The sequence below is a fragment of the Hibiscus syriacus genome, unplaced genomic scaffold, assembly GCF_006381635.1.
Source record: "Hibiscus syriacus cultivar Baekdansim isolate YM2019G1 unplaced genomic scaffold, ASM638163v2 tig00111071_pilon, whole genome shotgun sequence".
Lineage (NCBI taxonomy): Eukaryota > Viridiplantae > Streptophyta > Magnoliopsida > Malvales > Malvaceae > Hibiscus > Hibiscus syriacus.
Genome location: NW_024062972.1, coordinates 267,781 through 332,991, shown reverse-complemented (window position 1 = coordinate 332,991; position 65,211 = coordinate 267,781). Strand labels below are relative to the sequence as shown.

Below are 65,211 nucleotides of genomic sequence, written 5' to 3'. Positions count from 1 at the left end.
CTTAGGTTCCTAAACCTTAGATTTTACATTTAAGTCTTTGGATTTAATTCCTTGCATTTTAGTTCTTAAATTTTTAATTAGAATTTTAAATTAACATAATTAATTTGGTTAACAATTAGAGCCTACACCTCAGGTTTAATTTAGAGACTATTTTCAAGTTTAGTCCTTTAATTAGAGAATATTTGGTTTGAGTTTTCGGAAACAAATGTCTGATTGCTCAAATCAATTATCCGATCCAATAATTGGTTGAAAAATCAGCTAGGGTTAATATTAGAGACTCATTTTCAAGTTTAGTCCTCTAGGTTCCTTAATTTCATAATTTAACACTTTAGGTCAGGAGAAACCTTAATGAATTCACCTAGTGAAATTAGGTTTTATTCGATTGATTGGTTGCGCACATTTTTAAAACCTAAGGCATGTTCACTTATTAGGGAGTCAATAGTATCTCCCGCAAGTATGCTCAGGGGGTGACTACTGTTTGATCCCGAAATAGGTCAACATCCTTTTCAAGACGACATCATGATTCTTAAAATCAAGGCAACATCTAGTTATTAGGCATAATAGTTGATCTCTCGCATTCATGTAAGGGGCAAACACTATTGGCTTAAATAAACGAACATCCTTTCAACTGTACATCCATAGTGAATTTTCGATTAAATAAAGTTCGAACTCATAATTAAATATAGGGTAATCAACTAGGTACGATTTTTGGCGTTGTGGGGGTGTTAATCCTTCCCATGCATAACTGACTCTCGAATCCCTTTTTTGGTTTTCATAGACCCTAAACTTGGTGTTTTGATAAAATGGAATGTTTATTAAAATTATATGATTTTATAATGTCCGATCGCACCTTAAAATGATTGGTGGCGACTCCTAATATTTCAAAACATTTTCAAAGAAAACCCCTAAGTCGTATTGGTAGTTTTCTCCCACCCGGGCGAAAAACAATGACGACAATTATTTTAAGAGAAAATTTTATTGTTTCTTTAATATTAGTTTAATTGAGAAACATTTTAGTTATGCTACTTAGAGTTTTGAAGGCTGTGTTTATAAATTATAGCAAGTGTTAGACAACCAATAGAGATTATGTAAGGGGAAATTTTTTGAATAATATTGTATGAAGAGCGTCTACACTAGCGTGTAGTTAGATTATTATTCATATCTATTGTACGGAAGAATATTAATAGTAAATTTTTTTCGAATAAGATTTTGTAGAGATAAAATCATTAACCAACTTGAATTACATACATATTATTTTTATTTTCAAATTCAGGTTTCTAAATTTTGTCCATGTAATTTTATATTTTTCTAGTAGAATAAAGTATTAGATCTCTTAAGTAAGGTTAGAGGTTTGAATCCCAGTGTTTACAGATGGAGCAAACTGAGTTAGGAGGGTCACTCTCACCTCTGCAATATTCGATCTTGATTAATCGATAATAAATCAACACCGTGGTTATTAAAAAAAATGTATTAACACGAGATATATTCGTATTTTGTTTATGTTAGTTAAAAAGAATGTCTTATTTAGTAACAACAAGAAGAACGGAAACTACTTACCTGCAATTATTTTACTCCTTAAAATCTTCACAAATGAAGCAAAGAATAGTTCCAAGAATGGCAAAAACGAGAAATAATCTTCAACAAGGGGAATAATGGTTCGCGTTCGTAACGCCATTTTCAATTGTATAAACGTTATTCCCCTCGTTCTAGGCCTATCCGCCATGCGGTCTCCATCTACTTCAGCCAGCGGTGGGCACTGCCTGCCAGAGCTCCGTTCGAAACCCTTTGTTGATAATCGGCCTCATTTTCATCATTGTATCGGTGTTCGCCTTCCTCAGCTCTTGCTTTGAAAACACCAGCATTTTCTTGACGTTTACTCGATTCTATTGATCTTTATCATATTGGCTTTGTTTTTGTGACCTTCTTCGCCTTGATCATCTCGAACAAGGCGTTGTCTAAGAAGGTCATCGGGATCGGAGTCGGATTTCGAGTCAAAGATTATTCGAATTGGTTGAAAAATAACTTTGTGGATAACGGGCATTGGGAAGAGGCTCGGAGTTGCTTGAGCGATTCCCATATTTGCAAAACCCTCCATAGCGACAAACATCTCTTAGGTTTCGTGAAGCACAAGTTTTCAATGATACAAGTAAGATTTTTTAATTGTTCATTTATTATTTCATGATTAAATAATTTGATGTAATTTAGCAACAGACATTCGATCGTATCTCAATTGACACGTTGTTGTTACAATAATTTAAAAGTAATCATTTTATTCGTAAAATTATACATCACCTCAGTTTTTTTTTTTCCAGTCCGGATGTTGCAAGCCGCCCATTTACTGCAAATTCGAATACAAAAACTCGACGTTTTGGGAGATGCCGAAGTCGGGACCCGACGTCCCGATAGCGACTGCCTCACTTGGAGCAACGACAAGAACAAGCTTTGCTTCGATTGCAAGTCATGCAAGGGCGGATTTTTAGACGACCTTCGGAAACATGGAGGTTTTTTTTGGCATTCGTTAACCTAGGCATCCTCGTATCTTCATCGTCTTCAACTTCAGTTGCTGCGTCAGGCGACGGAAAAACCCGGCACCCGATGGTGTTGCATAACCAACTCCGTCACAACAGTCTTTACCAACAGTTTAAATTAGGAAATAAAAGTATGTGTATATTTTACCAATAAATTCTATTTTTATTTAATTATAATTAGTTTTAATTTCATGCAAAAAAATTAAAAACAAATATCAATTTATTGGTTATCTAACTATTTAATTCATTTAAGTTATATTAAAACTATTTATAATATTGAATACGATTTACGTTGGTTGGTAATCTAAATAAGTAAATATATTTATATATATTAGACTTAAGATGAACTAATCTTAATTTTGTTTATAAACTAATTTCACTTGTGAACTTATATATTATCTTAATTAAGTAAATGTAAAATTATTTATATAATTTGTATGCTTTGATTACCAACCAAGAATCACATATTGATGTAACAAACTGATGGTTAATATATGTAACTCATGCGTTTATAGATAAACCATAACTCGATTAAAGAGTAGAAAGTGTCGCCTCAATGACATTGCGTGATTTATAAAAATGGAATACGATCATGTGCCATTCTGGGAAGTATCAAAATCTGGTTCGACGACCTCGGACCCGGGTTGCTGGAGCTCATGCAAAAGTTGGATTCTAGCCATGTTTAGTAAAGATGAGAAGAAAGAGGATCTAGTACATTAATGAAAGAATTACATGATTCAGTGACTTCCACGATTCGGACCAGAAAAAGAAAACAAGGGGAAAAAAAAAAAGCTACTCTGCACCAGGGAGGACTTGGTGCTGGTCGTACCGAAACGCTTAGCGGCCGTTGGAAAAACCGTCGATGGAGACAAAAGCTCCACTGCCGAAAAGTTGTACGTATCAGTTCCCAGTCGACTCTGTAACCACCCTTTGCTTCCCGAGAACCCGTCGGCCACCACAAACAGTTGTTGAAACCGAGACTCGTTAATGTTCTCGCCACTGTTTTTGCTGAATCACAGTAGCTGAGCATTCCAGGTTCAAAAAAAGAAAAAATGTCAGTGGTTTCAGCATCGAGTTCGACTCAAGTTTTGGTTCAAATCCATCACAGTTTTAAGTTGAGGTCAGAATTGACAGATTTAATTAGAATGGAGGATGAGATAGGGATGGAAAAATAACTTACGAATCCATGATCACAATGTTTGAACCTTTGCTGATTTTCTTGAGATATGAAATCTTCAATGCTACAATTCAGCTTCGACTTTCTTTGTGTTTCTCACTAAGCTTCTTAACTTGCTTGGCAACTCTTCCAAACTGAAACACAGAAATCATTGACAGATGATTCCAAGAATCTGAACAGCATTTCGATGATGATTTTTCTCGTAAACAAAGAGGAAAATCAAGACATGGCTATCAAGATGAAAGCTTTAAAAGAAATTAGCATATCCATATCGGATATATACATATCACTCTCATACCCGATCCCGATTAACAGAGTATTAGGCAGTGTCTGCCATAAACAAATGCTTGTACCCCTTAATTATGTTCGAATATGCATCAGACTCGGATAAACCAAATACAATCATTGAAAGCCTAATATTTACTTACGGAATAGCAATCATCCTCTTCTTAGCACTCGAGGGAAGGCGAGGGACACCATCTCTATCCTTATCCTTCTCTGATCGAATATCAACCATAACATAATTTTGCGTGGAGATTAAATCAAGGGCTTGAGCTGGTGTAAGATCACCTAAAGAAGCAACAAAGTAGTTAAAATTTGAAGAAATTATGCACCAGAATACTCAATTTACTAAGTTTCTTTTCCCATGTATTTGAAGGAACCTTGGAGGATCATATTCTAAACATTACGGTTATGCATTAGACGTGAATTTCGGATATCGGTATTTCAAGAAAAATTAGAAGTCCTAGCTATGTTTCATGTTATGAAGCAAGAAGCTACTTCATATCAGAAAACAACAATGGCCATCTTTGTAACCACGAAGGCTATAGACAACCCCATAACCTTTTTGTGTGTCATTTTTCAAATCTATGCTACTAGGGTGAACACTGAACATCAGATACGGATGTGTTCATTTTTCAAAGTTTTCCATCTGTTTGAAAGATTCTTAGACGATCATATTGTTGTACACATTTCAGGCATGCAATGGGGATGAACGTCGAACACGGTTCATACTATGAAGCTCTATAAGCTATACTTCATAGGAGGAGTCAGTTAAGTGCAATGACCTTTGTAACCACGAAGGCTATAGGAGATGAATGACCAGATGGGAGGAAGGAGGAGGTATGCAACGAATAATGCACTGGCGGATCCTACAATTGTTAATGGCTCTGCGGATGTTATGGTTTCGAATGTTGAAGAAGCTAGGGGCTTGGCTACATCGATAACCTCTGTAGTCTGTTTCGCAGCCGTCTGCAACAAAAAACATCATTGCATGAGGTTTACAGACGTCAATTTGCATCGAACACAGATACTTCAGTAAAAATAGCTAAAGCCTTTCAGACATTCAATTAGTTGACAGTGACTGTTATATACATCAGCTTTACATGCAACTCTTTAAATATACTTGTAACGCTGTGCACCTGACAACCATCGGAGGTCCCTAAAGCATCTCTAACTCTCCGATATCACGGGAACTCAGGAAGACAGAGAGAGAACACCTCCAGAGAAGAACCTCAATATATAACATCCTACAAAAGTCCCTACTAATTGACGCGACCTATACACGCTATAAGTAGCTACAGCTGACACACAATAAGGGCCACTACAAATCTCTCGTATGATCCAGAGACAATGCATCCTAAAGGAAACCAACCACCTTACCTTCACTTACTTCTCTACTTCCTCGTCGAAGAATATCATGACCAACGGTCATTTCCTCACTGGCTACAACTCTTTTAAACCAGAACTAGAAAAGGTATACCGCCAACAATATTTCAACCCATTTGGTCCCATCAACAATACTCAAAACATGCATTGCAGCTTTGAGAATTGAAAGAACAGTTAGAATGAACCTTAGCAGCAGTGAGAACAGGCTCAGAATCAAGACCAGTTCCTTGAATTGCTTCTTGGGCTTTCTTGATGCCTCGGATATTACTGGAGAAGCGACCTTCAAAGCCTCTTCTCCAGCTTTCTTGGCAATAGGAACCCCTGCATCTATGGCTGGCTTCAGAGCTTTCCCCACAACATCAAACACCTGCTGTGCAACATCCAAGGCACTTGAACCCGCTTCTTGAACTTGATCAATGGTTTTCTCCACCTGTAATTCAAAGAAAAAAAAAGGTATCAACATAGTTGTGAGGAAATCATGTAATCCACTTGATTTACTCACCTCAGTGAGAGATGAACAATCTGTTCTTTGCTAAGACTGATAGCTTTGGCCTCATGGGAAGAAAAAGTAGAGCCAATAAAGAGAGGAAGTTGATATGGGTTTAGATTGGGTTCTTAAAGAAGCTTGTTTGAGGTTGAAGAAGAAGATGTTACTGAAGGAGAAGAAGGTGGAGGAAGAGAAAGCCTTGCAGTGGCTGAAACTCGGATAGCCATCTGCACCGCCATTGGAGAGTTGGGTTTTGGTTGTTTCACTGTGAAAATTGAGGCGGACATGCAATTAAAAAAAGGCCCGATCAATGAAGAGTGAGGATTGGGTGATGAGGAATAAGGTTGAAGATTGAAGGGACCAGTGTGGCCAACTGTAATAATTCTTCGGGTAAACTAACTTTATACTCACTAAATTATTGGGTTGATTCTATATTGCTTAGTAAACAAAAACTTTTATCAATTAGATCAATAAAATTTCAATTTAATTTCAATCAAATTACCGACCGTTAATTCTTAATGAAATTATTGATATGGCAGTTAAGCAAATTTTTAGAATAACACATTTGGTATTTATTCTTGATGTATTCTGTCAATTTTATTCAGGCCCTGTTGAAGTTCAAATCAACCAATGGCCCAATAAACACCTGGTCTAGCAGATCACAAACCCAAGAGTCGCCCAGTTTAGACCCGAACCGAATATACTTCTTCAAACAAGTCACCCTACAAAAAGGCATGCATTATAAACATCCATTTAAAACAAAGGCTATTGGTTCATAGCAGCAAGGGCAAGAATCACTCTTACCGGGTTCGAATTTGATGAAACGGACCCAAAAAACGGATTCAGGACCCCAAAAAACTTCAGAATAGGTATACCCGGTCAAAGTCAAAGGTCGTTCAACGCCTGATAGCTAACTAGGTGAGGTATTCTTGATGAACTCAAGCTAGTTAGCTTCGGTATTCTTAGCTCCTCAGCTACTCTCCCATCTACTTCGAGCTACCTTTAGTCCACTTGTCATTATTTGGTCCAAAGCTCTCCTCCAGCTAAGTTCAACTACATGCTATGGTTCATAAACCAGTAACTCAATACTTGTACTAAACTCATTTCAAAACATATAAAACCGTCATGTAATTCATTTGGAACAAACTAGAGTATCCACGTATATTTTTCATAGGCATTTCGTTATCAATTAGGATACGTGAACTCGAGCAATTTGATCGGATTCCAGGAACAAATTTATTGAGGAAATCGATTCCTAACCGATCTAGCTCATGTATTTTTGCCTTGTATAAGAACAATATCGATACTGACACATACAATACCGTTACTGACACCCAAAAATACTTTGTTTAAGCATTTTGAACCCTTCTAAACTGTTCAACGTTCCTCTATTCCATAATTGTTGTTTCGTCAGAAATTGGTGTTCCTTCAATAGTCTCTTGAGTGAGATATGCCCATTTAATTTTGCTTTGAACAATTAGGTCCCTTGATTTCCCAAAAGTGGTGTCTCTTAATACTCCAATAGGCATGATCATTGCTTCAGTCGAAACAATTTTGCATGGGCAAATAATTTTGCTTACATCATTCTGAAAAACTTCGCCTGGGCCAAATTATTTTTTCTCTTTGGCTGTAAAAATATCGTTAGTGCAAAATTTCTCATTCATTGTTTCCTCCACTCCTCAGCCAATCATTGGTCGTGTGTGTTGTGGACCGGTGGACGTGGATACTACTACTACTTACGCAATGGGCATGTGAGTGGTGATATGGTTGTAATGAAACAAGAATTAAGAAGACAATGGTGTTTTGATAGCAGATTCAGTGGTTGATTAAGAACCCTAGATAATTGACTTTATATAGACAAGGAAATCAATACGTTTAAGCTTTTTTTTAATTTTTTAATTTATTGAATTTAAAACAAATATATATAATTCTTATTAAAATAATAATCTAATTATATAACTATAATACAAAATCAATTTTTAATCGTCCAGATCCAGGTCACATCATTCAGATTGAAGAGGTAGAGTTGAGACCTAATTTGTCTATGAGGAGGAGCACGCCGACGGCGCGTGCTGGGTTCCACGATCGAGGCAACGACGTCTCTGCGGGCGTATCAAAGGCCCGGGCTTGGGCCGCCACCACGATCCGCGTCGGTCCACGCCCCGAGCCGATCGACGGACCATCTTATATTCAACTTATAAAAAAAATATCAATCTCCTAAAATTGAATAATAAAAAATATTTGTATATATTAAAGTTTGTGTGTGTTTTGAAATGATTTTGAGCTTTCAAAATCCAAAATTGAAGATTTGAAAAAAAAAAAATATTGAATTGAAAGTTAAGCTTGAATGTTTAACAAAAGAAAAAGAATCATTGTTCGTATCAACAAGTTGTTTGGAAACGCCAAGGAAATAATGGCCATTGTAGAAGTTCAGAAGGTTGAAAAGAAGCCATGCTGTCATAACTCGTTGGTGTTTGATAGTCTACTCCCAACGTCAGGGGAAGTAAAACTTGAAACTGCAAATCAACCATGACTGTATAATCACAAATTTATAACAATACATATGTTAGTATTGTACTAACATAAACATATCCCAAATAATTCCATAGCATACTTCAACTCATTTCCACCATAATTCAGTATGTTCGTTTTTAACTCCTCTTTCTTCTCTTAATGTTGATTTTTTCATGGAACTCACTCAAAAGTTCGACACTACATATTTTGTGAATTTGATCAAGTTTTGGTTATGAACACACCAACATCTCACTTGTATTCCCATTGAGTTTTGTCCATTTATGTAATAAAAATTATTTTGGAAAAATTACCACTTAAGTCCTTGAACGTTTCCCACTTTTATACTTTAGCAACTGAACTTTCAAAACATAAATTTTGGTCACAACCAATTTTTCTTATAAAACATCTATATAATTGAATATAAAAAAATTCTTATCAATCAGATTTGAGTAATTCATGCCCAAAACATTAATGTTCTATGAATGAAATATCATATAATAAAATATAATAAAAATCTCATAAACATTTTTCAAGCTCTGAAGTATCTATGCTCTCATGTATAGCAACTTGCTCGCATACACGTCAAGACTATAATCATTTTGTGGATCCCGTCTCCTCCTAATATCCAAGGTAATGATCTGAAATATGTTCCAAGTCCTCTTCGATGCAAGGATTTGAATGTTTGTTATTTAAATTGTTAGTTCCTTTGCAGAGAAAGAGAAGCATAACATATTTCTCGCTCACTGTCAGTTCCTATAAACCGCTAAGAAGGAAACTTAAGGAGAATGGATTCGTTTTTTCGAGTAGTTCCCTTGACTTCACGAGTAAAGGAAGGGGAAATAAGCTCGAATTTTCCGTGGGACCTGATGGTGTAAGTAGAGATGATAATTTGACGTGAACTTCAAGGGTGACTTGATCTTATAAGTTTTTTTAACAAAAAAAAATCAAGTTCAGGTCTAGTAGGATTTTGTTAGAGATGAAGTCAAATCGGGTTAAATTTTGATTTAGGGTGAAAATATTCAACTCCACATGAGATAATACTATAAATTTCTTCTATATATTTACTATAATAACCCTCTTTCTTTATATTTTTAAATTATGTCATTATTTTACCGAATAAAAATGAGAATATTTTATATTTGAGTCAGGTTGAGTATATTTTTATCCTATATTCATATCAAATTTTGAGTCGGATGAAACTTTCCTAAACATAGATCGTATCAGGTGTCGGGTGAGGAATATATTACTTGAATACGGTTCAAATCAATTAAAAATCCCATCGACCCATTATCATCTCTAAGTCAAGTTTACATGATAATTGAAAGTATGTCTACACCATCAAATTAATAGAATGTGTAAATAATGAAGATAAGATGTATTATCGTAAAAAATGTTTATCATTCATGTTAGCTATCATATCAATAGTTAACAATGAGTGGTTTGACTGAAATTAAATTGAAAATTTAGTGATTAATCGACACAAAAGTTTATTTCATATTTAAAATAAAACCGATCTATAATTTAATGACCAATGGGATAAATTACTCTAATTTTTCTGGTAGGACCCATCATATCCTACAAGTCTATGCAAAGATGCCATTGGAGCAGCTAGTGCCTCTCCAACATGGCATTGGCATAGCATCCAGGAATCAAAGACGTATTTAATCATATATGTAATATATAAAATATAAATAATAATTAATTTAATATGTAAAAATAATAAAATTCAAGCTATGCAATTAGAATTATTAATTTCTAATAACACTGATATAGCAGCTCACATGACAGTCTAATTATTTTTTATTAATAATTTTGAATTTTTTATGTATTTTATATTTTAATTATTTTATACTTTTTAAACTATTTATTTACCTCACATATAAGATAAATATTATCATAAATTAATGTATATTGAACATGTATCGCATCAACGTAGTTAAATTTACTATTTATTTAAAATTTGTAAAAAATAACACTTTGGCTATTTTTAAAAGACTAATGATTAAATTTAATTTATAATAATAATAATAATAAATTAATCAAATATAAAACACTAAAAAGTTAAATTTATCATTATATGTTCAATTATAAATAATTACCTAATTCATATTCATTTATTTTTGTCTTTACAAATGTGGTTACATTTAAGTTAAAAACAAAATATTAAGGTTAATTGTATAAAGTCATTGAATTATAACCCTCATTTTAAATTGATATTTAAACTTTAAAATATTTATTTCAACCACAAAACTATGTGTATCATTCCATTTGAGCCCTTTTGTACATTTCTATTACATAATGTATTTGATATTGTCGATAACATCAACAAAATAATAACACGTGTTTTGTTGAAATAAAAAATCATACATAATAATATGAAAATATTTAAATGAAATCAGTATTATAATATGACCCAGATTTAAATTCTTGAAACAAATAAATTAGCAATTAAACCATGACCTAACAAAAACCATAACCTTTGCTTACGAAGATAAACGGATGCCGAGAAAATCAAAGGCCGACTTAGCCATTATAGTAGAAAATTCATTGAAGTTAATGACACCATCTCCATCGGCATCAGCCTCTCTGATCATCTCCGCTAGCTCTTTACGACAACGGTTGCCCATTTTGGACATGCAACCTGCAAGCTCGGCCGGGGTGATGTAGCCGTTGCCGTCACGATCGAACAAGGTGAAAAGCTCCTTGAGCTGCTCTTGATTTACCATTATCTGCTCATTCATATGAGGCAAAATGGCATTTGTTAATTCATCGAACTCGACCGCACCATTGCCATTAGAGTCCATATGAGCTAAAAGGACTTGGAGTTGATCCCCCGTTGGCTGGAGTCCTAGCGACCGGAGCAGCGCGGCGAGCTCTAACATCGTAAGGCTGCCGTCAGAGTCCATGTCGAACCTTGAGAAAATGTCCTTTAATTGTTTGAGTTGCTCACCATCCAATGCCACCATCTTTAACCCTAAATCATAGCACTAATTACAAAAGTATACAAAAAAGAAGGTTATCGGATAATCGATGTTAATGTCTTAATGACTGAACATAGATTATGGCTAAGATGATGGCGGCTCTCGTCGGCAACGGAGGAGGAGAGAAGCGATGGATGTAATTGAGGAAACTATGAAGAAACGTTTGGATTTGGTAACTGAGGGAGAATATTGTGTTGGTTTTTTTAGTATAATTTGTTATCAACGTGAGGTTTAAAATCGGAGTTCGAACTTTTAGATATGATACGGAAAATAAATAAATTTGTGGTGGATGAAATTTTGGTACACCATAATTATAACTTATTAATATAATAAAATTCATATGTAATTTACCTGTTAGCAAAAATTCATGTTCGTACTTGATTTGTCAGGCCCTTGGGTTCGGAAAGTACATTGAGGAGGTATATGCTGCATATGAGCAACACACGATTGAGACGATGGTAAATATTATGTACATAGAATAGAAAACAAAAGAAAAACCATTGGTTAGTGTAATGGCCTTTGTGGATAATTGTTTAGTTAGAGAGTTTGTTCGCTTCCATCTGTGCCCAAACCTTTGTATGTAAAATTTAGTTACAAATCTTGTTGATAAAAATTTTAATCCTTTATATTTACAAATTCTATCAATTTAGTCTTCAATCATCGAGAATACATTTCATATGCATTCATCGTGTGTTACTTGAAAGTTGCAGCAATACATTGTCTCGTAAACTAACACAAGAAAATCTGGTTAGGAATACTAATTTTTGTGGGAGTTATATTAAAAATTTAGAAATATAAATTTTAAGAGTATTAACTCAGATTATTAATAAAAATACACAAAAAAACTTAAACTATATAAAATTTAAAATTTCCACGAGATTTGACTGATCCAACACCACTCGATTTATCTTACTTTATATCGTGCATTATATGAACCTTATTGTAGGGAAATTTTATATGTCATTACTTCATGTTGGAAGCAAATATGCAATTATTGATTTTGGCTCCCGGATTTCTGTTGGTTAAGGAGGTAGAATAGCACGTTGAAGTTTTTTTGTTAATTTTCATAAGTTTATGGATTAAATTGATAGAATTTATACATATAGAAAATTAAATTTATTAAATCATTTTAAATTAAAATTAAATTGATAAAATATATAAATTCTAATGACTAAATATGATATTAAATTAAATCACGTCATCCTTCATGTTGTCTTTTTAACGATCGATGATTAAAATAAATAAAATTATTTGTGACTAAAATGAAATTTCTAATAGTTAGATGCCAAAACAAAACGTGATGATAGCTGGCTGACTAATTATTAGTTTATCCTTTAGTTAATTAAGATTTTTTTGCCGGGGGGGGACTATATAGATTTCATAGAAAGCAGGGGAAACCCTAGATTCTTGAAGCTGGAAGCAATGGCGGTGTCGGAAGAGAAAACTCAAAGTCCCCCTCTTTAGAAGAGAGTATGAATAAAAGGAAGCGAAAGCGAAACAGAGCTAAGAAAACAGAGCAAAAAACCCTGGCACCAACAATGGCAGAGACGAAGCTGAAGCTGAAGCTGAAGCAAGAGAAGTTGAAATCAAGGAGAAAAAGGGTAATAAAAAGAAGAAAAGTAAGAAGTTGAGGAGTGAAAAAGATTATGACAAACAAGAAGAAAGGGGAAACAATGAAGATGAAACAGAAGAAGTAGAGGAGGAAGAGATCAAGGAGAAAGTGAAGATCGAAGGAAGTGGGATAATGAGCACTGAGTCATTTGAGTCTTTGGGATTGTCTGAGCCTACCTTTAAAGCTATTAAAGAAATGGGTTTTCAGTATACTCAGGTATCCCTTTTGTTATGTTGAATTATTCGTTTAATTTTTGTATCAAATTCGATCGTTTTATATCTCTGTTTTTTAGCTGACTTCGTTTAATTCAGAGTTCAATAACACAGAGTTGCATAAAAAGCCTTGAAATTCAGTTAAAAGTTTTCTAGAAGCATTGTTCTGTGTTGTGTTAACTATTGTTCTGTGTTGTGTTAACTATGGGCATAATGGCTATGAGTTGAAAAAGGAAAAGGCATCCATTGTTCTGTCATTAGGTGCAATGCTGAAACTTCTTGATATCTGTAATACCCTTGACGTAAAAGCCTACAGCTTGTTTTGTACACGGGAGAAATTTACTGTCATTGTAAATTTTGATAGTTTTGGGCTATACATTTAGCTGACTTGTCAAACTGAAAATGCAGATTCAAGCCCGCTCAGTTCCACCACTTATGATTGGAAAAGATGTTCTTGGGGCTGCAAGGACGGGTTCTGGGAAAACCCTTGCCTTCTTGGTACCCGCTGTTGAGTTGTTATATAATGTACGATTTACTCTCGCAATGGAACTGGTGTTGTCGTCATTTGTCCCACTAGGGAGCTTGCCATTCAGGTAAAGATTTGAATTCCTTGGTCCTTTCTTTATCTGAAAAACTTGTTTGTTGTTGTTACTATCATCAACTTCCTATGGTTAAAATTTTGTTTCCTCTAATTTCAATGCACATTTCGTCAGTAACATATTGAAATCTGAATTTTTTATTCTGTTTGGCTGTATTTCATACCTTTAATATTTCACAATTTCATTTATTACTGAGCAATTAAACCTTCAAACATTTCAGACTCAGCTGTAGCTAAGGATCTTCTCAAATACCACTCTCAGACCCTTGGATTGGTTATTGGTGGTTCATCCAGAAGAGGAGAAGCAGAGCGGATTGTAAAGGGGGTAAATTTGTTAGTGGCTACTCCTGGTCGGCTACTTGACCATCTTCAGAATACAAAGGGATTCATTTATAAAAATTTGAAGGTAACATTAACATTTCTGAACCTCTTCTATAATATTTTTTTCTTTGGTTAATAATGTGGTTTGTATGGTCATTTGGTTTAGATGATAATGTATTTGCATAAACTCAATTCCCTTGATTTTAAGTTCTTATGTAATTGATGGTTCTAACCTATTTTAAGACTGCATTATTGTAAACCAGACTCGCTGACTACTTGGTATTTTGAGGAAGTCACTTCTATCACTTATATTATGTTCTCTTAAATATTACCACTTTGATTAGATGCAACTTATAGGTGATAGAACTGGGGTTGCTGTTAGAAGAAGTTTTCATATCACGATTTGATTATACTAACTAGTAAAATTTTATGCAGTTATGAATGTGTGTTTCATTCAGATAACTTGAGAGCTTTCTGATCCATGAAAAAATTGAATAGTCATTATAATTTTTCAGACACGGTTAAAACATTGTGTGAATTCAATTTTCTAAAAGTTCTGTGAAATTTGCAGTGTCTCATAATTGATGAAGCTGACAGGATATTGGAAGCAAATTTTGAGGAAGAAATGAAGCAAATTATTAAGCATCTTCCTAAGGTGAATCATTTAGCTATTTACATTGTTATGTCAGGAATATGATTTTGGATTTTGTCATTTAGTTCATATCTAGAATTTCTGAAAATCAAATGGATGGAGACCAAAACAGTGGTAGTAACATGCTTTATTGATTTTGTTAAGGTATAGTCCTGTTCGATTGACTGTTGGAATATATTTAGTGAACTTGTAATGACTAGTAGTAAAAAGCTTAGTTTTCTTAAGAGCTAGGTTCCATTGGTTAACTGACTTGTTGAACACGTTTCAATTGTTAATGGTTGATTATCAAGCTTCTAAAAAGGGCATATCTGCTTGTTTATTTAATGGTTGATTATTAAGTTACTTGTCTCATAATTTGTCACTAGGGCTTTTCTTGAAAAAAGTTTAGAGTAGCCAAAAGAGATAATTTAAATGAAAGGGGTGTAGAAGTAAGCTAGAAGTTGAATGTTAGGCTATATCTGCGATTAACCGACTTCGCTTTTTGTAAGTACTAGCAAGCACAGTTGCATTTGTATTTTGGTTTGTTTGCAGCGTAGAGGAAAAAAATGTTATGAAATGTTAGCACATTGTTGGATTTAATAAAACCGGCTATTTTATACTCTTGTCTTGAATTTGTAACTTGGAAGGTGTTTATAGCTTACTAGCTTCCTATTTGATGTGCAGCAAAACAGGCAAACAGCTCTATTTTCAGCTACCAGACTAAGAAGGTTAGTCCTTCACTCATGTTTTTGTGCCATTTTCCCCTCAAGTTTTATTTGTAGTCCCACATAGGCTAGCATTCAGTATTTTTCAGAAAACCTGTATACCAAGTTTAGTCAAATTCTTATTTAACCATGTGACATTTGTTGCGGCTTTAATTAAATCTGCAGGTTGAGGACCTTGCCCGTTTGTCATTTCAGACAACTCCTATTTATTTGATGTAGATGATGGGAGAAAGAAGGTACGAACATAATCTTTTAGATCGTAAAGTGCACAATCTACTTATCCTTTTGACTTAACTAGACGCTATCATTATTGTAGGTCACTAATGAAGGGCTGCAGCAAGGCTATTGTGTTGTGCATAGTTCAAAGAGATTTGTCCTTTTGTACTCGTTTTTGAAGAGAAACCTGTCCAAGAAAGTGATGGTCTTTTCTCATCATGTAATTCAGTCAAGTTTCATGCAGAACTTCTTAGATATATTCATGTGGATTGCCTTGATATCCATGGAAAGCAGAAGCAGCAAAAGCGGACCACTACCTTCTTTGACTTCTGCAAAGCAGAAAAGGGAATTCTGCTTTGCACTGATGTTGCCGCTCGTGGACTTGATATTCCTGCGTGGTATGTTACCTGTTTAGCTGTTGGTTGCCTGTGGTTTTAATTATGTATGATTTTCAATTTTTTACTTGAATGTCTATTATTTAGGTTGTTTTTCCTTTAAAAAATCTATACACAGTTCGTATAGGTGTATCTTAAGTAACTCAGTTTAAACTTGAAGAAGAATCATTATAACTGGAAATTTGTTTTCCACCGTGTAGGATTGGATTCTGCAGTATGATCCTCCGGATGAACCAAAGGTGTGTGCTCTTTATATATATATATTGCTATTCGTATCTTGCTATATACCAGCCATGTTGAGTATTTTGGAATGTTGCTTTTAGGAATATATTCATAGAGTTGGTCGAACTGCTCGTGGGGAAGGTGCAAAAGGAAATGCTCTTCTGTTCTTGATCCCAGAGGAACTGCAATTTCTTCGATATCTAAAGGTGCATTATTTATGCGAAATGAGTTCTTATTTTATTTGGAGAGACACAAAGTGGGGCAGGGGGCGGGGACTAAAGCCACTTGGCATTAAGAAACTTTGAGCTATCAAATATTCAGTGCCATTAAGATTTAAATGCTTTTGCGAAGCATTGGAGTATGTAAACATGGCAGCCTGAAATTGGCGGTCAGTCGATCAAAGAACTGATTCTAATTTGTTTTATTTTGGTTCTCTATTTTTGTTGACAGGCGGCAAAAGTTCCTGTTAAGGAATATGAGTTTGATGAGAAGAAGCTGGCCAATGTGCAATCTCATCTGGTAACTTATCGCTTTTTACTCACTACCGTTTCTTGAAATGACAATTTTTAGAGGAGTTTATACTCTGCCTGTAATAATGCAGGAGAAGTTGGTGGCAAACAACTATTATCTAAACAAGTCGGCTAAAGATGCATATCGATCTTACATTTTAGCGTACAATTCACACTCAATGAAAGATATCTTCAATGTGCACCGCCTTGATCTGCAGGTACGAATTTGATCTTTCTTCTGGCATACCAAGTGTAGGTCTTCATTCTGCATAAGTGTTTCTGCAATGTGTTAGAATCTTAAGTGGATCATTAATGGGTGATGGAACGTCCCGACACAAAGAAATAACCGTGTTAAGCCGACTAACAAGAACAAAAAATTGTTGTTTTCGAGCAGGCTGTTGCAGCTTCCTTCTGCTTTTCTTGCCCTCCGAAGGTTAATCTGAACATAGACAGCAATGCATCCAAATTTAGAAAGAATACACGCAAAGTCGAAGGAACGCGAAACAATTTTAGCGAAACCAATCCATATGGAAGGCAAGGAAGCGAAGACGACAAGCGGCAATTTGTGAGGTATTAACTAAAGTATCATTATAACGACCTTTTTCAAGGCATTGGCAGCTGTATTGGTGAAAGCCGCCGCACCAGTCTACAACAATTTTGCTTATGTACCAGTTGGAAAGGAATGTTTAGGATAGCTTTATTAGTTTCTTCATAAGTGACAAGTCTATTCATTGAACATCAATGCAGATTCTGGACTTCGAAATGAATCGGTGTTTTTACCTAAATTGTATGTAAATTGTGTTATTCTTGATTAATGATCAGTGTTTAAAAAGGCGCAACTGAGGTTCTCCTAGGCGCTAAGGTGAGGCGATTTCAATGAAGCGCAGCAAGGCGCTGAGGCGTGGAGGCGCAGAAAGTCGCACCCTTTTCAAATTTTTATTTGTCTTTTTTTTTTTTTGTTGCTAAAAACCAGTGTTACCAAAAACCCACACCAAACCAAAAAAACAGAAACCCATCACAGTAAAAACAAAGAAACAAAGATAGGGGTAAGAGTTTAGTAGGAGAAGGGGCGGTAATGAAGAGGTGTAAGGGTTGATCTTGCCAGTCGGCGGCGGATTCTTCTGATAGGGATTTTGGTAAAGGAAAAGATAAGATGTCGGCGTAAAGGAAAGAAAGGAAGATGGAGAAGAGTTAAGTGTGGAAGAGAAAGAGAAAAGTAAAATTAGATCTCACCAAACCCAAACTCTTTTTATTATTGTGTTTCTACTGTTTAATATTATTGGTTTAATTATAAACTTAGTCCTTAAGTTTTATAATAACTAAAGAATTATTAAAGATATTATATGCTCTCTTTTCTGCTCAATTTTTTTTTATCTACAATTGATTCTATATGCTCGTCTGCTTTGCTGTTTGTAGGTGGGTAAGCGAAATAATTAGGAAAAAACACAATTCCGATGTCACAGGTTTCGCTTGGCATCTTAATAATGCGTGTTTCCCCCTTCACTGCATTTTGTATATTTTTATCCAATTCTTGGTGTAGTTATAAGGTGACTTTTTATTCAACTTTATTCTATGATGTTGAAAGTTAACTTATGATAGGATTCATCCATCTTCATGTATTAGGGGGTCTGGTTTGACTCCCATGGTATTACAATGAGAAGAAAGAATCAAGGGAGAATAATTTACAAAAGCTAAAGATGTTTAGGTAGAAACCAGAAGAGATTAGAAGTCTATTTTAATTTGTATTTTATGATCAGTTTTTATCTTCTTAAAGAGATAAGTATTTTGTAGACGAGTTTAGGAAAAAAGAAACCTAGTAAGGTAACACCTAACTAGGGATGGGCATGGATCGGGTTTTTGGTCCACTCGAGAACAAGGGAGCCTCCACCCGAGATCCGATTTGACCCGACCAAAACAAGGTTTCGCCTAACCCGATCCGACCCGAATATATGACTTAGAAACCCGACCCGACCCGAAATAATAAAAAAAATATTTTTATTCAATAAAAACAGTGACTTAATTGAAAAAAATTATATATAGAGGGATATTATTATAATTATTCCTAAATATATAAGGTAAAATTATATATTTTTCGGAATCTGATATTTTTCACCCTAAATCCGACCCGAATATCACACTTAAAAAACCGACCTGAACCCAATTTTTTTAAAAAAAATCCGATCGGATCAGGTCGGAACCTGTCGGGTTCGGGTTGAGTGCCCATCCCTACACCCATCCATTTTATCCGGTTGTGTTTGCATTGCATGAACCGTTATTTTTCCGGAAAAACATGTATATCTTTTATTTTTAAAAACTGCGCCTTGCGCCTTGGCTATATAACCCCTATCGCCTAAGTGCGCTTTGTGTTATTTTTAACACTGTTAATGATCCCATCATTCTCTAAAGGAAATACTTTTCAGTGAAGAATACCCCATGATATACGTTCAAAGAGGTAGTCTATGAGCTTTCTGCCAAATATATTTACAGTACAACTTGTTTTGTGAAAAATAAAATTAAATGACAGAACCATACGTACAAATATATGCTCCCGTGGAAGTTTTTGAAAGAACTATCAAATTAAACCACATTCCAGTATAAACAAGAAGAAGCTTCTGCATCCATGATGTGCAGAAATCCTCAGATATTTGAAACTATGTTACATAAATACATGACTTGCAGGAACAATGACTCATCTCGATAGCACACCGAATTTTTTGAGACCGAGGTTTCGGCTTGATCGTCCTTTCCTTTTAACTCATCATGTGATGTGCTGTCGTTACAGTTACAGAGCATTGTTGATCTTGTCTCACCTGTGGATAGAGGCATTCCTGCAGATTTGTCAGCTACCGACCTGGAATGTCCAACTTAACCAACAAAATGCACTCTCTTAAGCTGTAATGGAGTGTCTGGTAGTACCATCATTCCTTCTAAGGTGTATAAGGTTATATTTCTAGAGAAGCTCGATATTCAAGGATGAAGAAAACCCACCTTTATCAAAGAGACACGAGTCTGGAATGTCGGATGCACAATTAGCGGTTTGTGTCGTTTTGAATAGCATAATCTGGAATCTTCATCTTACATGTTGCCAAAACCTTTCCACGGGTTTCCTGAGGCAGTTGTTCAGAAGGTCCGATATGGCTAATCTGTGCTTCTTCTTTAGTTCATCAACCTCCATTTGCTGATTTAACAACAGAGACTCGAGTCTCTCTGTTATTGCCTTCACTCCTGATTCAGCATCCTTTAATGGCTTACTGTTCTCTTTCGAAAAATGTTTTCTATTAGCACCATCGTCTCTCCCATGACCATCATCGTCTCCGCCATTGTGATGTGTGGACTCAGTGTGAAGTCGTCCAGATGAAGTACTGTTTATTTTACCTCCAATTTCATAGCTATCATGAGATTGTTCATCAAGTTCAACCATAGTATTTGAAGACCTTACAAAATCCACTCGAAAGCAACATTTGAACCACTGAAACTGGTCAAATAGTTTCCACCAGCTGCCTTGAGTGGCTCAGACCAGAATCTTCGACCAGAAGGTAACCTCTCTGATGAGAGATGGCCCGGAGATGACACCAGCTCATAAGCCACGGAGACCCATCACCCTTATTTTCAGAGAGATGGTTACTAGAATTTGCAATTTCTCCCAAAGTATCACTAGGAGTTTCTTTTGGAACCCAATCAGGAATATGAGACCGAATTTCCGATTCAATCATTTCGGAAATTGTTGGAATATCTTGATCTGTTAAGTCCAACTCTTCAACCATTTCTCCAGCAACGGCTGTCGTTGTATCTGCTTCAATATCAAAGGGGAAGTGGATGTTGCGGATGTGACCTAGTACCATGTGGAAGCACCTCAGTTTTCAAGAAGAAAAACGAATGCGAATGCGAATGCTAATGAATGAAATATTTTCCTACCTGTAGAATCTGATATCCGTAATTTCAGAAATATCATGTTAACGTCATTCCTCTGACCTTGCACTTTGACATCCACGCCTGTCTCAGATTGAAGATCCTTTGTATTTCCCCTTAAATTAGTCTGATCAGAAGTACTATCTGCATTTATTATGTACAATTGAGGTTGAAAATACTCAAAGCCTTCAATCTCCAGAAAATGCTCTAGAATTCTACCTGAAGATTGGACATTAGCTTGTAAAGAACGACCTACATTGTCATTTTCCTCGGCAGGTTGGAGAAATGGATCCCTTAAAAGATCCTTCGCAGACAAACGATCCGAGGCTTTAGCAAGACATTTTTCGATAAACAACTTCCAGGATCCGCCACTTTCGCCAACGATGCTGGCTTTATTCCCTGCCCAAGGAAGGAACAAATCATGAAGCAAGATGGATAAAGTGTATATTTGATTTCTATACACTGATGGTGAGTAACATGCCTTACCGATGTTACTTTCTTGAATATTTGAGCTGCATTAGCACATTCCACATATGGGTACTCGAAAGTTACTAACTCGAGCAAACACATGCCGAAAGCATAAATATCTACAAGCTCATTGTATTCCTCCTCGTAGAGTTCCGGTGCCATAAACTCGGGTGTACCTACATGACATTAACACTTGCTTTATCATTTGCATTTTAAATCAGCAATAGTTCTGAATCTTGTAGTATTGACAGTAATTAAGGACATGATGATCCCCACCGATAACGCTATGTGCAGAACGGGCCTGGTGAAGAATAGCAGCCAACCCTAGATCTCCGATCTTCACCTCACCTTGGTTACCATTGACAAAGATGTTATCACATTTCAGATCCCTATGAATCACCGGGGGATCGTGACTGTGAAGATAGAGAAGACCCTCCAAGATCTGCCTAGACCATTTCTTCAATGCCCTCAAATCGACATGCTTATGCTTCTTTCGATACCTACACAATCAAACACAAACTTTTCCATAAAACCGAACAATATGGGAAACCTTAAACACATAAAAACAGTCTGAAAATCGAGAAAGACTTACTGCCGCAATGTTCCTGAAGTGAAAATCTCAGTGATGAAGTTGATATGTTCATTTTTGGTATCAACCCAGGAATTGTAAAATTTCATTATGTTCTTATGCTTCAAAGTTTTAAGCAAATGAACTTCCGAATAAAGGCGTTCAATATCTTCCGAATGCCGCAATAGATCCGTGACCTTAACCTGATTCCATGCTACTTCTATACCTTCAAGCTCATCAAATGCCTTGTACCTAAGTTCCCACAACTTAATCAAGGATTCAACAAAAGCTTAAACTCACAAATTAAGCCTCAAAATGCATTCCTATACAACATCCATATATCTTTGAGTTCATCGAATTCTGGAAATCAAGGATTCAACAGTAGCATAAACTCGAAACTTAAGCCTCAAAATGCATTCATCAACCCTAAACCAATAAACCATGAATAAAAAAAGGGAAATCAAAGGATACACTTTCTTGAAAGCTCCTCTTCCTAAAACCTTCTTGTACTGCAAACAATCAATTCAGAAGACAAAGAACAACAGCAACCCATTAAAGGAAACATTAATTAAAACTAACCCGAATGCCAATCAACACCAAATATAGTTCAAAGCCATAGAAAACTAACCCGACCGTAACGACCTGTGGGATCGGCCTCAACGAATTCAGCATCCGAATCATCTTGTTCTTGGTATGACGTTGTCTCTGGCGACATTCTAGAGTCTATTCAAACACACAAGCAAAAGAATTAAGAAAATTCGAAGTTTCTTTTAAAGAGATTTTCTATTTCTATCTCTCCGTGTCTTGGAGAATGAAGGAAAAGAAAAACCGAAGTCGTGGTTCAAAAGAAAAGGTGATGTGATAAAGATTGAAAAGGAAGCTGCTCCGTCAAAGAGAAGCGTTTAAATGGCTCAGGCCATTAGCAAACCGACTGACTAATTGACTCGAAAAAATCATCATCATCATCGTCAATACCACCAGCACCATCATTTTTTGTTGATTCTATTTTATAATAATCGTGGATGAAGTACACGTTTTATACTTCAATTATTTTTTTTATTTTTAAAAAATTATAATTAATATTTAGTTTAAATTTTAATTTAATATTTCACATTAAAAAAAGTAATAGAACTATTGACATAAATTTTTTTATTTTTCAATAATGATATGATATTACTCTAAGATAACATATCAACATCACCGTTAAATTTTTATAGATGAGATAACAATTGAAACTTAAGCTAAACAATAGATATATTTTGAAAAAAATAAAATTTAGGTACTAAAATTGAACAAGAGTGATAATTTATGTATTATTAATCTTTAGAATAAATTACATAAATATTCTCCAATATTTTAGGGTTATTGCATTTCAAACATCAATTTTTTAAAATTTATAATATAATCACTAATTTTTAAATGCATTTATAATATGATTACTGTTAAACTGTGTGCTTCATGTTTCAGAAATTAGAACTATATGAAAATGTTTAGTAATCAAAAGAAGTAAAACCAAGAGAAAAAAACTTTACCTCTAGGGACGAACTCAAGATTTTATCCTTGAAGACGAATTTATAAAAGTTTAGAGGAGAGAAATTATAATGTTTCAGGAGACAATAATAGATTATCAATAAAAATACAAAAAAAAAATTAAATATAAGATAATTTAAAAAATTTAGGGGACAACTGTCCCACAACCCCTCGATCTATCTTGTTTACCTCTTTAATTGGAGTTACCTCGTCTTCAATCATTTAGTCTAATGACTTTTTCTATTGAAGAAATTTCTAAACGACGATAAAAAAAAGTAGTGACATTTATTAATTTATAAGAAGAAAAAAGTGAGAAATTTAGAAGGTTTTTGAGAATAAAAAGATTTCAACGTGCTATATCAATTGTTCTTAATGCATCTGACTATAGTGACCGTATTGCAAGTGAATTAAAAAATTAATGATTGTATTGTTAGTCTTAAAAGTTTGTGATCAAAAGGTAAACATCTTAAAAGTTAAGTGATTCTTTATGTAGTTTACCCTAACATGTACTTTGCAAAATAAATAATTTTGGGGATTTCATCTCGAAAAGTTTGAAGTTTGTCTTTTTCGGAAGAAGCAAAAATAATTTCGAATATAATATCCAAAAAAAATAAAACAGGATAGACAGATAAAATTGTCAAATTCTTCTATCATCCTCTGTATTATAGACAAATTTTAGATTTACTCCTTGTACTCTAATTTGATCATTTTAAGCGTTTAGAATTTTTTCTTAAGAGACAAGAAGTGAGTTATGGAATTTTAAGGGGCAAAAGTATAATTTAATCATTGCTTTAGCTTAGAATTTTATAACTTTTAAAATAATTAAATAAAAAATTATCAATTAAGAGGCTGAAGACACTCAATTTCGTCTGATGCCTATTAATATTATTAGATAATATTACAAGTTATATGATTATATGTATAGTGTTATTAATCTTATTATTTCAATCTTATACAGGTCCAAATGTTCCAACAGTCTACTATGGCCCAAACCCATACACGTAACCCAGTTGGAGTTAGGGTTTCCAGAAACCCTAGCAGCTTCCCTCCTTAGCGCCGCAATCCTTGCCTCACGAGTCCTCGCCACCCACGCTTCCCTCAGCCGATCTTCTCGGTGCCATGAAATCCTCAACCTCATCAACATCACGCGTGAAGCAAGAACAAATCATAAGAGAAGACAACAAGCATTAGGATTCTAGTGAAGATAGGATTCTAAATATAGTTTTCTCTTTATACTATAAATAAACATGTAAGTCTCACGAGAGAGGGGTCAGATTACGGGGAGACACAAAAAAAATACTGGAAATTACACAGTACCGAAAGGGCAGTTCAAGGGTGCTAGCCCTTCCTTGACTGTAACCGACTCCCGAATCCGACACATCTCTGGTAAGACGCAGATCAGGTAAGAAATAGGGTATCCGATCAACCCATTTATTTTTAAATAAATGATCGGTGGCGACTCCAATCCATTTTCCTAAGTCGAAGCCCAATTCCGGGGCCCAACCGAAAGGCGGTTGCGACAGCTTGGCGACTCCGCTGGGGACGCAGGTAAGTGGGTCAGGCTAAGGTAATTTCCAGTTGTCTTTTTAATGAAAAGGGTAAGTTTGAACTTTAAGGTAACATTTCGATCCTTATTACTTACTTTTGGTTATATTTTTTCGAGTAAATAGTTGGACTGACCGTTTTCTAATGATTTCAGTTTTCCAAACTTTTTCATCCAAAGGCTCTATACCCGAGCTCCGAACCCTTTAAGTGGGGGTGAAAGCGACGCATTCGTGTGAATTTATTCACCGCATATGCCTAGCAAGTAGCCTTCGGGATTCATATACCTTATGTCTTCGTGTGAATTTATTCTCCGCATAGACATAAGGGAATGTGTCCCCTCGAGTTTAACTTAGTCCACACAAGCCTGTGATGGGTTTAGGACTAAGGGTCTGGTAAGCCCAAGGGGGCACCAGCAAGGAGAACTCGGGTACCGTTTTTAGAACCTGAACCAGGAGACTTCGAAGAAATAGAGCCTACCCCCAAAACCACATTCCAAAACCTAGGACAATTGTTTCCTAATCATTTGTTTTTTCTTATGTTTTTATTGCCATTTATTTCTTGTTGTTTTTATTTATTTCCATTTATTTTTATTTTACTAACCATTTGCCTTTGTGTTTGTTTTTAGCATTTGCATCATAACAAGAGGCCATTGATCCCTAAAAAGACGTTCATTACGCACAAAATAATCTGAATTAATGGATAAAGGTGTTGTAATACAAGAGATTAAAAACCCTGAGGTACGACTATGGTTCGAGAAGACTCAGAAGGAAAAGGGAGACAGTCTTCAAGACAGCTATGTGTCAGAGCTGGTTAGCTACGCCTCGATCAGCCTAAAGCAGAATGACGTACAAGAGCTCCGGGACATCTGGGACAGTTGGAAGAATGAGGTGAAACAGAAGTTCAGTCAACGGTACGGTGATGTTGCACTTTTGCTTCATGTTAAGATTGATGAGCCCTTAATTAGAGCTTTGGTTCAATTCTGGAACCCGGGATACAGTTGCTTCACCTTTAACCGGGAAGACATGGTGCCCACCATAGAAGAGTACACTACACTGCTGCATTGTGAAAACATCAAACTCGAGCGGGCCTACCTTAAGCACATTAAAAGTCAACCTTTCAAAAATACACTAGCTAAGGTTGCCGGAGTTGATGAAAATGGGTAACTGACCGAGCTCGATGTAAGGGTAGTGGAGAAGGAATCGCTTGGCTTCATATCAAACAACTAATGAAGCACCATCCTGATGAGTGGAAGACAATAGACCTGTTTGCATTAGGTCTGTATGGTCTAATTTTATTCCCAAAGACCTTGGGATACATCGATGCCACCGTAGTGGAGCTATTCGAACAACTCTCGAGAAGAGTCAATCCAGCACCAGCCATCTTGGCTGAGACCTTTCGATCTCTCAATCATTGCCGGAGAACTGGCGGAGGAAGATTCACCGGGTGCATTCAGCTCCTTCAAGTCTGGATTCACAGCCACTTCTGGAAGACTGACGGGGTTGCCTACCGCCGTTTCAGCACCACCTATTCACCTCTAGGTGAATTTATTACCTTAAAATGGCATGAAGGCGCCTCGAAAGAAAAATGGATGAAGGTCTTTACGCATCTTCAAGACCGAGATATTGTCTGGAGAGCCCCTTGGTTATTCCTCAGTGATGTTCTTTTTCGATGTGGTGACTCCGACACTATGACCTTACTTGGACTTTGGGGAGCAGTCGGGTATGCTCCGCTATTAGCACTTAGACAGTATGGAGCACGCCAGTTTGTTCCAGCAACATGCGGGTTAGCTAGGTCAGAGTTTGAGTATCACAGCGACAGCTATAAGAAGATGATCAAAGAAGTAGCCGATTCGTGGAGGAAAGTATTCCGGATGGATGTTGTAGCTGCCAGAAGCATGCTCACTCCGGATTATGTGGAGTGGCGAAGATTGAGAAAGAATGACAATATCCCGTTGCCAGACTGTGATGACACCCGGACCATGGAAGAACATCTCAGGCATGTCCCTTCTGAACTCGAGATAGCCAAGACCGAGTTTGAGGCCGTAAATAATGAGCTGAAGCAAAGAATAAAGGAACTTGAAGCTGAACGTTATCAGTGGAAGCTTGATGCTGACTCTCAGAAAGATCGGGCAGAAAAACTGGAAAGAGAACAAAAAAGGGTCCGTTTTGAGCTCGAAGACTTGAGAAAGGGGTATCAAGATAAGGTCAAGGATAACTCCAAATTAAAGGTAACCTCTGAATACTGGAAAGACGAAGCTCATAGCCTGAAAATGAAGTTTGAGGGGCCTGATGAGAAAGCTTGGAAGGAACAGATGAAGACTGCCCAAAGACGCTTGGCAGATAGTCAATATCAGAACCAGCGCTTGAGAGTTCGAGTAGCTGACTTAGAAAAACAACACGAGAAAGATGGCAAGACAATAGCTGAGTTAGAAGCTATTGTAGATGGGTTCAAGAGGCAAGCAAACGAGCTTCAGATGGTGCCTTTCGACGGAGGATTACAATGGCGTTTCCGTTGGGAACAAGCACAGCGAAGGGTGAGGGCCCGAGACGCAACCATCCGAGATTTCCTGGATCAAGTGCAAAAAGCAGCCCGTCATCTTCACGGCCTAGCAAGGGAAGCTGGTGTGGTTCGACAAGGCATTCAACCAGTGACAGATGAAGGCAGAAGACTTGTCAACCTACTGGAAGCTGTTCGGGATCTAGAGGACTTAGTCCGAATGTACCTTTAATATGTTTTTATGTCTCTTAAAAGATAAGGCATTTTTGTCTGAACAAGGGTTATTTATAATAATGAACACTTTTCTGGATCAATGCCTCTAATTGCATACATCATGCATTGCATTTCTTGCATTTTATATTTCATGTCTGTTATTTTTTTTTCCATGTTTTTACATTCGTATTAACTAACAGAACATGTCTCAGACACCGAGCTTACCACCGCAAGCATCAGATACACATCACCCGCACAATACTCGAGCAAAAAAGAGGCAAATGGAAGCCAGAATGGAGAAGATCGAAGAACACATGGCAAGACTTCAAAAGGAACTAGAAGATAAGATGGCTCAGAACAGTGAAAGTACTCTTGAGTCCATCAAGAAAAATCAGGAGTCCTTGGTCGACCAAATCGTAGCCAAGTTGTCAGGTCTACAGCAAGCTAGTGCATCAGGGGGCATCTCTTCTGAGGGGGTGGCCATACCACCAACCCCACAAGTGGTTCTCTCACCCGGAATATTACCCGGGGACGCATCTGCTACTAAAGGGAAAACAGCACTACCCGGGGACTCATTCGCTACCAAAGCGAAAGTTGCACCTGCTGTGAAGATACAAACTTCTACAATCGTCCCTGATGATCATCCGGATGATTATAATGTCCCAGACTTTGACGAGGAAGATAAAGCCAAAAAGATGGAAGAAAAGATAAAAATATTAGAAGATCAAATAAAGATGGTCCAGGGAGACCATGATTATTATGGAGTGGACGCAATGGAGCTAAGCCTAGTTCCAGACTTGGTGCTTCCACCAAAGTTTAAAATTCCTGAGTTTGAGAAGTTCGACGGGAACAGTTGCCCTTCAGCCCATATCACTATGTTCTGTCGAAAGATGACAGGATATGGCGGGAATGACCAACTCCTGATCCATTGTTTTCAGGAGAGCCTATCCGGTTCAGCTATTCGGTGGTACAACCAGCTTAGCCGAACTCATATCAAGACGTGGAAAGACTTAGCCAAGTCTTTCTTGGAGCAGTATAAGCATATCAACGATATGAGACCAGACCGGGTCATGTTACAAAGCCTAGAGAAGAAACATAATGAGAGTTTCCGACAGTACGCACAGAGATGGAGGGATTTATCTGTGCAAGTTCATCCACCCTTGGATGAAAAGGAAACTAGAAAGCTATTTGTACAGACCCTGAGGGCACCTTACTTCGGGCATTTGGTAGCAATCACATCGGGGAGTTTTTCAGATTTAGTCATGGCCGGCGAAATGATCGAGTTGGCCATTAAACAAGGAAAGATTGAGGGAGGAGACTCCAGTAAAAAGTCTCCCATCAAAAACAAGGAGCGAGAGATCAACAATGTAAACACCTACAGTGTCAGCAAGGGGGTTACGATCTCGAGCTCAAATTCCACAGCAGCTGTACCATCCGGTACTTCTAGACAGAACCAGAGAGAACCAAGAAGAGAAAGGGAAAGGGAACAGTTTGACCCCATTCCCATGACGTATAAAGAATTATACCAACAGCTCTTCGACACTCATGCAGTGTCGCCTTATCCTATGAATCCAATAAATCCCCCTTACCCGAAATGGTATGACGAGAGCGCTCACTGCGAATACCATGGTGGTGTGCAGGGGCATTCGATTGAAAGTTGTCTCGCATTCAAGAGACTTGTGCAACGAATGAGAAACAAAAATTGGATCACTTTCAACTCCAGAGCACCAAACGTCGCCCAGAATCCCTTGCCCAATCATCAGGAGACAGGAATCAATGCCGTTACTACCGAAGGGGGCAGGAAAGTTAAATTGAGTGTTTCAGAGGTTAAATCTCCTTTGGCTTGGGTATGGAGCCAAATGGTAAAGGCAGGATTTCTTGCACCATATTCAGATACGATAGAAAACGAAGATGGTAACCATTGTTGTTACCACAACAAAGAAGGGCATAAAGTGCAAGATTGCCCAGAGTTCAGATTGTTAGTCCAGCTCATGATGGATCGAAAGGAGTTGGAATTTTATGAAGAAATTCAAGATTCTTGGGAAGCAGATGTTTGTGCCACCGGAGAATCATCCGATAGAAAATTTGGTAGGGGTAGTCCTTTGATAATTACCCCTAAGGCAAGCATGACAGTGACAACACCAGCCAAGGTGGTAATCTCCGCACCACGGCCTTTTCAATATAAGGACAATCGGCAAGTGCCATGGAAGTACGAGTGTCAGGTGAGCACTTCCGGAGGAGGTAATAGTAAAGTGGGGCAAAGACCACTGGAGCCTTTCAAAGAAGATGTGCTAGTCGTCAATGAACCTATAAAGGAGGAAGAAGCTAAAGAGTTCCTCAAGATCTTGAAGCACAGCGAGTACAACATTGTAGAACAGCTCCACAACTTACCTACACGTACTTCAATGCTAGCACTATTTTTAAGCTCGGAAGCACACCGAGAAGCGTTGTTAAATGTCCTTAATCAAACGTTCGTGCCACAAGACATACCAGTCAGCAAGATGGGTCGACTGGTGAACAATATTCAAGCTGATAATCTCATCTCGTTTTCAGATGATGAGATTCCATCAGGAGGAAGAGGCCGAACGAAGGCGTTACACATTACTACCTACTGTAAGGGGCACGCTTTACCAAGTGTCTTAATCGATAATGGTTCAGCCTTGAACGTGATGCCTTTGATTACATTGAAGAGGCTACCAATAGATACCTCTCATATGAGAGCTTGTCAGAATGTGGTCCGAGCATTTGATGGGACCAAAAGAGAGGTAATCGGAAAGATTGAGGTACCATTGACCATCGGACCAGCCACCTATAATGTCGAGTTCCTTGTGATGGATATCATGCCGTCCTATAGCTGTCTTTTGGGAAGGCCGTGGATTCATCAGGCAGGTGCAGTACCCTCCACGTTGCACCAGAAAGTTAAATTTGTCATTGACGGGGCCTTGGTAATTATCAACGCTGAGGAAGATATCGTGGCAAGCGTGACCACGGAGGCTCCATACATCGAAGTAGACGAGGAAGCGGTAGAATGTTCGTTCCGCTCCTTGGAGTTTGTGAATGCCGCATTTGTGGCAGAAGGAAAGAGAATCCCAAGACCTCGACTCTCCAAATGCACAAGGATGGAGATCAAGCAAACCCTAGGTCGAGGCGCCAGAACCGGGAGAGGTTTTGGGAAATATTTGCAAGGGATGATCAATCCTGTCATTCCTATCCCAAAATCAGACCAATTTGGGCTCGGTTTTCAGCCCGGTTATCATGAAAAGAGAAAGGAAATCCAAAAGAACCGGGAGAGAAGGTTAGCTAGATTGACTGGAAACGAACTCCAATGGAAGCCTATGACATTCCCGCCGCTTTTCAGAACATTCAAGTCAGGTGGTTATGTGTTTGAGACCACCACATCCGAGTTAGAAACGGCTATGGAAGATCTGAACGTTAATGCCGTGACCACAGAAGATGTTGACAACGGAGATAGATCCGGGATATGCCTTCTGCCGCATGGATTCGTACCTAGCAGATGGTCGGTGGAAGAACTACCTGTGGTTTACAAGAATCTTTCAGAGTAATATTCGAACTATCCCTATTTGCCTATACCCGGGGCAATAGGTGATCTTTTGTAAGGGTGAATAAATGTTTTGTTTAAGTTTAATAAAGGATGCATTTTTCTTTTCCATGGCAAACAAAGTTTTCTTTTATTCATTATCTATCTCCTTCAGTATTTCATTTCCAGTTACTCTCAAAGTTAGTTCTTGACCATTCCGTGTGGGATATTATCCTCTCACACATACACATCTTCCTCCTTTCAGGTTCCCAGATAACGATAATGTGGGCACTAATGACCCTGATCCGGAGGTGGATTTTGAATCAACCATTTGTCTTGGGGAATTTGAAGAATGCGATAATGAAGAAGAGTACAACTTACCTACCGAATTGTTGAGAATGATAGAAAAAGAAGAAAAGCAAATACTGCCGCATGAGGAGGCGATTGAAATCTTAAATTTGGGCACTGAGGAAGATCGAAAGGAGGTTAAAATCGGCACAACTCTTTCGACTGAAGCAAGAAAAAACCTGATAGCCTTACTTCAGGAGTACGAAGATGTGTTTGCTTGGTCGTATCAAGACATGCCGGGACTAGACACAGATATGGTAGTTCACAAACTGCCAATCAAACCAGAATTCAAACCAGTGCAGCAAAAACTGAGAAGAATGCGACCAGAAATGCTCCTTAAGATCAAGGAAGAAGTCAAGAAGCAATTTGATGCCGGTTTTCTCCAAGTGGCCAAATACCCTGAGTGGGTGGCCAACATAGTGCCTGTGCCGAAGAAGGACGGGAAAGTGCGCATGTGTGTCGATTACCGGGACCTTAATAAGGCCAGTCCCAAGGACAACTTTCCTCTGCCACACATAGACACTCTGGTGGATAATACGGCCGGGAACGCCTACTTTTCATTCATGGATGGATTCTCGGGGTACAATCAGATCAAGATGAATCCCGAAGACATGGAGAAGACCACTTTCGTCACAATGTGGGGAACTTTCTGTTACAAAGTGATGCCTTTCGGATTAAAGAATGCTGGGGCAACATATCAGAGAGCTATGGTGACCCTATTCCACGATATGATGCATAAAGAAATCGAGGTTTATGTCGACGACATGATTGTCAAGGCACAGACCGAGAGTGAACATGTCAAGAATCTGAGGAAGCTCTTCCAGAGATTGAGAAAGTTCCAACTGAGACTAAACCCTAGCAAGTGTACCTTTGGGGTAACATCTGGAAAACTACTAGGATTTATAGTCAGCGGGAGAGGCATACAGGTCGATCCTGATAAGGTTAAGGCTATCCAGAATCTACCTCCACCACAAACCCAAAAAGAAGTCCGAGGTTTTCTGGGCAGACTAAACTACATAGCTCGGTTCATCTCTCAGTTAACCGACAAATGTGACCCCATCTTTCGTCTCCTCCGAAAGAATAGCCCTGGAGCATGGGATAAAAACTGTCAGATCGCATTTGAGAAGGTAAAAGAGTACTTGTCTCACACTCCTGTCCTGATGTCCCCTATCCCAGGAAAACCTCTGTTTTTGTATCTCTCCATATTCGAGAACTCCATGGGGTGTGTTCTGGGTCAACACGATGAGTCTGGGAAGAAGGAAAGAGCCATCTACTACTTAAGCAAGAAGTTCACCGATTGCGAGGTCCGATATCCTCCTATTGAGAAGGTTTGTTGTGCTCTGATATGGGCTACAAAAAGACTTCGACAATACATGTTGTATCACACCACTTGGCTGATTTCCAAGTTAGACCCTCTAAAATACATGATGGGTGTACCTGCTCTATCCGGAAGGTTAGCCCGATGGCAGATGCTTTTGTCTGAATTTGACATCGAATACGTGAGCCAAAAAGCCGTAAAAGGCAGTGCCATATCCGATTTTTTGGCAAGCAGAACTGATGAGAGCTATGAGCCGCTGGACTTTGATTTCCCAGACGAGGACTTAATGGCCATATCTTTAGAGGAAGCAAGCATTTCAACGGACGGTTCCTGGAGAATGCACTTCGATGGGGCATCAAATGCACTAGGACATGGCATCGGGGCAATTCTAGTCTCCCCAGAAGGGAGTCACTACCCATTTACCAGCAGACTGAACTTTGATTGTACCAATAACATGGCAGAATATGAAGCCTGTGTCTTGGGAATTCGGGCTGCACTGGGGCAAAATATAAAGACTTTGCGGGTGTATGGAGACTCAGCCTTAATAATCTATCAGCTCCGAGGAGAGTGGGAAACCAAGGATCTAAAGCTGTTAGAGTACCGAAAACTAGTGTTGGATCTGCTCGAAGAGTTCGACGAAGTCACCTTCCACTACGTGCCTAGAGAAGAAAATCAAATGGCTGACGCTTTAGCTACCTTGGCTGCCACATTCAAGGCTGGCGGGGAGTCTGAAATGATGCCAATTAACATGCAGTCGTATGAGTATCCAGCTCATTGTTACCAAATTGAAGAAGTGAAAGATACTAAGCCTTGGTACTACGACATTCTGCAGTATATCAAGCATCGGAGTTATCCAGAAAAAGCCACCGAAACCGATAAGAGAACCCTTAGAAGGTTGGCAGCTGGATATGTCCTTGACAGAGAGGTTTTATACAAGAAAAGCCATAACCAAGTTCTGTTAAGGTGCGTCGATGCTGAAGAGGCAAAAATGATAGTGGAAGAAGTACATGATGGGGTTTGTGGAGCACATGCAAATGGGCCTATGATGTCAAGACAAATAATGAGATGCGGATATTTTTGGTCCACACTGGAAAGTGATTGCATCAACTATGCTAGGAGATGTCATAAATGTCAGATTTATGGAGACAAGATAAATGTTCCACCCCATCCGCTTCATGTAATGACGTCACCATGGCCTTTCTCTGTGTGGGGCATGGACGTCATCGGGCAAATCCATCCGAAGGCTTCGAATGGTCACCGTTTCATTCTCGTAGCAATTGATTATTTCACGAAATGGGTAGAGGCCGCGTCATACGCCAGTGTCACTCAATCCACTATTTGCAAGTTTCTGAAGAAAGAAATTATATGTCGGTATGGTCTACCTGAAAGGATTATCACCGATAACGCAACAAACTTGAACAACAAGATGATGTGTGCTGCTTGCGAACAGTTCAACATAAAACATCACAATTCCACTGCTTACAGACCAAAGATGAACGGAGCAGTAGAAGCAGCAAACAAAAATATTAAGAAGATAGTGGAGAAAACAACTGAAACCTACAAAGACTGGCATGAGAAGTTGCCTTTTGCTTTGTTCGCTTATCGAACCTCGGTCGAAGCAAAAGGCTTGTGAAGAAGTGCTACCCATTGAAGTCGAGATTTCGTCTCTCAGGGTCTTGTCAGAAGTCAAACTAGATGATGCAGAGTGGGCACAATCCAGATATGATCAGCTTAATCTGATAGATGAAAAAAGACTGAAAGCCATTCATCATGGTCAAATCTATCAGAAACGAATGATCAGAGCACACGACAAAAAGGTGCGCCCGAGAATATTCCGTGAAGGGGATCTAGTGCTAAAAAGAATTTGGCCAGTCCAGAAAGATTTCCGAGGAAAATGGACGCCAAATTGGGAAGGTCCTTATGTCGTGAAGAAGGCTTTCTCCGGAGGAGCCCTTATCCTGGCTGAAATGGACGGACCTGAGCTGCCACATCCCATTAACTCGGACGCAGTCAAGAAATACTTCGCTTAGGATGAAACCCGAGAGGGCGTCCTAAGTTGAAAAAAAAAAAAAAAAACGTTTAGGGTGAAAACCCGAAAGGGCGCCCTAAATTGAAAAAAGAAAAAAGGAAAAAGAAGAGAAAATAAGGTGGGTTCAAGATGAAAACTCGCAAAGGGCGTCTTGCAACTAAGGATGGGTCCAAGTTGAAAACCCGGAAAGGGCAATTTGGATTTCAACGGTGGAAACATCCCGGCACATGAATCTTCTACGAACCCAACAAATCGGAGAAATGTCGCACCCTCCCAAACGTTGTCGCATTTTCAAAGATCCTTTGGCAAAGGCTGCACTCAAAGTCACCAAACGGCTTTTCAACTCAGAAGTGCCCACGTTATCGAGATCTAAGACATTCATTTACACATCATTGTGTATTCGTTTTCTAGAATGTTTGCCATGTATTATTTGTTCTTCTCCTCCCTTATGAATAAAGACCATCTTTCCTCCAATACCTTTTGAGCATCTTGAATTAGATTTAAACCTAATGGTTTATTTATTTTTATGAAAGATAATCGCATATTGCTGTACAAAGATTCATTGAAAAGTACAGGTACCCAGAAGTCGATCAAGGCTCATGCACATGCTTGAGATGGTTGAGGAGCATCTTCAAAAAAAAAAAAAAAAAAATCATCAAACGTTTGAAGAATTTAAGATCAGAGATCGGAACTTCAAGCTCAAGAGTCAACAACGACAGGCCACCGGAGATCGAGATTACTCTCCAGAGCTCAGAATAACATATGTTGCATATGCATTTTAGGCATACCTAAGAGCATGACATCCATAACATCACATATATGCATATCTTTGCAGGTTTTACCCAGAGCCAATTTCAACTTCACAACGAAGGATATTGGACTCCAGACAACGCAAGTTCAACTTCACGACGAAGGGACCGCTGGTTGTCAACAAATATTTCTCAATTTCAGAGCCAATTTCACAACGAAGGATATTGGACTCCAGACAACGCAAGTTCAACTTCACGACGAAGGGACCGCTGGTTGTCAACAAATATTTCTCAATTTCAGAGCCAATTTCAACTTCACAACGAAGGATATTGGATTCCAGACAACGTAAGTTCAACTTCACGACGAAGGGACCGCTGGTTGTCAACGAACATTTCTCAATTTCAGAACCAATTTCAACTTCACAACGAAGGATATTGGACTCCAGACAACGTAAGTTCAACTTCACGACGAAGGGACCGCTGGTTGTCAACGAACATTTCTCAATTTCAGAGCCAATTTCAACTTCACAACGAAGGATATTGGACTCCAGGCAACGTAAGTTCAACTTCACGACGAAGGGACCGCTGGTTGTCAACAAACATTTCTCAATTTCAGAGCCAATTTCAACTTCACAACGAAGAATATTGGACTCCAGACAACGCAAGTTCAACTTCACGACGAAGGGACCGCTGGTTGTCAACGAACATTTCTCAATTTCAGAGCCAATTTCAACTTCACAACGAAGGGTATTGGACTCGAAACAACACAATTTGGCTCGAGAGTAGATTTCAACTCCACGACGGAGGATATCTAACTCGAAGCCAAACTTCACAACGAATGACTCATACTCAGAATCTTCCAGTTTTGACTCAACCTCACGACAAGGGAATCATTTCATGATCGAATTTCAACTCTATGACAAAGAATAGTTGATGTGGACGAAATTTGTGTCTTTTAATCTTTGCTCTATTGTCGTTACACGAGAATGAGCAAAGAGGGGCAGCTGAAGACACTCAATTTCGTCTGATGCCTATTAATATTATTAGATAATATTACAAGTTATATGATTATATGTATAGTGTTATTAATCTTATTATTTCAATCTTATACAGGTCCAAATGTTCCAACAGTCTACTATGGCCCAAACCCATACACGTAACCCAGTTGGAGTTAGGGTTTCCAGAAACCCTAGCAGCTTCCCTCCTTAGCGCCGCAATCCTTGCCTCACGAGTCCTCGCCACCCACGCTTCCCTCAGCCGATCTTCTCGGCGCCATGAAATCCTCAACCTCATCAACATCACGCGTGAAGCAAGAACAAATCATAAGAGAAGACAACAAGCATTAGGATTCTAGTGAAGATAGGATTCTAAATATAGTTTTCTCTTTATACTATAAATAAACATGTAAGTCTCACGAGAGAGGGGTCAGATTACGGGGAGACACAAAAAAATACTGGAAATTACACAGTACCGAAAGGGCAGTTCAAGGGTGCTAGCCCTTCCTTGACTGTAACCGACTCCCGAATCCGACACATCTCTGGTAAGACGCAGATCAGGTAAGAAATAGGGTATCCGATCAACCCATTTATTTTTAAATAAATGATCGGTGGCGACTCCAATCCATTTTCCTAAGTCGAAGCCCAATTCCGGGGCCCAACCGAAAGGCGGTTGCGACAGCGGCCAAAATATACTTTTTCCATTATCTTAACCATAAACATTAGAATACAAAAGGACTAAAGTTGAAAAAAAGCCAATTTAGGGGGCCACGTCCCATGCTATCCCCTAGATTGGCCTCTATTTTTAGCCTTTTTAAAATTTAAAATTTTAAGCTTAAGTAAACAGTGGTTATGAAAATATATTATGTGAGATTCTGTTTTAAAATTTTATATCATGCATAATTATAAATTTAAACTCTCTAATCTAAACATTTTAAACCTCTTGAATAATAATTTTATTATTTGAGTTAAGATTGAAATTTTAATTTTTTTTATAAAAAAAATATACTGATTAAAATTAACTAATTTAGAGTATAATGATTGAATTCACATTTTACGTATAGTACAGGGAATAAATACAGAATTTAACGAAGTTAAATATATAAAAATATGCGAAAAAATTTCAAACTTAAATTTGTTAGTCAAAAGTCAAATTCTAATGAGATTTTGCCACCTCCTGGTGGGGCCCAGCCATAGCTGTTATAGATACTACGTGGCACCTTCTCGATCGCTCTCTTTTATATATTTTACACGCCAACCGAGTACTATTTCATTTATAATCAAAATTTATAAAATTTATTTTAAATTAACTGATTACTAAATTACATATTAATAATTATATAAAAATATATCGCGCACGAGGAAAATAAAATAAACTGTAAATGAAAAGCGAAAATAATAATAAAAATGTCATAACATTGTCGTTAAATTTTAACAGCAAAAAAATGACATTTTTATAAAAATATTTAGATCGATGACTAAAATAGAAGTAATAAATTATTGACTATTAGTGCAATTAACCCTTAAATTATTAAAAGATGTTATCATTGTGAAATTGAACTTACTATAAGAGTTGCCAACGGTTCAAGTAATTATTTGGGAATGAAACCAAGCATATTCCATATATGAAGTGCTGAGAGAAAAATACATTTTTAAAGTAACAATCACAAGAAATTTGTATAACTCGACTAGAATTAAATATTATAATATAAAATAGACGAACTGATAATTAAAATATATCCGAATTTTCGAACCTATATTTAAATAAATATGAACATAACTTGCACATAATTAATGATGGATAAAGGGAGGGGCAATAGGGAACAAGAGCTAGTGGAAACATAAAGAGAAAATTATTGGAACGGTTGTCCAAGGCAAATGGGGTTGCAATCATCATAAATGGCTAAGCTTCCACCTAATCACCAACCAACCAACAATATATGAATTTCTTATTATAAAGTATTAGTAACATATGGTGGAAATGATTCATCCATCATAAGGTTATACGGGCATGGATGCATGTCCATAATGCACATGGGCATAACATGTAATGTCTTCTTCCAAACAGATTCACGTGATATCAAGATGCATGCATGCCCTTATATAGAATAAGCCTTTTAGCAAGTCTAACAACACTTTAATTAATGCCTACTTTGTCACAATAGAAATCAAGATAATTAAGAGGAATTTCTCATCCGAGAAACAACTCGAAATACCGTCTTTGCCGCAATGAAACCGCGTTCGATTTCTTATTTAAAGATCATCTAAGAGCGTTCATCTTGTTCCTGAGATAGTAAAGCTTAGCCCTTCTCACTTTCTTCTTGTCCAACACCTTTATCTCCTTTATATTTGGGGAATACCTGTCATCCATTGTCACTCGATCTTGTTAAAGTAGTATGTTCAAGATATAAGCAATCACAAGTTGTGTTTGAGCACCTATATCCGATATAAATATGTGGATATGATCCTCTAAGGATTCTCTAAATACATGAGAAAACATGAAATAAATTGAACCCATGTCCGGTACATACTGTTACTTGACACTCACACTTGAGTCCGAATAACATGAGATTAGAAGAACTAGAAAACGCTTTCAGACTTCTTTCCATAGAAAATTACTTGTGAATCGTTTCAAATAGAAAGAAAGTGAAAGGCATTAGGATTTAGGATCTTATGAGAAATCACAAAAAATCACCTAGAAATCTTGGGTATCAATTGTCATAAACAAGCCTATTAGTAAGTTGATCCACGAGATTAAAGGGATAGAGGGCATTTTATTCAGAAATAAACCAGAAAAGACTCTCATGACTGAACCCATATCTCTGAATCGGAGGATGAAGTTAAAATTAAAATATTGATAAGGGGAGCTGGTTTCTAGTTTAGATCAAAAGCTTCGTGCATGTCTTATGTTTATTGCAGAAGCTCTTAAAATCGATAGAGTTGAACAACAAAAAATCCTATACCGAAACTGGCTTTACCGAAAAGGTTGTTGGGAATGTTAGATCAGACAAGCGTGCTTAAAACAACAATGAGAATGCAACTTGAGAAAATTGGATGTCAGCAAAAACTACAAGAAAACTTTATTCTTAACGCTTCACAATACATCTTTAATAGCGGAGATGCTCTTGAAAACACAACGAAACAGACACTTTTTACAGTGAGTTATACATTCTTTTATCATATCTTTAATAACATACATACTAAACTATTAGTCCAAAGAAATGTTAATTATTGGAGAAACCTTTGTTTCGGAGCAGATCTAATCGACACAATAAATATTTCTTAATGCTAAGTATTTCGTTAATATAGTCAACCTTAATATTATAACACAACCAGTGACACAACTTCTCGGTATTTTACCTACGGGTAATCTGGTAAAACAATAGCATGCTTTCTTTCTAAGTTGATAAATCAAATCTTAAATAACATACTTTTTGAGGGAAGAGCATAAGCTTGAATGTTACTTACAATGGGAAGAGAGATTCAACCCCAACTCCGGCTACCATTCTCCGTATCCGGAATGTAGTATTCAGGCCAGCATTCCGTCTCGCGATAACAATGCCTTTTATTGTTGAAAGGCGCCGCTTGTTTTCAGGTACTTCCTGCACCCACCAACAGCACATCAGTTACCTTGACCCGCTCAAAAATATGTTAACAATCACATGTAGAAATAACACCTCAAATGTTGTAAGTCGTAACATTTCATACCACTTTGAGTTGCACAATGTAGCCAGGTTTTATCTCAGGTACATCCCTTTGCCTCTTCACTTCCTCCACTGCTTCCTTGTCCACAATCTGCAAACATGTAATTCACACAATTCAAAACCAGAAAGAATTAACTCAGTGGATTCACATATGCATCCTCATTGCGACCATCAGGTCTTTGATTCGAATAAAAACCGGAAAACAACATTACAAAGGGAAAAAGGAGCATTCCTGCATTATGTGCTTGGCAGTTTTATCAAGTCTCTTAAATTTAATTCGAGTCGGCACATCAGGGAAAGGCTCGGAAGAATGCATATTCGGAAAGGCAGCTGTTGTCATATATATGCTTGAAGATGAAGACATCATTGCAGCCAATGGAGACAAAACTGGAACTGAACAAACGCCATTTGCTTGGGATACGAATGTTGTCTGCTAAAAAAAAATTGCAAGTTTGAAAAGACAAGTTTACCTCAAAATTAGACTTACAAAAACATGAGAAACAACGTGAATTGGAAAATTTCAACCTAGTAACATTCTAACATGCATATTGTACTTTTTAAAAAATAGAAATAAAATTGACATTTTGAAGCAAGAAAATTACTTAAGCAACAAAACCCTGAAAAATTAAAGCAAAGAAAAAGAACCCATACTCCTAGAAACTGCAGGAGGTGATTATTGGGAGATTTTATTGAGTTGTTGGTTCCTTGGACTGCATTGCTGCTACTTTGAGAAGGCAGATAAGCTTTTGCTGAGGATTTGAATTGAGCACGGTTCCATCTGGGAAAACCTTGTCGTTGACCCAAACGGATACTCCCACCAATGAACGACTGCATTCTAGCTCCTCACACCCCGTTTGGTTGATGAGAAAACTCGAGGAAGTGATGGGGAAAAAAAAAACGAAATTCCGGCAGGCCAACAAGCCCTCTGCTCAAAACCCTACCAGAGCGAACAGAGGTTAGTAATCAGACTGTGTTATGACAAATATACCCCTAATTTGGTATAGAATTTGCTGGATTGGACCTGTTGTTAGTCCAAGTACTTTCACTATACTAGCATGCTCAGCCCAGCCCATTACTTTTTTCTAACTCAAACATAAAAAAGGGTTACTAAATGTTTAGGGTGTTTGTATTTTAATCATTAAATTTTTAAAACTTGTAATATAATCATTTCATTTTTAATTCACTATTATTATAGTCACTACTGTCAGTTGCGGTTAGAAAAAGATGGTGCAGCACATTATCTTCTTCCTCTCTTATCTTTTTCTTCCATGGTTGAACATTTCTCTCTAATGTCTGATTTTGAGCCTATGGTTAACTCCTCATCATCGTTCTCGAGTTAACTCACGACGAGTTTCATGAATTAATTCCTAACATAACTCAGTTCCATACTCGTAAAACTTTGACAATACCGAAAATGAACTTTAGAAATATTAAAACCACAACGACCATTAAAAGACTATCAAAACATGATTTAGCACACGTTACAATATTTCACGAAGAACACATGCAGTATATGTCAAAGATTTATTAGCACAAGCACAAACAGATTGAAGAGTAGCAACACACTTATCTAACCATTGTCTTCAATCATTCAATGGGTGTGTTTTTATTAGGTTATATTTAAACACTTGAAAAGTTACTGTGAGATTTAATAATTCAAATCTCACATTGATACGATATTAAATTTTTAAATATATGTATGTTGAATGATTGAAGATGATTGCTATATAACGTAGATTGTTACCAATATGGGATTTTGTGTTTTTTCCTTTTGGATAATCTTTTTTCTTATTTTCTTTTCATTTTGATCATCGAAAAAATCGTGTATAGCTCAAAACCTTAAAAATATAATTCTTCAATTGCATCCTTTTAGAATCCTTCCACAGCAATAAAATTGTGTATGTAAAAATACGTATACTTATTTGTACCTTTCCTGAATTTTAGTAAAAAAAAAACAATAAATAATTAGAAATAAGTGTTATTCTAATACTTAATTTTAAAAAATTGTATTTACAGATTAAAAAAACCTTTAACTATGGTTAAATTCTCATCTAAGTTGTTATTATTAGCATTATTATTAAATTGGTTAAATTCTCAATCTCAATAAACTAATTGGAGTATACTCTGACGTGTTGTTATAGCCCACGTACGGAACTATTGATGATAACAGGCTTAAGAAACGTATTATTGATCCAAAAATTGGTCAGAGTTACGTTTATTTTAATGTATTAGTTTATAGTTTTTTTTAAGGTAAAGTATACAAATGGTTTCTTCAATTATAGGATATTATTTTATTAAGTCATCTAATTATTAAAAGTTATGAAATAATCTCTTAATTATAAGACATTGTTTTGTGGAGTTCCTCGACTATTAAAAGTAATAAAATGGTCACTCGACTATTTATATGTTTCAAACTCACCATTTCTCCATTAAAAATGATTAGCATCTAAGCTGGAAATTAACATGATGACTTGAATATCATAAAACCATATTTTAATGATGTCTACTAGTATCGTTGTTGCTTTCAAGAACTGGCTCGACGAAACATAATGTTTTAAGCATTGGCTCTACGGCATAATGTAAACAGAGACTTGATTCATAAAACACAACTAAAATAGTTATGAGATCGGATTTTATCATATCCCATTGAGCAGGTTAAAGTTTAGCTCAGACGACCATCAAAAATTACGAGTTTGAAACACATGAATATTCAAATGATTATTTTGTAACTTTTAATAGTCGATGGACTCAACAAAACAATGCTTATAGTCAAAGATCATTTTGTAACTCTTAATAGTCGGATGACTAAACAAAATAATGTCCTATAATCGGGATGTCATTTGTGTACTTTACCCATTTTTTTTAAAAAAAATATATATATTTAAAGAAGATATTTAAATATAAAATTGGTTCATGTTGTAACCATGAGGCCAACTTGGTGAATGTCAACTCTTTGCTTGCAAAATCTCCTCACCTTTTGAAATTTGCTTCTTTTTAAGACTTTCGTTAACATTAGAGGACAAACCATAAGATTCATAATTTTGATCACCTAATTATTATATAATATATAAATACATATTAAACACGAAAAAATATAATAAAATATAAATTAACAAATATTGTACATAGAGAGAAATATATTGTACTTTAAGCAGAGAATTCAGATTCAGATTTTGAAAATGGTATCATCAGATAAAATTAATGATTCTAAATACAAATGGTAAAACAAATATAAATAATTAAATCGAATAGATTTAAAATAAACCCTTCGAACCCCAGCTCCTTATCATGTTAAAAGGCCAACTTGGTGAAGGTCAACAACAATGAATCTCCTCAGCTTATCAAAATTGTTTATGTTTAGACTTATTCAAAAATTATATATCATAAAGACAATTTGATAAAATTTGATTAAAATAATCTTACACTCTTATCAAATAAACGAGATATATCAGTTAGTGTTATATTCTGAAAATATTAATCTTAGATATATTTCTAAAATCATCGAACATAAAATTATCGCACCAACATGAATGAAAATAAACATTTTTAAAGTTTAGGTTCAAAATTTAAAAGATAGATTTAATTCTTAAAAAATAATATTAAATAACATGAATTTTTATTATAAATTATAAAACACAAAATAAAGATATTAGTAAATGAGAACTTTAAACCCCCACCTCTCTACCATGTTAAAGGGCCATTATTTTGAATAAAATATTCATGGAAAGAGTGAGAATCTCTCTTCAATTTCTTAAGTAGGCAGGCTAAGCACATACATTTTGACTTTTTTTTTTTTCTGAGAGTGTTTTCTATATAAGTGTCTTGAATCTCAACTTTGTTCATCATCATCATCATCAAGGATTTTCATTGAGGAATAAAATCTCTCAAAAAGTCTCCAAGCTTTTGGATAGCTTCTTCAATGGCGGTTCGGGTTCTTGTTTTGGCTTCAGTTCTTATATTCTCTTGTTTTGCAGAGATCGGCCATGGCGCGGTTTCTTTCTCCTCCCTTCAAAGAACACTTGTGGTCACCGCCTCTCATAGACAAGGACGTAAGTCATCCTCTAAACATCCTTCTTTCTCCATCCATTACACTCCGTGTTGATCGAGGGAGTGATCATCGCTGAAAATTTCCAATTCTTGTACAGTTTAGATTTTTTTTTAACATTTTATGTTTGATAATACGTTTTCGTTCCCTACAATTTTATAGATTTTTTTTAACATTTTATGTTTGATAATACATTTTCGTTCCCTACAATTTTATAATTTCATCTCCTATATTAAAATCTTGATTTCATTACCTTATTGATAAAAAAATCATGCAGTTTTGATGTCTGTGGAAGACAAAATCACGGTGACATGGGGACTGAACCAGAGTTTCCCGGCCGGCACCGACACGAGCTACAGGACCGTCAAGGTCCAGCTGTGCTACGCACCTATCAGCCAAGTCGACCGTGCATGGAGGAAAACCGAGGACCATCTTTCCAAAGACAAGACTTGCCAGTTCAAGATCGTCGAAAAGCCTTACGTCAACGCCAACGAAACCCTTGAATGGACCATCGAACGAGACACCCCGACGGCGACGTACTTTGTCCGAGCCTACGCTTTGGACGAGAACAACCATGAGGTAGCATATGGTCAAAACACCAATGCCGAGAAAAAAACGAATCTGTTCGACGTCCAAGCGATAACCGGCCGTCATGTTTCGCTCGACATCGCATCCATTTGCTTCAGTGCTTTCTCCATTGTGTCGTTGATGGGCTTCTTCTACGCTGAGAAGAGAAAGGGAAGGAAGGCTGAGCAGTAGATTAAAGGTTTAAGAACCCTAATTAAACCTTTCAAATGGCTTTGATTTGAATGCTTTTATGGTGTAGGTTTAATATTAATTATCTTTCGAAGCGTGTTGTGTTTTATTAATGTTACAAAGTGTACTAAGAAGCTGAAGAAATCATAGTAGGGAGATAAGGGTTGTACTTGAAGAAATTATGTTTTATATATATCACGAAACAATGAAGATTAGAAATTATGGTGTAGGGTTGTACTTAAATATTATCGAGAACCTGCAAATATTTGAAAATATATATCGATGCAATTTGTAAACTTTCGTATAAACCCCACAACTTAAGCTATAAAATATCAATGACTCTACGCTTCTATAAAATCTAAGCAACAAACAAACTATCAAGATCTCGGATGAGCCCCCTAACAATATCGATACCAGGAGTTGATGTAACAACACCACTAATATTAAAGAAACCCTATCCTGGTGACACCCTTTGTCACATAATATCGTTTTATATGTTCTCAATTTTTCAAATCTAAATCAAATTAAATTGACTAAATATGCCTACTTAATTGAAGTTTAAATTATTTAATTTTATACTTGAGTTGAATTTGGAAAAAAAAATATTTGAATCGAGCTCGACTAGGGAAAAATTGATCTTATGTATAACATCTATGGAAAAACTAGGGGCAAAAATGAAAAATCAATTTTATGGGGTCTCGACATTAAAAATATAATTTTATCATCATAATAATTTCATGTATTTTAAATCCTTGAGGTTAAAATAATGATGGTGATAAACTAATAATTACAATAGTTGGATACTAATACAATTTTTTCTTTGTATTGAACTTGTTAAAAGTCCAGGGAGATTAATTTAATGATAACGTGATCAGGTTAGCTGTTACAACTTGATTGACTTTAATATTATATACAACTCAATATGTTAATTCATATTTTCTTGGCGATGTAAGTTGTTATAAAATGGCTAAAATAATACTATACACCCTTGCCTCTTCCCTCACACATATGTCTTTAAAGAAAGGATTAATATAAAAATAAATGTTTAAACTGAGTAAATACATTTTGCTCGAACTTATGGGCTTAATATACATTGTGGGCTCAGACTTTTTCGAGCTGCAGTATTTTTAGACATGAAAATTTTCAAATTCAATTTTTTTCGAGTTCGAATTGTGTCATAGTCGTAAAGAGACCTACTTTATCTCAAGCCACTCTAAGAATGGGAAAGATGCATTCTGATATTAAGAAAAAAAATCTAACAGTATGATTTCTTCCCTGTAGGATAATAAATCAAGATAAGATCCATTTAACTTCTCGTAAAGACCCATCACTCAGCTGAACACTAATTATATTTTAAGCAACTTTCTATCACTGAAAAACTTTGTTATGAACCTCTGGTTCACCCATATGCCTCTATCCAGACCAACTCTGCTTGCATTAGATGAAAACCCGGATGCAGTTCGTCGACTGACTCGGTCTATCACACCGACTTCCCATTACCGTGTGGACCGAGAACCTGGTATACAAGTTCCTCGGACAGTTCTTTCTTTGCCTGGAAAAGTAAGAATCAGAGAATTTGGATGAAATTACTTTCTATTGAAAAAGGAAAAAAGAAAAAGGCAAATGCTGACCTGAAAGTGTCTCATATGCAGTATGGCTCACATCCAACATCTGCAATAGGTTTTCCTCGTGGGGTTTGCAACTTGAATCGTTCGGTTTCATATGCTTTAAGGTTGTTTCTTTCATCAGGCAAATGGTGGCAAACGTGTAAGAGTGAGCTAAGAGAGTTCATCTGACAGGTAAAAGTTTAACCGCTTATGAGAAGCTTAACTTTGAGTAAACATTAACCTATTTCGTCGTTAGAACAAAACAAAATCCGAACCGATGTTTCACATCTATCTTCACAGATATGGAATAAAGTGATTTCTAGTTACTCTACATGTTCATAGTAGACTCTAGCAGTTTAAGAACATGATGCAAATAGGTTGCAGAACTACCTAATTTGGCTTGATTAAATCATTTTGAAAACATTATTTCAGAACTTGGACAATCTGATCTAAATGTTAGACATGATTAGATATTGCCAATTCAGATTCAACGAAATTCATTTTCTTACTGCTCTTTTCAATAACGGAACAAATTGCAAATCCAATAATAACCATACCACTTAACAACAAAACTGAGCCTATAGTTCAAGACAAGCATCATGCGGCCTAATTTTTTCCATTAGATGATAATCAGAGAATTAAAATTTTAAAGTAATGAGCTAACCTTCATGTATGGACAAGATGCGCAGCCACCGTGAATAGAGCATCCCTCCCCACTTGCAACTCCAGGTACAACAGGGACAGTAAAATCACCCATTTTAACAGGTGAAGCGCTTGTAGATGTTTTCGTCATCGAGTCTGACGAGACAGGGAAGACGATTTCAACATTGATTTGTGTTCTGGAAGTTGACTTTGAAGAATCTAACAAACTGCGAACTGCTGCAACAATCGAGGTCACCATTCCTGATTCTGTACCCAAGACAAATTGCAGCTGGTCATCAACATTTCTATCTAGTGCTTCCTGAACCCTTTGTTTTATGAAATCCAATATGTTTTGAGTGGAACCTACAACACCCATTCCTCTTCTCTTGGCTTCCATTGCCAAAGAGAACATTTCTCCAGGAACCTCAAAGTGTGCCGTTAGAAATGCATCGCAGTACATTTCGTTTATCTTCTCTACAACTTCATGTCCAAAAAGGTGATGAACTATACATGTTCCATCCTGATAGAGAAATGTCACAAAGGTAAGCCATAAAAGGCAAAATAGTTGTACCACAAAGCCGGCAAATGCAAGATGAAAAAAAATGGAAGATATAGAAAAACAGGTTTAGCCAAAGTGACAAACTAAGAAATATCTTCTAGGTCTATGTTTCTCAGACTCAGGTGTGATGTGAGCATTGGATAAGGGTATGTATGTATGAGTCCAACATAAATATGTTCAATTTTTCTAAGTTTTTCATGTACTTCGATGATCCTTGGAGAGTCATATCCGTATACAATGTTAGAATATGAGTTGGGCAGCATTGCAAAAAGGAAAAGGCTGAAGGATAGAACACTCTCTTTAAGTGCATTTCACTGAAATTTCTGTCACAATCATAGTTCTTCCATTTCGCATATATTATGATGAACCGTACTTGATAGACAATTGCCATATATTTGAAGGAAGAATTTATGGAAGGCAAGGAGATAGATCTTCCATGAAGTTCATGTTTGATTTCATTGGGAAAATATAGTGTTTCCATTCCACAAAGTCATAAGATGATAAATTCATAGAAGTGGAGAGATTGAAATGCTTTATTCATTTTCCGGTAATTCCTCAACTTACTATCCACTTAAGATATTTCAACAAACAAGTGAATGCCATTCCTTAAAATTCAGAGTAAATGTGATACATACAATCAGTAACAACCTAAATGCGAAAAAAACAGGTTTCTTTAGATGGATAAGACATAATTAAGAAAGTTGACACTCGAAGGTACCTCGTAATAGTGCAGGCGTGGCAGCAGTGATTTAATTGAGTCTGTGCTGTGTTTGGGGTGTATTTCAGCAATTTCCTCATCTGACATCAAAGTCATCTGCAAGAACAACTCTTTAATATTCGCGCCCATGTAGGAATCCGGCCCATACCATATGGTTAAGTCTGGAACTTGAGCAAAAGCCTGTGGAAAACGTGAGACGGGAACTAAAAAACAGATACCTCAAAAAAAAAACCCAAAGCATTGAATGAAAAAGGAGAAGAAAAAGAGAGAACAATGGAAATACAACATACCTGCAGAATGGTTTGCACAACATTTGAAGAAGTACAAGTGATTGTGGGCACAAGCTCATGAGCATAAGCTTTTGTTTCCAGCGACGTATTAATGTAAATAACATGCAACGAAGGACGCAAGTTAGAAGCTGAATCAAGATAGTTCATATAATCAGGAGTAGCAGCAGCGTCGGCCAAAGAACAACCAATGCGTTCACTTGACATCCTGTAAACACCAACCTGCAAACCAATTTATACAAATAAGCATATCATCCACATGCCACTTGCCAGAGAGAAAACAACAGTACCATAATTAAAACAAAAATTCATGCCTTACAATTCAGTGTATATCATTAAATTTTAGATAATACATCCTTAAATTGCATCCAAAACAGTAGAATAAACACAGCTGCAGACTTGAAAAAGCTATAGAATGACTCTTGTGTCTGGTCTATAAGCTTTTATAAAAATATTATGCATTTATACCTCATACATCAACATCATACATAATAGTATACATCATACATCCTAGTGCTTTATTCTATGTTACTCGGACTTGGAAAAGGGGCGTAGAGGGAAAAGATATACCTTTCCAAAGCCAGCTTGATCAAGAATTGCCCTTACATTTTCAGACATAAAATCAACACCCAAACAGTGATGAATTTACATCCAGATTTTGCCATCTTGACAGCTGAATCAGCCATTACCAATGAGTCAGATATATGAATGTGAGGCCACTCCTTTTGGGAAGCAGTTAGGATGCCTTGGACTTCAGGGTCCATATAAAAATGAGCCACCACACCAATTTTCTTCTCTTTCAACACTTTGACAAGTTCTTCCACCTTCAACTTGTCAGGGAACAAATACCTTGCCTGCAGATCAACTAGATTTCAAGCTTAGGATTTTAATACCACCATGAAAACAAGAAGGTTGCAAAAATTAGCAAAGAACTTACCTGAGCCTCGGCATAAGCTCCTTTTGGTTGGAAACCTTCAGCAGTGATCACCAACGATGGAAATGGCTCAAATGGAGCTTTCCCTTCCTTTTGAGCAACCAAGACCCTTGTTCGTTTCTGCATGCTAACTAAAACATTATGCCATGTGTTAACCCGAGACCTTTCGCCACCGGGAAGCCCGACGTTAAGCGCCGCCAAATCCTCCGTTTTCAAACTCAACACTTCCGCCGGCGCCGCCCCATCAAGAACCGAAACCAAACAAGCGCAAAACCCTTTTGTAATCTCGGAATCGCTGTCGGCCCAGAATCTGATATTCCCTTCGGAGTCCATCTGGGCATCGAGCCAAACTCGGGCCGTGCAACCCATGACCCGGTTCGAGTCAGTCCGGGAAGAATCCGGGAGAGAAGGGAGAAGGGAAGCATAGTGAAGGAGAAGCTTTACTCGGTCGATGGGATCTAAAAGGGACTGAAATTCTTCGATGAGGGCCGAGAGTTTACGCGGTGGGAGATGAGCGATCTGGGTCGGAGACAGTGTACCAGCAGAGCACGAAAACGAACTGGGATTTGAAGGAAGAGAACCGAGCTTAGGAGATTGAATGCATTTGAGGGACTTGAACAAAGAGTTTCGGTGGAATTTGGGCATTACATGGAAGAAGTTGAAAAGGTGTGATTTTGAGCTTGAATTATGGGTTTGAGAGACAGAAAAAAACGATGAACAACCCAAACTCGAAGAAGAAGCAGATTTAACGGGGATGGTAGCAGAGAAATCCATGGAAAGACAGATCTTCTCTAAGTGCTCGTAAAGGTAAAGGGATGGGGGGAAAGGTGTGGACGGCAATGGATAGAAATATGCAGAGCAGAGAAAGCAGAACCGTGTCTTAAATAAATAAACCGCCAAATTAACCTAAAACAAGCATGAAAATAGCATGCAAGTAGGCGCTTAGTGAACGAAAAGCATTTGCAGCCCTTCGGGAGTGGAAAATTCCAATGTGGCAAAAAATGGTAGAAACAACAAATGATTTTCATTTTCAGTTTTTTTTAAAAAAGTTAGAAAATATATTTGATTAATATAGATAAATACTTAAATTTAAAAATAAAAATAATTTTATAATACACTTTTTACTATTTTATGGCACGTTTTTGTCTATTTTTTGATATATTTCTGTCTTTTTTATTTGTTGTTTGGTCGATCTCATAGTTTATTTTTTTTAGGGTTTGATTTGAAACCGTTGTGAATAATCAAAATGACGCTTATTTGTTATCCTATTGATTTGTCATGTTTTAGATCATTAGATGAATTTTGATATGCAACTCGTGTTTGGAGATAATTTTCTCACAACGCTCGACTCTAATTTATAATTGTAGGTGGTCTTTTAATAGTTTAATCGTATGTTATGCTTCGTTTGCTGATGCAATCAGATCTATTAGCATCTTTACTTTGTTCGAGATTTTTGGATAGATTTTCTAACATTTTCTTTATATGGTCTTTATTTGATCTTAAGTTGCTAATTTTGTGTTCATGTTTACATAAAATATCCTAATTATGTATTTAATTTACGTTTTTAATTATAAACTTTCGTTGTAATTTTGAATTTTTAAATAAAATAATGTCAATGTATATTGGACATAAATTAAATTTAAAAAATAAATAATTTTTTTTGTTGTAAGCAAGAACATTCAAAAGTATCATTAAAATAAAATATATTATTAGTGATAATTGAGGCCCTCAAACTTTTGAGAAAAATTAGTGTAATTACTAAACGTTTTTTTCACTCAATGTGACTCATAAATTGAGAAGAAAAAAATCAAACCTTTTGACCAAAAGAATTAAATAGTTACCGCCACGACGCTTATATGACAATTCAAGAAGCTTACATGGTAATATGTAATATTGATATGCTAATTCACGGTATTGTTATGGTAGCACACTATGGACGATTATGTGATAAATGAATTTAATTGCATTTTTAATTAAGTTCGAGGACATAAATGATTTTTTAGAAAGTTTGAAGACTTAATTGATTTAAAAAAATATAAAATTATTTAACTTTAAAATATATAATATAAACAATTATTAAGACATTTAATACATTAAAATAAAAATACTATAAAATTAAATTATTAAAAATGTTTAGGGATCACATTGATTTTTTGTAAAAGTTTGAAGGTTTAGATACCATTAAATAAAAAAAATTGTTAAAAGTATTTGAACTCATGTGAGGTAAGTTAAACATCTTAATCTCATATTTTTTAATTTTCCAATTTTCTAAAATAATTTTAATGAAAACATCACAAATATATTTCTTATATTTTCATATTTTCATTTTTCAGAAATCATTCTTTAATTTTACAATCAAGCACGTTTTCTTCACAACTTTCTATTTTCTAAGAAAATGTAAATGAAAATAACATATATTTTCTAGAACTAATGGACCTTAATATTTTAGATTGGATGTATTTTTTGTAACATTTTTAGTAGCATTCTAAAATGTTATATTTTCGTAAATTTTCAATTGGTTTCTTCGTAACAATTTAAGTTATGTCCAACTTAAAATGTTATGTTTTTTTATAACATTTAAGGTTTAAAAAATTATATTAAAAATTTAAAATTATTAAAATATAAAAATATATAATTAAGTTATTAATAAATATAAATTATACAAAAATTTAAAATATTTTAGAATACCACTGTCCTTTAACACTTCTTTAAATATATGCCGTGTTGATTAAGGTTGGTTTCAAACATCTCATAAAGTTCATTTTTCTATAAATAAATATATCTATTAATTTATTGCTTGATTAATTTAAATAAAGTATTATAAATATTTATTATAAAAGTAATTATACTAATCTAACCTTATTTATTTATAACACTATAATTTAATTTTTTTATCTTATTCAAAATATTTATCATATTATCTTACTAAATGGATTTATAATTGATAAAATACTTAATATAAAAATAAATATCCAAATTATATTGTTTTTCTATAAAAGTGTCTAAATTTTTTTTTCGGTCAGTCTAGAGGCCTAACATTACCATTTTAGGTGCATGGTCTGTAACGGTCGTTAAATTATACCATTAAGTGACAGTGTCGCATTCAAGTAATTTTGATTTTTTTAAAAAAAAACTTAAGATTATATTTTTAAAAAACCCAAAACTTTTAAAAATCTTAAAAACCTCCCCAAACTTTGAAAACCCTAAATCTGATCCCTATACATAAGCATGTCATTGTCGTTACCGTCGATCGAACCTCCAATCGACCGTGCCTCCACCAGTGACCAGTTACTCAACAAGCAGTCACCATAATAGTAGCAGATGAACCCTAAATCACGATGAACAAAGTTACCACGATGAACGTAAATCGCAACTACAACCATCGCAACAACCATCGTGATTCCACAACAAGAATGATGTCGTCCGACTACGGAGATGGCAAGGACGACGTCAGTGGAAATGGCCTTGGCCGGAAAGGGATGTAAGGTTAGTGTTAGGGTTAGGGATTTGGGTTTTTTTTGTTGTTGTAATTTTTGAGAAATTAGGGTTTTTTTAGATATAATAATATTTTAAAGTTTTTTAAATAAACTCTTCAAATTTACTAGAGAATATGACATGTGACATTTAACAAAATCTTTTAACTGCCGTCACAGTTGAGGTACCTAAAGTGATAAAATTTATAACGTTATACATCTGAATTGACCGGAAAAGAAAATTTAGGCAGCACAATATGTAAAATGCAAGAAAAATATTTTGGGCTAAGCAAACATAAATTTTGTTTAAGTGATAGTTTAAATGATAAAATATTAGTATTTATATATCATTATCAAATAATATTCAAATGATTTTATTAAAATTTATATAAAAAAAAGATTTTTTGTTGCCCTTTCGATTTTCGGACTTCGTCCTGATTAATTCAGACAGACTTGCGTCTCACACCTTATTTTGTTTGGTGAGTCTCCCAACGGGGATTTTCTGCATACACAAAACCTCAAACTCGATACTTGCTTAACCGATATCAAGCTGTTTATCACTTGAACCAATCATATTGGTCTTTTCTTTTAAATTTATACTTAAATAAAATACTTGAATATTATTAACAAAAAATATTTAAATTATAAATTAAACATTATTTGATGATGATATTGGAAGATATATTAAACAAAAGTGGCAATTTCAATTTATAATAGTTATTGAATTATAATAATGATAAACTATACATTTAGTACCTAAACTATTAGTTTTAATCTATTTTAGTATCTAAACTTTCAATTTTTTTCAAAATCATACCTAAAGTTTAGTTTTTATTTCATTTTAGTACACCGTCGTTAAGTTTAAAAAAAATGAAAGTCTAGGTACCAAAACACGTTTAGTACCTGTATCATACTTAAGTTTTGAATTATTTTTTTTTTGAAAATTTAGGTACTAAACGGATTAAAACTGATAGTTTAGGTACTAAACACATTAAGTTTTTAACGACGGTGTATTAAAATGAAATAAAAAATAAACTTTAGGTATGGTTTTAAAAAAATTAAAAGTTTAGGTACTAAAACAGATCAAAACTGATAGTTTAGGTACTAAATATATAATTTGCCCTTTTATTAACATGAATGATTTAGTTTATATATAATAAAAATTAAATGAAGTTATTTAATTAAATTTAGACTTCTGATTAAAATTAAAATTAAATTAATGATTTAAAATACAAATCATCCATTCTTTTTATGGAAGCGATCCACGTATAAATTGCCAAAAAAAAGTGACAAAAGGCATGCCATTAGGCATTGACATCTAACGAAATCTTTCAATTAAATAAAATGATAATTAAAATATATCAAAACTTAAATCATAATAATTCTTTTGATTTAATATATATATTAAAATGAAACAAAAAGTAAACTTTAGATATGGTTTTAAAAAAATTAAAAGTTTAGGTACTAAAACAGATCAAAACTGATAGATTAGGTACTAAATATATAATTTGCCCTTATATTAATATGAATGATTTAGTTTATCAATAATAAAAATTAAATGACGTTATTTAATTAAATTCAGATTTATGATTAAAATTAAAATTAAATTAATGATTTAAAATATGAATCATCCATTCTTTTTATGGAAGCGATCCACGTATAAATTGCCAAAAAAAAGTGATAAAAGGCATGCCATTAGGCATTGACATCTAACGAAATCTTTCAATTAAATAGAATGATAATTAAAATATATCAAACTTAAATCATAATAATTCTTTTGATTTATATATATATATATATATATATATATATATATATATATATATATATATATATATATAGACACTCATTTTCGTCCGAATTATTTTTTGAAAATGATTTTTTAGTATTATATATAGTTTGAAATCATTTTTGGAAATTATATAATATATGGCTTTTAAAAATATTTTTAGAAAACTTATATAATATATGATTTTAAAAATATTTTGAAAAGTATATATAATATATAGTTTTTGAAAAACGTTTGAAAATATTATATATTTTTTGAAAAACATTTTAAAAATGTATATATTATATGGTTTTTGAAAAACATTTTGAAAATACTTATAATATATAGTTTTGAAATCATTTTGAAAACATAGTTTTAAAATATTTTCGAAAACTATATAATTTTGAAAACATTTTTAAAAAATATATAATATATAATTTTAAAATATTTTTTTGAAATATATATTATATAGTTTTTTGGAAAATATTTTTATTATAATAATAATAATATTATTAGTTATTTATTTATTTATTTATTTTATTTTATTTTATTATTTTTTGTTTTATTATCCAGGTCTAATAACCAATCCAGCAAAGGGTCTAAACAGTCCAACAGTTAGGCCTGAACCAGCCCGTATAGTTAGGGTTACACAGCAGGCTATCAACGCCGCATGGGAGAGCAAATCACACGCAGGTCAAGCCAACGGTGAGGCGACAAATCTGGCCGCACCAACGGGACTGAACCATCCCGAGGCGGCTGGTATAACGTGCACAAATATCTCGGTCAACCAACAACCACGATCTTGAGATCATCGGGACCAAACGCTCAAAATCGAGCTATAAAAGCCTCGGTGAAGACCAACAACGAGATCATCGACAGTAGATAACAGAAACCACAAAACCATACATCGAACATCAACTACACCGAACAAAAAACCACCATCGAACCCGAAGATCACCACTGCCAACGAGAACAGAAAACATAGAAAACCACACAGAGAGAAACACGATCGAAGTCGAAACACCAACCAACAAGAGGGCCACAAAAATACCACAACAGTGATCACCGAGAACCAACGAACCCACATCAAACACAAAAATATCACAACAATACAAATATTGAACCATAAAAAAAAATCGCGTCAAAGCCAAAGCAAAACCCAGAACCAAAACAAGAAACCTTTCGAAACCCATAAGTAGAAAAGTAAACAAAATATCATTTCGTTCGTCGGAAACGAAAGGAACCAAACGTCGGACCTAAGAAGCCACCGGGAGAGTCGAAGAACCATCATCGAAACGTGGGGAACCAAAGAGAAAAGTTATTGGAAAAGGTAAGAAAACCTTTATTTAGATCTAAGAATCTAGGGTGTTTTTTTAGGAGAAACCAAGTTGGTTTTCGGGTTGGGGAAGAGAAGACGAAGCTTTGGGGGTATTTTGGTATTTTCGGCCACCGTTGGCGACGGCCGGTGCGGAGGAGCGGCCATAAGGCAGTGGTCGGCGTTCGACCAAAGGATGGGGACTTGAGAGCTTTGTCTCGTGTAAAGGGGAGAGGTTTTGTGAGAAATGGTGAAGATGAATGAAAAAAAGGGTCTTTTGGCCCATTTATATACCAAGGACCGGAGTGTAAATAAAAGATTCTTAAATTTCTTCTGTGGTCCCTGATATTTTGAGTCGTAGTTCAATTGGGTCACTACCTTTAAATTTGCCTCCAAATTTTCAATTTAATCAATTTAGTCCCTATTTATTTTTTTATATTCCGTGTATTGGTATCCTAACTTTTTATTTGTTCTTTTGCAGTTCATTTTCGAATTCATTAAGCGCAATTTGTTCTAATTTGATCCTAAGTTTTATTTTTTATTTTTTATTTTATATTTAAATATTTTTTAAAAGCTTAACCTTTTGCTATTATTTTTTACATTATTTTGTTTTTTATTATTATTATTTTTTAGTATTTTTTAAAATATTTTTTTCATTTTTATTATCTTTTTTATCTATTTTTTTATTATCATATTAACATTTTGTTTTCGTATTTGTTTTTGTTTTTTTTATCTAACATATTTTGTTTCAGTCGTAATTCCAACTAGTCAAAGGGTAAGTAATTCGGATCGAATAATTTAAGTTCCAATTTTCGCAATTAAAGACAACCGATAAATTAATTGGTACCGAAAGGGCGGTTCAAGGGTGCTAATCATTCCTTGACCGTAACCGACTCCCGAACCCGACACGTTTCTGGTATAACGCAGATCAGGTAAGATGGTATCCGACCCACCTAAATTCGTTTTAAAGTGGTCGATGGCGACTCTAACCCATTATTTTAAGTCGAAGCCCAATTCCGGGCCTAAACCGAAAGACGGTTCTGACAGCTTGGCGACTCTACTGGGGACAAGAAAGTGAGTCAGGCCAGAATTAATTTTCAGTTATCTTTTTATGCGAATATAGTAAATTTAAATTTATTTATTCGATTCGAATTATTTATCTTTGATTATTTTTCAAATAAATAGTTGTACTAACGTTTTTTTCAATGATTTTAGATTTTTGAAAAGTTTTCATCTTTGACTTTATACCCGAGCTCCAAACCCTTTTAAGTGGGGGTGAAAACGACGTCTTCGTGGAAATTTATTCGTGGGAATTTATTCTCCGTATGGGCCTAGCAAGTAACCTTCGGGATTCATATACCTTATGTCTTCATGTGAATTTATTCTCCGTATGGGCATAAGGAAATGTTTCCTCTCGAGTTTAACTTAGTCCACACAAGCTTGTAGCGGGCTTAGAACTAAGGGTCTGACAAGCCCAAGGGGGCACCAGCAAGGAGAACTCAAGTACCTTTTTTAGAACCTAAATCGGGAGATTACATGGAATTAGAGCCCACCCCAAAACCTCATTCCAAACCCTAGACTGCTTTGATTTTATTTCCTGCTTTACTTTCTGTTCAAAGCATGCAAACTAGACAAATATGCGGTTAGAATTTGTTTGAAGTTAGCATGTGGGATAGAGATCATGTCCGGGTAGGAATTAAAGCATGTGGGGTAGATATCATGTGGGGTATGATTTTTCATTTTTATTATTGTTTTGATTTACCTCACTAACTCTTTTTATTTTTTGTTCTCTTTCATTTTGTTCTCATCATTCACATCATTCAAAAGAGGTGTTGATCTACCAAAAACGTGTTTGTTAAACATGAATAATCTGTATTAATGGACAAAGGGGTTATAATATAAAAGATGAAAAGCTCAAAAGTCCAGTCGTGGTTAAAGAATACTCAGAGGCAAAGGATGCAGGGGCAAGACGAAGAAAAGGTTATTGATCTGGACGATCCTTTCGAAAACTACGAGAACAAGATGACAAAACCCTAGCTAAGCTGGAGACCATTATTGACGAATTCAAGCTGATAAGCTTCGGATGAAGGGCTCTAATGGCATTTTCGTTGGGAACAGGTTCAACAAAAGATAAATGCCAGAAATGCAGTCATTCGGGACTTCTTGGGCCAGTACAAAAAGTAACTCAACATTTTCATTGTTCATCCAGAGAAGCCAGAGCGGTTCGACATGTTATTCAACCGGTGACAGACGAAGGCAGAAGACTAGTCAATATGTCAGAAGCTGTCAGGATATTTTTATCTCTTAAAAGATAAAACTCTTTTGTCCCCAATGAGGATTATTTATAATAACAGACACATTTTTGGATCAATGCCTCGAACATTACATGCATCATGCATTCCTGCATATTTCACATTATTTTTCTCTTTTTTTACATTCATATGTCTCATAAAAAATGGAAACATTTTGATTATATTCCTAGGACTTACAAGGAACTTTACAAACAACTTGTGACACCCACGTAATGTCACCATATCCGGTGGAACCCATGAAGCCCTCATACCCCAAGTGGTATAACGAAGATGCTCATTGTGAATATCATGGCGGTATCTTAGGGCACACAATTGAGAATTGTTACGCATTCAAGAGAGTCATCAGAAGATGCGTAACCAGAACTGGATCGACTTCAACAACTTAGGGGCATCCAAGTGAGGGAGATCATTTCATCATTTGAGGCATTTTGTTTGATTTTTTCATTTTTTCTCAATTTTTTGGTAAGAAAATTTGAATAAATTTATGTTACTTTAATGATAACGAGCAGTGAATCACATTTACAAACTTGTAATTCTTTGAATATTATCTGAATTAAGAAACTCTATAAAGGGTTCAAAGTTACAAATCTTTGACAAAGTAACATGATTTAAAACAAGTACTTTGACCTTACCCAAAATATACCCTCAAACACCGTACCCTGCTCTTGCAATTAACCATTATAACCTTTTCATTTCATAAAGTGCGGACAACATGGGGCATCCTTTTGCATATGACATTACTATGCTCTTTATTTAGGACGTTCAATGATGATAATGATCTTCACAGATGAAATAGTCGAGTAAGCAAATCTAGTTTAGGTCAGTTGCTTGGAAATTAAACTCTAAAGATGAAATTTTTGACTTTCAACAAACACCTGGACTATAACAGGTTCTTCTTGAAAAACTTAAGAAATTGGACTCGTATACCCAAATTATAATTATAAATATACAATAAAGCTTGAGTTGTCCCTCTAGAGAAATTGGTTAAACGCCCCGTCTTTATGGATAATATTCAGCTAGCCTGATAAAGGTGATTATACTATACAATAAAGCTTGAGATGTCCCTCTAAGGCAATTGGTTAAACGCCCCGGCTTTATGGATAAGATTCAGCTAACATGATAAAGGTGTTTACATATTGAGCTGTCCCTCTAGAGCAATTGGTTAAACGCCTCGACTTTACGGATTCAGCTAGCCAAACAATGGCAAATTAAATTAATTTAAATAAGGAGTTTTCGGTAAAAATAGACTAAGGGAGTTAAGGAACACCTGTTATAGTCAAATACACACGAGCACTCAAGAATTTCATTGTTAGACTGATATTTCTGCACTACCTTTGTTAGAGGATCTTACAAAACTTGAACAAATGGATGATTTTAGAGGACCGAAATGAAAGGTCTAGTAATTGATCATGCTAGTTGCGTCATTTTGTCCGCACCCAATTAAAATGCCAAACCAAAAAAGTATGTTGCGATATTTCAAAAAAAATGACATTTTTGGTGACTGAAACCTTATAAAGGAGGCTAACCTAAAACCAACTCATCCATTTAAACATTTGTCAAAGAGCTGTAACTCTGAAAGCATTAAAAGAGCTATTGATTCATTTGATATTCTTTGAACTCACGTTTATAATTTGATTCAATTAAGGAGCAATATTTTACAACCTTTTTATCATTTTCCCTCCTAAAACAAGAAAAGTAAGAAAAACATTTTCAAACAGAACAGTCTCAGATTTGAAGGGTCTGTAAAGCTAAAGCTCCAAAAGAGAATGGGGAACGATCGATTCCAAGGACCAGATTGGCAGACAAAGCACGAGACTCTATCCAAGAAATAACACACAATTAATTCATGTTGCATGCATATTAGACATACTTAAGTGCATCACATTCATCATTTTAGCATATATGATTTTTTTTGCAGCTTTTAGAGTCAAGTTTCGACTTCAGGATGAAGAATACTCGATTCACAAGCGCCTTTAAAGAACGATGGTGGTTACTTAACTCAGCAATGAGAAGCTACACCTCAACCGACTTGATATATCTACAGATCTCAAAATCAATTCCAGATAGGTTCGAGAACTAATTCAGAAAAAATCCAGTTCAGATCAACTCAACAATGATCAGCATGTTTCCAGTTAATGTCTTTAAGCCAGATTTCAATTCACAACGGAAGATATCCGGCTGTCAGAATTTATTAGTGGGTTTTTCTTTAGAAGGGGAGTCATTCAAAGATCATCTCATTTGGTTCAGACTTGCTCGAAGGAACCACCTGAAGAATCACGACCGACTTAGACCCATGAAGGGAAGCCAATTTTAAAGAATCTATTTTCAGCATAATTCAAGACTAGAAGGGTTATATGTCAACAAAGACCTTCGAGTTCGACTACGCTCAGCTTCGAGGGCATATCATTTGCAGCATAGCTTAAGTCGAGAATGGATATCTGCCATCAAAAGACCTTCGAGTTCGACTACGCTCAGCTCCAAGGCACCATCATTTGCAGCATAACTTAAGTTGAGAAGGGCTATCTGCCAAAGACCTTCGAGTTCGACTACGCTCAGCTCCAAGGTATAACATTTACAGCATAACTCAAGGCTAGAAAGGTTATCTGCCAACAAAAGACCTTTGAGTTTGACTACGCTCAGCTTAACGACACATCATTTGCAGCATAACTTAAGTCGAGAAGGGCTATCTGCCAACCAAAGACCCCCAAGTTTGACTACGCTCAGCTCCAAGGCATAACATTTGCAACATAACTTAAGTCTAGAAGGGTTATCTACCAACAAAAGACCTTTGAGTTTGACTACGCTCAGCTCAACAACACAGCATTTGCAGCATAGCTTAAGTCGAGAAGGGCTATCTGCCAACCAAAGATCCCCTGAGTTTGATTACACTTAGCTTCAAAGGCACATCATTTACAGCATAACCCAAGGCTAGAAGGGTTATCTGTTAATAAAGACCTTCGAGTTCGACTACGCTCAGCTTCGAGGGTAAATCCTTTGTAGCATAGCTTAAGTCGAGAAGGGCTATCTACAACCAAAAGACCTTCGAGTTCGGCTACGCTCAGCTCCAAGGTATATCATTTGCAGAATAACTTAAGTCGAGAAGGGTTATCTGCCAACCAAAGACCTTCGAGTTTGACTACTCTCAACTCCAATGCACATCATTTACAGCATAACTTAAGTCGAGAAGGGATATCTGCCAAAGACCCTCAAGCTCGATTACAATCAGCTTCAAGGGCATATCATTTACAACATAACTCAAGGCTAGAAGGGTTATCTGACACCAAAAGACCTTCGAGTTTGACTACGCTCAGCTCCAAGGCATATCATTTGCAGCATAACTTAAGTCGAGAAGGGTTATCTGCCAACAAATACCTTCGAGTTCGATTACATTCAGCTTCTAGGGCACATCATTTACAGCATAACTTAATTCGATAAGGGTTATCTGTCACCGAAAACCTTCGAGTTCGATTACACTCAGCTCAGAGGTAAACCAAATTTACAGAATAGCTCATGGCAAGAAGGGATATCTATCAATAAGATTGTCGAGTTCGATTCCATTCAGCTCGATGAAACCTCAATCACACTACTTTCCGGTTACAATAGAGGTTTTCAAGTTGAGAAGAAAACCGGGTTAACTGTGCCTTAGTGACAAAAGACTGTTTTCCGACAGCATAGCTTAAGTTGAGAAAAACTATATGTTAACGAAGACGTTCGAGTTCGATTTCGCTAAGCTCGAAGGCCAATCCACCACATGGTGGAATTAAAGAATTACTTTCCAGTCAGTTTTTTAAACCAAGGTCTTTAAACTGAGAAGAAGACCAAAGTTGACTATAATTTGGCAACGAGAAGCCACGTTTCGATTCAAATTCCGAACTACGGCTTCAATTCCATATCATTTCAAGGTGGACTCAACTTCTCGACGGAGGAGCCATCCGGAACTCGATTCGAAAGGGAGCTATTCTATTCAATCTTTAACTCCATCGAACAAAAATTTGTGTTTTTTTATCTTTGTCCTATTTTTCGTTCCACGATAAAGGACAAAGAGATGTAGCTGTAGACACTCATTTTCGTCCGAATTATTTTTTGGAAACGATTTTTTAGTATATATTATATATAGTTTGAAATCATTTTTGGAAATTATATAATATATGACTTTTAAAAATATTTTTAGAAAACTTATATAATATATGGTTTAAAAAATATTTTGAAAAGCATATATAATATATAGTTTTTGAAAAACGTTTGAAAACATTATATATTTTTTGAAAAACATTTTAAAAATGTATATATTATATGGATTTTGAAAAACATTTTGAAAATACATATAATATATAGTTTTGAAATCATTTTGAAAACATAGTTTTAAAACATTTTCGAAAACTATATAATTTAGAAAATATTTTTTAAAAATATATAATATATAATTTTAAAATATTTTTTTGAAATATATATTATATAGGTTTTTGGAAAATATTTTTATTATAATAATATTTTTATTATTTATTTATTGTTATTTTATTGTTATTTTTTATTATTAATTTTAATTTTAATTTTTTGTTTTATTATCAGGGTCCAATAACCAACCCAACAAAGGGTCCAAACAGTCCAATAGTTGGGCCTGAACCAGCTCGTATAATTAGGGTTACACAGTAGGCTATGAGCGTCGCATGGGAGAGCAAATCATGCGCATGTCAAGCCAACAGCCATCCGACAAATCTGGCCGCACCAACGGGACTGAACCATCCCGAGGCGGCCGATATAACATGCACAAATATCTCGGTCAACCAACAACCACGATCCCGAGATCATCGAAACCCAAACGACTAAAACCAAGCTATAAAAGCCTCTGTGAAGACCAACAACGAGATAATCGACAATAGACAACAAAAACCACCGAACCATACATCGAACATCAACTACACCGAACAAAAAACCACAATCGAACCCAAAAATCATCACTGTCAACGAGAACAGAAAACAAAAAAAACCACACAGAGAGAAACACGACCGAAGTCGAACCACCAACCAACAAAATGGCCACAAAAATACCATAACAGTGATCACCGAGAACCAACAAACCCACATAAAACACAAAAATAGAAATGTTGAACCACAAAAAACAAACCGCATCAAAGCCAAAGCAAAACCCAGAACCAAAATAAGAAACATTTCGAAACCCATAAGCAGAAAAGTAAACAAAATATCATTCCGTTCATAGGAAACGAACGGAACCAAACGTCGGAACCAAGGAGTCACCGGGAGATCGAAGAACCATCATCGGAACGCGGGGAACCAAAGAGAAAAATTATCGGAAAATGTAAGAAAACTGAAAGGTTTTCTTTAGATATACGAATCTAGGGTGTTTTTTTAGGAGAAACTAAGTTGGTTTTCGGGTTGGGGAAGAGAAGATGAAGCTTTGGGGGTGTTTTGGTATTTTCAGCTACCGCCGGTGACGGTCGACTCGGAGGAACGGCCATAAGGCAGTGGCCGACGTTCGACCAGAGGATGGGGACTTGAGAGCTTTCTCTCGTGTAAAGGGGAGAGGTTTTGTGAGAAATGGTGAAGATGAATGAAAAAAGGTCTTTTGGCCCATTTATATACCAAGGACCGGAGTGCAAATAAAAGATTCTTAAATTTCTTCTGCGGTATCTGATATTTTGAGTCGTAGTTCAATTGGGTCACTACCTGTAAATTTGCCTCTGAATTTCTAATTTAATCAATTTAGTCCCTGTTTATTTTTTTATATTCCGTGAATTGGTCCCCTAACTTTTTATTTGTTCTTTTGCAGTTCATTTTCTAATTCATTAAGCCCAATTTATTCCAATTTGATCCTAAGTTTTTTTATTTTACTTTTAAATATTTTTTTAAAAAAAACTTAATTTTTACTTTATTTCGTTTATTATTATTATTATTATTATTTATAGTATTTTTTAATTTTTATTATCTTTTTATTATCTATTTTTTCATTTTTTATTATCATATTAACATTTTGTTTTCATAATTTTTTTATCTAACATATTTTGTTTCAGTCGTAATTCCAACTGATCAAAGGGTAAGTAATTCAGATCGAATAATTTAAATTCTAATTTTTGTAATTAAAGACAACCGATAAATTAATTGGTAACGAAATGGCGGTTCAAGGGTGTTAATCCTTCCTTGACCGTAACCGACTCCCAAACCCGACACGTTTCTGGTATAACACAGATCAGGTAAGATGGTATCCGACCCACCTAAATTCGTTTTGAAGTGGTCGGTAGCGACTCTAACCCATTATTTCAAGTCGAAGCCCAATTCCAAGCCCAAATCGAAAGACGGTTCCAATATATATATATATATATATATATATATATATTAAAATGAAACAAAAAGTAAACTTTAGGTATGGTTTTAAAAAAATTAAAATTTTAGGTACTAAAACAGATCAAAACTGATAGTTTAGGTACTAAATATATAATTTGCCCTTATATTAATATGAATGATTTAGTTTATCAATAATAAAAATTAAATGACGTTATTTAATTAAATTCCTATATATTATTAAAATTAAAATTAAATTAATGATTTAAAATACAAATCATCCATTCTTTTT

At 35.8% G+C, this 65,211-nt stretch overlaps 5 protein-coding genes and 4 pseudogenes across 6 annotated transcripts; 3 read left to right on the top strand and 6 right to left on the bottom strand.

Annotated features, from left to right (window-relative positions):
* The first annotated feature begins 1,652 nt into the window (after positions 1-1,652).
* LOC120151967 lies at positions 1,653-2,682 on the top strand (annotated as a pseudogene).
* Positions 2,683-3,320: 638 nt separating this feature from the next.
* Positions 3,321-6,112, bottom strand: LOC120151943 (annotated as a pseudogene).
* Positions 6,113-10,857: 4,745 nt separating this feature from the next.
* Positions 10,858-11,340, bottom strand: LOC120151968 (probable calcium-binding protein CML15). Its single transcript, XM_039164271.1, has one exon. The coding sequence runs from the start codon at positions 11,338-11,340 to the stop codon at positions 10,858-10,860; it is 483 nt and encodes a 160-aa protein (XP_039020202.1).
* Positions 11,341-11,485: 145 nt separating this feature from the next.
* On the top strand, positions 11,486-17,578 carry LOC120151966 (annotated as a pseudogene).
* Positions 17,579-19,309: 1,731 nt separating this feature from the next.
* LOC120151965 lies at positions 19,310-20,223 on the bottom strand. Its single transcript, XM_039164270.1, has 3 exons — positions 19,889-20,223; positions 19,518-19,647; positions 19,310-19,408 (listed from the first exon to the last, which is right to left on the bottom strand). Exons 1-3 carry the CDS (start codon positions 20,215-20,217, stop codon positions 19,310-19,312), a joined length of 558 nt encoding a protein of 185 aa, XP_039020201.1. The 5' UTR covers positions 20,218-20,223.
* LOC120151946 lies at positions 20,142-22,563 on the bottom strand (annotated as a pseudogene).
* A 16,014-nt stretch (positions 22,564-38,577) lies between these two features.
* LOC120151947 (50S ribosomal protein L19, chloroplastic-like) lies at positions 38,578-41,148 on the bottom strand. 2 transcript variants are annotated; one of them, XM_039164250.1, is made up of 5 exons: positions 40,858-41,148; positions 40,439-40,639; positions 40,211-40,297; positions 39,971-40,104; positions 38,578-38,862 (listed from the first exon to the last, which is right to left on the bottom strand). In XM_039164250.1, the coding sequence occupies exons 1-5, from the start codon at positions 41,038-41,040 to the stop codon at positions 38,763-38,765; spliced, it is 705 nt and encodes a 234-aa protein (XP_039020181.1). In that variant the 5' UTR covers positions 41,041-41,148; the 3' UTR covers positions 38,578-38,762. The 2 variants fall into 2 exon arrangements, with proteins under 2 accessions (XP_039020181.1, XP_039020183.1); XM_039164252.1 differs by having other exon boundaries at positions 40,439-40,636.
* Positions 41,149-44,042: 2,894 nt separating this feature from the next.
* Positions 44,043-45,178, top strand: LOC120151972 (high-affinity nitrate transporter 3.1-like). Its single transcript, XM_039164274.1, has 2 exons — positions 44,043-44,255; positions 44,529-45,178. The coding sequence occupies exons 1-2, from the start codon at positions 44,126-44,128 to the stop codon at positions 45,008-45,010; spliced, it is 612 nt and encodes a 203-aa protein (XP_039020205.1). The 5' UTR covers positions 44,043-44,125; the 3' UTR covers positions 45,011-45,178.
* A 1,070-nt stretch (positions 45,179-46,248) lies between these two features.
* Positions 46,249-50,565, bottom strand: LOC120151971 (quinolinate synthase, chloroplastic-like). Its single transcript, XM_039164273.1, is given in 9 exon segments — positions 46,249-46,559; positions 46,639-46,661; positions 46,664-46,799; positions 47,279-47,776; positions 48,534-48,713; positions 48,824-49,042; positions 49,391-49,455; positions 49,458-49,674; positions 49,758-50,565. Coding segments are annotated over 9 exon segments (2,181 nt in total). The 5' UTR covers positions 50,529-50,565; the 3' UTR covers positions 46,249-46,487.
* Between the last annotated feature and the right edge of the window lie 14,646 nt (positions 50,566-65,211).

Coding starts and splice junctions, on each gene's coding strand:
- LOC120151972 (XM_039164274.1), top strand. CDS start 44,126: ATGGCGGTTCGGGTTCTTGTTTTGGCTTCAGTTCTTATATTCTCTTGT. Junction 44,256..44,528: donor CGCCTCTCATAGACAAGGAC/GTAAGTCATCCT, acceptor AAAATCATGCAG/TTTTGATGTCTGTGGAAGAC.
- LOC120151968 (XM_039164271.1), bottom strand. CDS start 11,340: ATGGTGGCATTGGATGGTGAGCAACTCAAACAATTAAAGGACATTTTC.
- LOC120151965 (XM_039164270.1), bottom strand. CDS start 20,217: ATGGTTGAACTTGATGAACAATCTCATGATAGCTATGAAATTGGAGGT. Junction 19,648..19,888: donor CTCAGGAAACCCGTGGAAAG/GTTTTGGCAACA, acceptor TGGACATTCCAG/GTCGGTAGCTGACAAATCTG. Junction 19,409..19,517: donor ACGATCAAGCCGAAACCTCG/GTCTCAAAAAAT, acceptor TCATGGATGCAG/AAGCTTCTTCTTGTTTATAC.
- LOC120151947 (XM_039164250.1), bottom strand. CDS start 41,040: ATGCAGTCGTTCATTGGTGGGAGTATCCGTTTGGGTCAACGACAAGGT. Junction 40,298..40,438: donor CTGCCAAGCACATAATGCAG/GAATGCTCCTTT, acceptor ACATGTTTGCAG/ATTGTGGACAAGGAAGCAGT. Junction 40,105..40,210: donor ACATTGTGCAACTCAAAGTG/GTATGAAATGTT, acceptor TGGTGGGTGCAG/GAAGTACCTGAAAACAAGCG.